We start from the raw sequence: 66,602 nt of genomic DNA, 5'->3' as shown, positions 1-66,602 counted from the left end.
TACTCATTCAGATATCAAAATGAGTCAGAAATTCCCCAGGCCAGCTTTTCCATAAACTCTTTTAAAATAAACGTAATGGTTATATTCAATCATTTGCCAAGAAAACATTTATTAAGGGTTTTATTACACAGTTGGTCCTGGAGTTGACAGAGACAATGTGAAAGGCCCCTACTCACCTCCTCCAATCTGTACCCCCTCCATCTCTACTGCTCTACCCACCTTGAGAAAAAGAGAGAAGACAGGCAGGAGCATAGCCCAGAGGGACAACTTTCAGCACCTTCTCCATTTTAGCGGACTCCATTCTGAGCAGTGGGTCAGGGAAACGAGCAGCAGTTCCACCCAGTTCCTGCCAACTGCTGAAGTGCTGGCCCCACAACGTGTCCTGTGAAATCCCCAAGCTCCGCTCCCAGAAGGTTCTCCCAAGTTTGTTCCTGGGCTCCTAGTTATGGTACTTCCTTTCCTGTCTCCCACAGACCCTTCCATGTGTCTGCACTCTGACCTGGGCCTCCCAGAAGTGAAGGAAGACAGGGCAAAGAAGTCACTCAGATGCAAGCAAATTCAAGGTTGTATATTTGGAGAGGTGGGCGGTATCGTCAGTATATGTGCAAAGTAGTCCCTAACTTTACAATCAGAAAAGTGACTTTCAGGGCCCTAAGAAAGTATTCCCTCCAACACTCACCCCCATGGGCAGTAAGCCACTTCCCCTGTAAGTATTTAATTTCACCTGGGTGTTCAGACTACATGGAGATTCAAGGATTAAACTTTAGGTAATAAATCGTATTTTGCATATTGAAAATAATACTGAGTGGAGTTTGTTAAGGCTTTCTTTTGTTTTTAGAGGACTAGGAGGCAAAGGTACTAAACCACTGTGGTGAAGAGGCCAAACAGATGTGCCCACAGGTTTGCGTAGCTTTGGACACCCCCTTTCCAGCCAGAGAAGAGAAAGATTAGGCAGAGAAGGGATTTAACAAGGAGTTGTGTGATGACAGGTGGTGTGGGAAATACCTGTGAACTAAAACCAAGGCAGCTGCTTTGAGGGAGTGGGCGGCTGGTCTCCCAGAAGTGGGTCTGGGTTCGGGGTTGTGCAGTGAGCCCAGGGCCAGAGCAGGCACCCATTATCCACTTCCCTCTTCCCATCCTGGGCCTCCTCCACACCGTTCCCTGGATTGTAAGTGACTTTAAAATAGCACAAGTTGTAAGGGCCCTTGCAACCTGGCCTCTCCTAGTTGCTTGGCCATCTGGCTAGAAGGTGATCCTGCTAACACTTGATCGATCTTAAGAGGAGGACAGCATGGGGACAAAGGTTTAGACCGAGCTTTCCCACTTTTACAGGATATATAATATCTAAATGCCTCTCAGCCTCAGTTTCCTCATCTAGGAAATGGAAGAGCTCTAAAGTGCCTTCCCCTCTTCCCTTTCCTGTTCTCATCCTCTCCCTTCCAACTCCTCCTGTCCCTTCTCCCTCATTCTTCCCCTTGTCCCCCCATCTCCTCCCTCCTCTCTCTCCTTATTTCACCTCTTTCCTTGTCTCTCTCCCCCTCCTCCCTACTCTCCTCCTTTTTCATTCTTTCCTCTCCTCTCACCCCTACAGTCCCTACACATGTATCAAAATCGTAATTATTAAAGATTCATCTAGGCTAGTGGTTCTCAAAGTTTTCATCTAAAGATCCCTCTACACTCTTAAAAATTATTGAGGACCCCAAAGAGCTTTTTGTTTATGTGGCTTTTATCTATCAATATTTATCATATTAGAAATGAAAACAGAAAAATTATAAAACACAGGATTCTAGAAGCACATATTCTACCACCCATCAGTAGCCTCTTGAAAACGCCTGAGAAAATGAGAGTTTTAAAAGCCACACGTACAAAAAAGGAGTCACTATTATTATGAAAATAGTTTTGACTTTGGAGGGTCCCCCAGAAGGACTCCCAGGGTCATACTGACTTTGAAAGCAGTGTATCTGGGCACAGAGAGGCAGTGGGCAAGGCAAGAGACCAGCTGTGAATCCCTGATGGTCTTTTCAAAGGAAGACCCTTGGGATTCTGGGGTAAGCCCAACTGCTGCATTCAGAGATTAACTGGCAGTGGGATTGGAGCTTCCCTCCAAGCCTAGCATTGCTGACTGAACAGGCATCTGTAGATCCGCATTCCCCAAATGTGCCCACTGGCTCAACAGCAAGTTAAACACACAGACCCTAAGGCCCCTCCCTGGAGATCGGAATCAGGCAGGACTGAAGTGGGCTGCGAATTCTGATAATGGGGCAAGCTGGGGAAAGGTCTCAGTGAATCTTCTTGTCTGTAGATCCTTTGGGAGCACATGAAGTTAAACCACTCGCTGTCTCACCAGTGAGAGGGGAGAATCAAGTCAGTCTTCAGAGCATCTGCCAACCCCTCATTCTCTAACCAGGGCTTGGTGCTAGCTAGGCTGGCCTTCAGGACTGGTCAGTCTCCACGGTGGGTGGACTCACAGTAATTCTGGTGAAAGAAGTGAAATGAATCTGTTTCTGTAGTTGTGAAAGGATGCAGACCCTCCAGGGAGGAGATGGGATCAGAAGCAATGTGCTGGTTGATTTACCCACATACATAAGAAAAACTCGGTGCAAATACGGTATGAACATTTATGCAAAGACTGTGACAACAAAAATTGCCTATCTTTGAACCCCGGGTTATCTAACCAACACACCACTGGGGAATGCTTAACATTTGCCTGGTTACTCATGTAAACCAGGAACCAGAAGTCACTGTTTCCAACCTGCCTATGTTCCCCAGTAATAGGTGGCCTCCCCCTCCTAGGCGTGTACCTGAGGGAAACGAAAACATGTCCACACAGAAACTTGAACACAAATGTTCAGAGCAGCTCAAAGCAGAACAACTCAAAGGTTCAACTGCTGATGAATGGATGCCCAAAGTGTGGTATATCTATACAATGGGATGTTATTTAGCAATGCAAAGGAATTAAGTACTGATTCAAGCTATAACATGGATGAGCTTTGAAAACATACCAGGTGAAAGAAGCCAGGCACATAGGACCACATAGTGAATGATTCCATTTACATGAAATCTGCCTATTTCATGATAAGCAGATCCATAACGACAGAAAGTAGATCAGTGGTTACTTAGGAGATAGGATATCCTTTGAGATAATGAAATTACACAATGGTGATGGTTGCACTACTTTGAATATACTACAAACCACTGAAATCTATACTTTAAAAGTGAATTTTGTGGTATTATGAATTATACCACAATAAAGCTGTTAAAATCTATATGAAAAAAATAGTAGGTGGTCTCTAGCTACTTTCAGTATTTTAAAAACAAAACCAGAAACCGTAAAGGTAAGGCTCACCAAAAATGTGGCAAATTGCATTTGGATTAGAAGTGGTGGAAGTGAGCCTGGTAACCTTGATCAATTCATATTAATAATACAAGCTCCTCTGTAAAGAGCTTTTACTATGTGCCAGGCAGTATGCTAAAGCCTTTGTACATACCAACTCGTGTAACCCTTGTAACAACCTATGAGGCAAACAGTTTATCACCTCCATTTCTTACATTAGGAAATTGAGGCCAGGAGAGCTGAAAAACTTTTTTCACAGTTGCACAGCTTCTAAGTGGCAGAGGGGGGATTATAGCCAAGTCTGACTGCAAACTGGATAAGAAGTTTCGTATGGAGGTTATTTATTCATTTGTTTGATTCAGCTGATATTAACCAATGGCAGGGCCAGAGGATTTACTACTAACACCCAGGCTACTCCAAATCTAAGAAACAACTGTGCTTGCTGCTAAAATATAAAGTTAAAAAATATAAAATCATGACTCTCGTGAAAATAAAACATGAACCTATATCAAAACATTTAACTTAATAAGGGAACTCATAAGATGTCCCAACCAGCTCAGTTTGACAAGGTTTATATTCCCTTGTGGCAAAATTCGTTTCTTACCACATCAGAATCGCTGGCACTTGCAGATCAGGCCCTCAGCAGTAGCATTAGCCAGCTCAGCCTTCACAGAGAGAGTTCTGTTACGGCCACATCCTCTGTCTCTGCTGCATGGCCTCTTCATTCATGGGCATTCGTAGAGCAGGCACCGTGGCAGCTGTGTAAAGAAGCTCTCTGATAGCCACATAGCACAGAATTTTGTCTACTTGATTAGTAAGACCCTCTACAGTGGCCACCCTTTGGAGGCATTGACATGGGAGACAAGTATCTTCAATCTGCACCTGTTCAGAGGGGTTCACCCACATATCTGTGTCCAAGATTTCCTTGTCAGCAGTCTTCAAGGTCCTGACCATCCAGCCAAACCATCAGCAGCTGCCCAAGTATCAATGTAGATCTCTACTCTAGCCATCTCTCACCCCAGACTTAGGGTACAGTCATATATCCTGCTTGAATTTCTAACCAGTGGGAGGATTTTCCTTCACCACTGTCTTCACAATCCCCCCGGACCCCGAGCAGAGCTATAACGCTCTAGCCATCCACTTTCATGTGGTACCAGCATATCATATAGACCTATCTATAATATATCAATAACCTCAGATATGCAGATGACACCACCCTAACAGTAGAAAGCAAAGAGGAACTAAAGAGCCTCTTGATGAAGGTGAAAGAGAAGAGTGAAAAAGCTGGCTTGAAACTCAACATTCAAAAAACTAAGGCCATGGCATCTGGTCCCATCACTTCATGGCAAATAGATGGGGGAAAAATGGAAACAATGACAGACTTTATTTTACTGGGCTCCAAAATCACTGTGGGTAGTGACTTCAGCCATGAAATTAAAAGACACTTGCTGCTTGGGAAAAAAAGCCATGACAAACCTAGACAGTGTAGTAAAAAGCAAAGACATCACTTTGCCAACAAAGGTCTGTATAACCAAAGCTGTGGTGTTTCCACCACATGTAGTCATGTACAGATATGAGAGTTGGACCATAAAGAAGGCTGAGTGCTAAAGATTGATGCTTTCAAACTGTGGTGCTGGAGAAGACCCTTGAGAGTCCCTTGAACACCAAGGAGATGAAACCAGTCAATCCCAAAGGGAATCAACCCTGAACATTCATTGGAAGGACTGATGCTGGAGCTGATATTCTGGGCACCTGATGTGAAGGGCTGACTCATTGGGAAAGACCCTGATGCTGGGAAAGATTGGGGGCAGAAGGACAAGGGGGTGGCAGAGGATGAGATGGTTGGATGGCAACATCGACTCAGTGGACACGAGTTTGAGCAAACTCTGGGAGATCATGAAGGACGGTGAAGCCTGGTGTGCTGCCGTTCATGAGGTCGGACATGACTGAGCAAGTAAACAACACAACATCTACAATCCAGGCTTGAGTTCTCCCTCAGTCAGCTTGTCAGAAGCAACTCCCTGGAGGCCATAGGCATGGAATGAGGGGGCACAGCAACAGGAGCTGGTGTTGCAGTGGTCTGAGCCACCTACCCATACAATCCTACGTCATGGACCTGAGTTCAGTCTCTTAATTACCATTTCTACTTGATGATAGATTCCTACTGGGCATGCCTAACTTTATAACCAGATAGGTCCAACAGCATCCATATCATGATGAGATCTCAAACTGCATGATCACCATTCAGCTTCTACCAAGACTGAGTAGCAAGCCAGAACCTGCTTCTCAAAAGGAGAATAGTTACTGGCAAAAGAGGACATAGATTTGCTTTAGAATCCTACAGGTCTGCACTGCAGTGCTATTGGTGCTCGTCAGAGATTCCTTCCAGCTTCCCTATTTGACACTTCAAGTATCACTGGATCTGTTGGATCATAAGACCCAAGTAATACAGCAGCTTGTTGATGCTGCTTAGTCACCCCCATGGACTGTAGCCCACCAGGCTCCTCTGTCCATGAGCTTTCCCCAGCAGGAATACTGCATTGGGTTGCCATTTTCTTCTCCAGGGTATCTTCCCAACCCAGGGATTGAACTCACATCTCCTGCATTACAGGCATAGCCTTTACCACTGCACCACCTGGGAAATCAGCTTGTACTGCAGCCTGAACAGCTGCAGAGCCTTCTCTTGTTTTACCCCTAAGTCCCCCAGCCTGTAGATGGATTGAGGTTGCATACTCAGTGTGTATGTTGCCTCCAAAGTGACCTACCAAGTTTGTGCCTCTTTGTTTTTGTAGGTGATACAAGATAACAGCTATTCATCTTTCACCCTGGTGGGGATATTTCAAAATGCTCCAGACCAATGAACCCTCTCAAATTTCACAGCTGATACCAATTCTGTGTCCGCCTGAGTCCATTCAGGAGAAAGAAGCCATGGAGTAACATGAACAGAGAAAGATTAGTATAAGAAGTACATTAACTATAATAGGGGAGTGGAGTAATGAGGGACTGGTTAGTAAAAAGTGGAGAATTCTGAGTAATATAAGGATGGTAGCTATAAGAAACAGCCAAAAGCTGGATAATTCTATTACAGCGACCTTTTAAATGTGCTGTGATTGGCCGTTTCTTTGTCCCATCACTTAGACTGTAGGATCCTTAAGAGCAGGGACCACATGCCTTGTTCTCCATTGTATCTCCATGCTAAGGGGGAGACCTAGCACCCCAAAGGCTAGGAGTAAATGAGTGAATGAATGAATGCACGAAAGTAGATCATATTGGTGGTGGGCTGCCGTCTATGGGGTCGCACAGAGTCGGACACGACTGCAGCAACTTAGCAGCAGCAGCAGTAGCAACATGCAGGAGAATTACCCTGTTTCCTGTCCCGTATGGCCAGACTCCAACACACACCTGGATGCTTCCATCCAATCTGAGAAAATGCTAATAAAAGGGGGTCACCAGTGGAGGGCTGTGTGTAGCCTTTGTCAGCCTCTCCTAGTATGAAAGAAAGTGTTGGTGGCTCACTCGTGTTCGACTCATGAACTGTAGCCCCCTAGGCTCCTCTGTCCATGGAATTTTCCAGGCAAGAATCCTGGAGTGGGTAGCCATTCCCTTCTCCAGGGTACCTTCCCCACCTAGGGATCAAACCCTGGTCTCCTGCATTGCAGGTAGATTCTTTACCATCTGAGCCACCAGGGAACCTCTCCTAAAGGAGAGGCAAGTCTAGCCCCGCTGCCCAGACTGTCCCCTGTGGGTTCTTAGTCCCCAAGCCGAAAGCTAAAAACAATAACCCCCAAAGAGTCTCACTCTGGCCCTGGCTGCTACGTGAATCCATGTACACCACTGGGGCCTCGGCTGTTGCGGCCGGAACAAGTGTAGATGGAATTCCCATCAAAGGCTCCTCTCCAGACCTGGGAAAGCAACTGCCTGGGGGCGGGCTGAGCCGAACCAATGCGAGAAGGGGCGGGGCGCCGGCAGGCCCAGAAAACAGGCCGGGGTCGGACCCGGGTAGAGGCGGAGCCATGGTGGACCCGTTTAGGGAGCGCACCGCCCGGCTGCTGATGGACTACCTGGAGTTCTGCGCCCGGGAGCCCGGCACTCCAGCTCCTGCGCCGTCCACGCCTGAGGCTGCTGTGCTGCGCCACGTGGCTGCCCGTATCCAGGAAGCAAATCGAAACGTCTTGCCCCTATACCGCCGCTACCGTAGGCACCGCGTCGAGCTGGTGGCCAGGATGGCGCAGAGGCTGCTCGACGAAGACCCTGGCCCCAGCTGGGGCCGCGTGGCCTCACTCATGACCTTCGCGGGGTCTCTGCTGGAGAGGTCGCCGCAGACGCCCCGACGGCAGAAGAGAGACGACGGCAGCGTTAGCAGGGACTGTCGGCTCCTCGTGGCCCTTCTGTGTGTTCAGTTCTGCGAAAGGCACCGCGCCTGGCTGATGGCGAACGGCGGCTGGGTGAGCGCGCAGGACGCGGGGCTGGTGGGCAGCCTGGGACGCGCCCACCCCGCCGGCTAGCAGAGGGACTCCAAGACGCCAGCCCTGTAGAGCATTCGTTTCAGCGGGACTGAGAAGTTTGGGGTGAAGTCTGACTTTCTGTACTGGTAGAGTCAGTTGCCAAAACAGGCCTAGCTAGACAGCTCACATACTAAGCCATTCTGAAAAAGCAGCACTTGACTTGGGTTGGCACACTCTGGCCCTTCCTTGACCACCTTCCGGTTTTAGGGTGTGCTCACGTTAGGTCTGGGCTTCCCTGGTGGCTTAGACGGTAAAGCGTTTGCCTGCAATGCGGGAGACCCGGGTTCGATTCCTGGGTTGGGAAGATTCCCTGGAGAAGGAAATGGCAATCCACTCCAGCACTCTTTCCTGGAAAACCCCATGGACGGAGGAGCCTGATAGGCTACAGTCCATGGGGTCGCAAAGAGTCGGACACGACTGAGCAACTTCACTTCACTTTATGTGAAGTGAAGTTTGTTTAGTTCTTTGTTTAGTTAAGTAGACTCCCAAAGTGATGAAGTCAGCAATGGGGTGACCTGGGCCAGATGGATTCTTTATACAAAACTTTTAGATGCACTTTTGTTTATGGACGCCACAGCTTTGCAGGTCAGAGCACACCAGCCTAAAACATGAGAATGCAAAAGCAGCCCCTGGTCCATCCGCACATCTCTCAGGAAGCACTAAGGCAGAGGGGTTTGAGGGTGGGGTGTGCACTGCACCCTGTGGTGGTGCTGACCTGCGGTGCCTTAACTTCTAATTTACTGCACTTAGCCTTCAATTGCGAGATAGCCTGTCGCCCTGGCTCTCAGCTGTAAGTCATTGATCACTGTGGTCTAGGCTAGAGCAGGAGTTTCACTGTGGCTCCAAAACCAACCCGATGATCAAGGAGAGTCTGGCCAGCCTGCAGTAAGAGGGTAGAATGCCCTGCTGAGTTCTGAGCGAGACCCCTGCTTCTTTCTTCTCTTCCTTACTGGAGTTAAAGCAATGACCCAAGTTATAGAAGAAATGCAGCCAAATTATTAAAACCAGCAGTTAATAACATAATCTAAAAAGCAATTGGAACATAATCTAAAAATAATCTAGGGAAGACACTGCACTGTTTGCAATTTCCTGACAGATGTGTATTGATGAATTGGGTTCCTTTTGTGGAGGAAGGATAGTGTTTGAGTCAGAACCTTGACCTTATACGAACAGTTTAAGGTGTTAGCATTAATGCCATCCTTTTGGTATATGAAGGGATGGGGGCATAGGTCTTCAACTCTCCAGGCCTGTGAATTGTCAGAAACTCACCTGAGCCATTAGTCTTAACAAGGCATTTGGCCCCCAAGGGCCTTCCACACTAAAGAGGAAATTGATGGGGAGGTGGTGTGTTTTTTTTTTTTTTTCTCTCAACTTTTGGCTAATCACCATTGAGTAAGGAATAATTTTTTAATATCAAAAAGCAGAAACTCTCCAATTGGGTAAAGAAGACGTGCCCACATCTCTTTCAGCTGCAGTTAAAATCCCACAGTCTGGATTTCTGGTCCCTTCCTGCCCATTTTTCTGAACGGAACTACTTGCTTTCTTGTCTCAGGAGATACCTTTCAAGCTAGTCATTTGTCATTTTCCCAGATAGCGTCTGTTTTGTGATCAGGAAAAAACAGGATATAGTATTCTACTTTCCTCTTGGGTTTTGAAAGAAGTGAGTGAAAAGATGAGGTTTCCTGCTCTAAGTGACAAAATCACGTCCTCTGTGTTCTTCTACCTCCTGTGTTAGACAATGTCTTACAAACCCTAACTGAAAGATTCCTAATTACAAGTAACCTACTGGTCAGGACTTTTTTTAAACTTTTTAAATCCAGGAATTGTCTTAGTGCTTCATCCAGAAGCACTGTGTGTTTAATTGAGTACAGGTTTTGAGTATTATGAAACAATCTAATTCTCTTCTCCGTCCCCTTTTAGGATGGATTTTGTCTCTCCTTCAGCCACTCATTGCAGCCATCTTGGGAAAGACAGCTGGTCTGGTTTTTCCTCTCATACTGGACAGCAATAATCATAATCTACTTCTGGATAAAATTATCGTGAGTTCTAAAATTCTTAACTCATTTCTACCTGCCTAACTGTGACCAACCAAGCAAATTTGAAATGTGAAAGACCAAATCGGAGTAAACCACCTTCTGAGACATTTTTATCTGCATTCATATAAGGAGTCCTACAGTGTTTCAGCCAGAGTTTTAATTCCTGACAATCCAATATATTGGGACAAAGGCACAAATGGCTGTTTTTAAAATGGGGGACACAGGGGTCTAAAGGCTTATTGCTCCAAAGAATTACAGAAGAAACTGCTTACCATTAACTACGAAATATGGTGCTATTTGCTACATTTGGATAAAAGTGGATATGCGTCTCTCATCCATGATTTCATGTGCTACTGCTGACTGATTTATCAAGGCAGTGTGTCAGGGGTGTAAAATGATACCACAAGTTCCCTGAGTCACAGTCTGACAAAGAATGTAATAGTAAATCTTTTTAAAGGAATCCTTTCTAAATTCTTCTTGGTTTCTAGAGTTAATGTATTAAAATTTATTAAATTTTATTTTTTTGATTTCAATAAATTTTAAAATCTTAAGTTTTAATAAATTTATGCATCTTTTTCAAAAATGTAGTTGGTGTTGCTTGGGGTTCAGTAAGCCTTTATTCTTAGGAGTAACTTGATTGACAGTTTCCTTTTATTGCTGTTTAAATATAACACAGACAATCATGTTAAACATTTAATCAATACACAAGCATTAGCAGGCCCTTATCTTTCACCTTCCATTCTGAATTCAGCTCATCAGTTGAAGCTGACGGAGAGAGAAAACTCGAGCCTCTTAGCTACTGTACCTGAGGCCTATGAATTTAGAAGACAAAAGATAGAAAACAGGAGGAAAACATATATTTTATTTGTCGCTGTTTTTTACAGGGGACTTTATACCTGGTGGCGCAGAGGTTAAAGCATCTGCCTGCAGTGTGGGAGACCTGGGTTCGATCCCTGGGTCAGGAAGATCCCCTGGAGAAGGAAATGGCAACCCACTCCAGTATTCTTGCCTGGAGAATCCCATGGACGGAGGAGTTTGGTGGGCTACAGTCCACGGGTCGCAAAGAGTCGGACACGACTGAGCGACTTCACTTTCACTTTCACTTTGTAGAAAACAAGTGAAAAAGAAACATACTTGGGGTTTGTATACCATTTCAGCAAAGAATGGTAAAGTGTGGAGAGATGACTAGACGAGGGATTCCCATGTGGCTCAGTGGTAGAGAATCTGCCTGACAATGCAGGAAATGCAGGAGGTGATGGTTTAATCCCTGTTTGGGGAAGATCCCCTGGAGTAGAAAGTGGCAGCCTGCTCCAGTATTCTCACCTGGAAAACTCCATGGACAGAGGAGCGAGTCCATGGGGCCTCAAAAGAGTCTGACATGACTGAGCCACACAAGCATGACTGAACAAAGGAAAGGGGTTGGGCTTCCAGGGCTCATTTCGCACTGGCCAGAAAGTTAGCCAGAAAGAAAGTTTGGGTTTTTCTGTAAGATCTTAATGAAAAAACCCAAATGCACTTTTTGGCCAACCCAATATATTGTGGGACAGTGACTAGGAAATAAATGGGGGAAGCAAATGGAAGATGAGGATTATTTTAGTAAAATTAATGCAGATTCATCTTGGTATTAGCTCCCATTGCCAGTAATGGAAGTGTTCTCCCCTTCCTGGTACAAAAAGGCACCTTTCTCACAGGAAGTTTATGCCCTCCTTTTAGGCAGGAAGAGGGAGAATAGAGAGCCCTTCCTATATATGCTATTTCTCAGTTTTCTTCAGCTCAAATTAATCAATATGCCAAAGTGGCATATTTGGGGGTAACATGTTCTGATCCCTTTCAGTGGTTAACTGAGCATAGTTATCCTGCTGCCCACTGGAATCTGTGTCCATATGTCCTTTTGGAGCCCACATGGACCCAGCCAAGCTTGTCAGCAGCCAGGGGAAAAACACCTGTGTGGATAAAAGGCCAGCCTAGATCTGCTTCAGCAATGTCTCCATAGACGAAGCTGTGCTGATGCTATTAGAACAAGACTTCGACCAAAAGGAATGGATAAAATGGTTCAAGATGGGAGAGGTAATGAGATCATTAGAAATGGTGCTACCGTTCTGAAACAAATATGAGAGTTATATCCAGCAGCCGGAATGCTGGGAGACCTATGGCTCAAGAGAACCAGGGACGTGGCGCCACCTCAGTGGCCGTTGTTGCTGGCTCACGCTCTTTCTCCGATTGCTGTAACAACTGTTTTCAGAAATGGGTTTATTATTTCTGAGTCATCCTTGAAGGATTTGGAAAAGGGTATTAAAGTCTTGACATGCCTTGACCTGTGGAACCAAGTGACAGAGAAAAGTTGTTAAACAGTACAACCACTTCGTTGAACTCAGCCATTGTCTCTCAGTATCAAGTGTAAATGCAGGGAGGAGAGCGACAGACCCACCACAGCTACTGGCATAGATCTTAGAGATGTCAGAATAGCTAAGAAACCTGCTAATGCCCTCGAGGGTGTAATGCCAAGTGAAATAAATCAGACAGAAAGACAAATATTGTGTGATCTCTCTTACAGATGGAATCTAAAAAATAATAAAGAACCAAGCTTATAGATAGAATAAGTTGGTGGTTGCCAGAGGTAGGGGGTGGAAGGTGAGAGAAATAGGTAAACTGTTGTTTGTTTTTAGTTTAAATAAACTGTCATTTTAAAAAAGAGGCGGTGGGGGGGGGGGGAACTTGCTGGGACTGTTCATTGTGAGTTGGTGGAAGGGCTGGTTCTCAACCAAAAGGTGGCCAATTCTGACATAACCAGAATTGCCCAGACGGACCAAGCCCTGAGGGAAGACAGCTTATGTTCTAAGTGAAGCAAATTTTAAAAATGGATATATGTCTCTTAAGACATGCTCTTAGTGATCTTGTGTTAAGTTTCCTGATCAAAATGAATATTGCAGTAGTTAAGGATACTGAAAGAAACTGGAAGCAAGCCACTTGCTCATACTGACCAACTTACTGCCGACATGCTAGGTTTGGGTGAGTGAGCTGAGGGGGTCAGTTTACATGATTCTGGCAAACTGCTCAAGGTTGCAGGCTGCATAAGCCTAGGAAAAGTTTCCGGTTGTGGTTCCTGGTCCTAACAAATCAGCGCTTGAAGAAGCTGAGCCCTTGATTCATGATGCCCTATGTGTGATTCGTTGTTGAGTGAAGCAGAGAGTTCTTCTTGCAGGAGGGCGTGCTCCAGAAATAGTGGGCCCTGTGGTTAACTGGATATGCATGAACATTGAGTGATATGAGATCCTACTGCGTTCGTGCCTTTACAGATGTTGCGGTGGTCATTTCATCTACGCTAGCTAAAACTGCTGGGCTGAATCCCATTTCTACAGTAACAGAACAAAAAACAAGTGAACAACTGGTGTGCCCAAGGAGAAAACTGTAGGCATTAGTGGCCAAAAGGGTGGTATTTCCAGGGTTTTGGAGGAGCTGATGGTTCAGCCTTTGTTGGCTTCAGTCAGTGTACTGACACTAGCAACTGAAACATCTGGAGCATTCGGCACACTGATGATGTGGTAAATGGTCAGTAATCTGGATGATGCTGGCTGGAGTGGACCACTGCCTTGGTGTCCCTTCTTGTTGGTAAGATTGTTTCCTCTTTACATTCCTGGGCTTGGTCTTCCATTTGGCATTCTCTTGAAATTGTCTTGACACAATGAAAATATAACTATTTGGTTATAAAATGAAAAAACTGCAGTGTCCTACCAGGCCTTCCTGGCCTTTACTTTATTTGCATTTTATAAACAATTGGACCTGCTTTGTTGCCTCATCTAATGAGCCTTTTCTCTTCAGAACATGCAGTTCTGCTTTCTGTTCTGACTTGTTCAGTATGGCAGGATAAGCTGATTTAACTTTCCATTGCCTTGTGTTTTAGGGTGTTTCTCCCTTTATGGGCTATTGCAAACAATATTGCATGGATTTTGTGTATGTGCCTAGCCCTGCATTATTATGTCTACAGAAAGGAATTCTAGAAAAAGATTCTGAGTCACAGTTGATATGTATTAAAATTTAGCTGCCGCCAAACTACGTTTCAAAAGAGTTCTACCAATCCAAACTTACACCAGGTCAGGGAATGCTTAGCTCTTCACACCCTTGCCAGTGTTAAATCATCCTAAGCTTTTGCCTTTGTAGCTTGTGGTATTTGTTGTCTTTAGGAAGGTCATTCTTGTCCCAGGATTACAAAGAAAGTATTTTATGTCCTTGGTCATTGATCCATTCTGGAATCCTTTTTAATGTAGTATGTAATAGGGAAGAACAAATCTGAGTCCATGCTTGATCTGTTCCTTTTACTTTAACATTTGTGCTTGGTTGCCAATGCTTAGTCATGCTGCCTCTGCACCTCTTGTAAAACGGTGTTGCCTACTGTCTGAAATATACAGGATAGCCTATTCTCAGGGCTCTGACTTTTAAGAGCCTATTCATATATAGATTTAAAAGTTGCAAGACAGAGAATAATATCTGTTTTGTTGGAGGTTTACAGGACCATCTTGACCTGACCTATGTGGGCAGCTGCAAGAACAAAGGATTCCCACACCAAGAAGTTTGCAACAACTAACCTAGATCCTCCCTCACCTTGCCTTCAAAAGTGCTTTGCTGAAACTCTGAGAAGTTCCAGGCTTGAGGGTAGGAGCCACTTGTCTCCTTGTTCAGTTCAGTTCAGTCACTCAGTCATGTCTGACTCTTTGCGACCCCATGAATCGCAGCACGCCAGGCCTCCCTGTCCATCACCAACTCCCGGAGTTCACTCAGACTCATGTCCATCGAGTCAGTGATGCCTTCCAGCCATCTCATCCTCTGTCATCCCCTTCTCCTCCTGCCCCCAATCCCTCCCAGCCTCAGTCTTTTCCAGTGAGTCAACTCTTCACATGAGGTGGCCAAAGTACTGGAGTTTCAGCTTTAACATCATTCCTTCCAAAGAAATCCCAGGGCTGATCTCCTTCAGAATGGACTGGTTGGATCTCCTTGCAGTCCAAGGGACTCTCAAGAGTCTTCTCCAACACCACAGTTCAAAAGCATCAATTCTTCAGCGCTCAGCCTTCTTCACAGTCCAACTCTTACATCCATACATGACCACAGGAAAAACCATAGCCTTGACTAGACAGACCTTAGTTGGCAAAGTAATATCTCTGCTTTTGAATATACTATCTAGGTTGGTCATAACTTTTCTTCCAAGGAGTAAGCGTCTTTTAATTTCATGGCTGCAGTCACCATCTGCAGTGATTTTGGAGCCCAAAAATATAAAGTCTGACACTGTTTCCACTGTTTCCCCATCTATTTGCCATGAAGTGATGGGACCGGATGCTATGATCTTCGTTTTCTGAATGTTGAGCTTTAAGCCAACTTTTTCACTCTCCACTTTCGCTTTCATCCAGAGGCTTTTTAGTTCCTCTTCACTTTCTTCCATAAGGGTGGTGTCATCTGTCTCCTTGTAGAGCTCTGCAATAAATCTTTCTGTGCTTCAAACTCTGTCATTTCGATTTGTTTGGTTTCACTGTGTGTGGGCACATAAACTTGCATTTGGTAGCAGCATAAAGTAGGACATAGTCCTTCTAAAAGAAGAGTTGGGGTGGTATTTCAGCCTTGTTTATAGATGGTCCAGTTTTTCCTAGCTAATGTGAATGTATTATCTAGTTTGTCGACTTATCTTTTTCTTTACTAATAGTACTCTGTCTCAATTACTTTGTGTTTATCGCATATTTGAACATCTGGTTTTATTGTTTAATCTCCTCCACCATTCTTCTTTAAAAAAAAAATCCTTGGCTATTTTTTGAATAGCCAAGGAATTAAGATAAATTCTAAAAACCAGTTAATAAAGAATCCACTAAGACTTTTCTTTAGGATTTTGAATAGAATGGGATTAGACTATAAATCAGTTTGGAAATAAGTCATATGTTTACAATATTGCATTTTCCCTTCTAAGAACATGAACTTCTGTTCCATTTATTTAGGTCTTTTACAGTTTTCTTCACATAGGTCCTGTGGTCTTGCCGGACGTATTCCAGCTCTTTGACTTACGTCACCATTGGGAATAGAATCTGAAGAGAATGTTTTGCCTTCCCACAGAGAAGAGGTCACAGAACAGAGGTCAGAGATTGGGGGTGGGATGGAGTGTGGAGAAATAGTTTTGATGACATGACTGAAATCTCATAATTTGAGTGTGCCTGAAGCTACTTGGGGCTTGATAAATTTCTTTTTCGGCTTAAACTGATTTAAAAAAAATTTTTTTAACTTTTTCTTTCTTTTGGAGTTTCTTGATAAACAATGTTGTGTTAATTTCAGGTGTACAGCAAAGTGATTCAATTAGCATAAATATGTATCTATTCTTCAAATTCTTTTCCCATTTAGTTTGTTAAATATTACTGAGCAGAGTTCCTTATTATTGAGCAGTAGGTCCTTATGTTTATTTATTTTATATATAGTATTATGTTTATGCTAATCACAAACTCCCTAACTATCCTTCCCACCCCCCTACCCCCCACACCCCCACCCATTCCCCTCTGGTAACCCAAAGCTTGTTCTCTAAGACTGTGAATCTGTTTCTGTTTTGTAAATTCATTTGTATCATTTTTTAGATTCCCCATATAAGCAACATTATGTATTTGTCTTTCTCTGTCTGACCTCACTCAGTATGACAATCTGTAGGTCCATCACTGTTGCTGCAAATGGCATTGTTGAATGAAACAAGATGTTTTAAAATGTGAATCATTCTTAAAGTCTTTATTGAATTTGTTACAATATTGCTTCTGTTTTATGTTTTAGTTTTTTGGCCTCAAGGCGTGTGGGGTCTTAGCTCCCCGACTAGGGATTGAACTTTCACCTCCTGCATTTGAAGGCACAATCTTAACCACTGGACCACCAGAGAAGTCACTATCTCATTCTTTCTAACGGCTGAGTAGTATTCCGTTGAATCTATGTGCCACGTAGTCTGTATCCATTCCTCTGTCGGTGGACCTTTAAGTTGCTTCCATGTCCTGGCTGTTGTAAACAGTGCTGTGGTGAACACTGGGGTGCACATACCCTTCCAGATCATGTTTTTCTCCAGATACGTGCCCATGAATGGGATTGCAGAATCAACTGTTTTTTGTTTTTAAGCATAATTTTTAAAAATTTATTTTTAATTGAAGGAAAATTGCTTTACAGTGTTGTGTTGATTTCTGCCATACAACAGTGTGAATCAGCCATAAGTATACATATATCCCCTCCTTCTCAACCCGCCCCCCCCCCCCACCAGCTCTGCATCCCACGCCGCTGCTATTGCTACTACTGCTGAGTCGCTTCAGTCGTGTCTGACTCTGTGCGACCCCATAGACGGCAGCCCACCAGGCTCCTCTGTCCCTGGGATTCTCCAGGCAAGAACACTGGAGTGGGTTGCCATTTCCTTCTCCAATGCATGAAAGTGAAAAGCGAAAGTGAAGTCGCTCAGTCGTGTCCGACTTCGCAACCCCATGGACTGCAGCCTACCAGGCTCCTCCATCGATGGGATTTTCCAGGCAAGAGTACTGGAGTGGGTTTCCGTTGCCTTCTCCTTCCCCCGCCGCTAAGTCACCACGGAGCACTGGGCTGAGCTCCCTGTGTTGTACAGCAGCTTCGCACTAGCTAGCTATCTTACACACGGTAATGTATATGTTTCAGTACTGCTCACTCAGTCTGTCCCACCCTCCCCTTAGCCTGCAGTGTTCCCAAGTCCATTCTCTACATCTGCATCTTATTCCCGACGTGCAAATAGGCTCATCAGTACCATTTTTCTAGATTCCATATATATGCATTAATATACGATATTTGTTTTTCTTTTTCTGACTGACTTCACTGTATATAATACCCTCTAGGTTCATCCACTTCAGATTAACTGACTCAAGATTGATTTCTTTTCATGGCTGAGTAATAGTCCATTGTATATATGTACCACAACTTCATTATGCGTTTTCCTGTTGATGGACATCTAGATTGCTTCCATGTCCTGGCTATCATAAACAGGGCTGCAGTGAACACTGCAGCCTTTTTGAATTATGTGCCTTTTTGAATTATGGTTTTCTCAGGCTTCCCTGGTGGCTCAGACAGTAAAGCATCTGCCTGCAATGCGGGAGACCTGGGTTTGATCCCTGAGTTGGGAAGATCCCCTGGAGAAGGAAATAACCCACTCCAGTACTCTTGCCTGGAAAATCCCATGGACAGAGAAGCCTGGTAGGCTACAGTCCATGGGGTCACAAAGAGTCGGACATGACTGAGCAGCTTTTCTTTCCTCTTTGTTTCTCAGGGTACATGCCCAGTAGTGGGATTGCTAGGTCATATTGTAGTTTTATTCCTATTTTTTAAAGGACGATCCGAAATGTCCTCCAGAGTGGCTATACCAATTTACACTCCTACCAACAGCATAAGAGATTTCCCTTCTCTCTTCACCCACTCTAGCATTTATTGTTTGTTGATTTTTTTCATGATGGCCATTCTGATGGTTATGAGGTGATATCTCTATAGTTTTGATTTGCATTTCTCTAAGAATTAATGATGTTGTGCACCTTTTCATGTGCCTCTTGGCCATTTATATGTCTTATTTGGAAAAATGTCTGTGTGGGTCTTCTACCCATTTTTTGATTGAGTTGTTTGTTTTTATGATATTAAGCCACATGAGCTGGGTGTAAATTTTTGAAACTAATCCCTTGTCAGTCACATTGTTAATAAATATTTTTTTCCCATTCTGTGAATTATCTTTTTGTTTTGTTCATGGTTTCCTTTGCTGTACAGAAGTGTTTGAGTTTAATTAGGTCCTATTTGTTTATTTTCATTTTTATTTCCATAAGTCTGGGAGAGGGATCGAAAAAGATAATGCTGTAATTTATGTCAGAGAGTGCTCTGCCTATGTTTTCCTCTAAGAGTTTTATAGTGTCTGGTCTTAGAGTTAGGTCTTTAATTCATTTTGAGCTCATTTTTGTGTGTGGTGGGTAAAGAGTTTTCTAATTTCATTTTTCACTTGTAGCTGTCCAGGTTTTCCAGTGCCATTTATTGAAAAGACTGTCCTTCCTGCACTCTATACTCTTGCCTCCTTTCAATTCATCTGGTTAGTCATGTCCGACTCTTTGCAACCCTGTGGACTGCAGCATGCCAGGCTTTCCTGTCCATTACAACTCCCAGAGCTTGCTCAAATTTGTGTCCATTGAGTCAGTGATGCCATCCAACCATCTCATCGTCTGTCATCCCCTTCTCCTCCTGCCTTCAATCCTTCCCAGCATCTGGGTCTTTTCAAATGAGTCAGCCCTTCGCATCAGATGGCCAAAGTATTGGAGCTTCAGATTCAGCATCAGTCCTTCCAATGAACATTCAGGACTGATCTCCTTTAGGATTGACTGGTTAGATTCCTTGTAGTCCCAGGAACTCTCAAGAGTCGTCTTCAACACCAACAGTTCAAAAGCATCAATTATTTGGCACTCAATTTTCTTTATGGTCCAACTGTCACATCCATACATGACTACTGGAAAAACCATAGCCTTGACTAGATGGACCGTTGTGGACAAAGTAATGACTCTGCTTTTCTATTTGCTGTCTAGGTTGGTCATAGCTTTCCTTCCAAGGAGCAAGCATCTTTTAATTTCATGGCTGCAGTCACCATCTGCCATGATTTGGAGCCCAAGAAAATGAAGTTTGTCACTGTTTCCATTGCTTCCCCATCTATTTGCTGTGAAATGATGGGACTGGATGCCATGATCTTAGTTTTTTGAGTGTTAAGTTTTAAGCCAATTTTTTCACTCTCCTCTTTCACTTTCATCGAGAGGCTCTTTAGTTCCTCTTTGCTTTCTGTCATAAGGGTGGTGTCATCTGCATATCTGATATTTCTGATATTTCTCCTGGCAATCTTGATTCCAGCTTGTGCTTCATCCAGCCTGGCATTTCACATGATATACTATGCATATAAGTTAAATAAAGCGGGGTGACAGTATACAGCCTTGACTTTCTCCTTTCCCAGTTTGAAACCAGTCCGTTGTTCCATGTCCAGTTCTAACTGTTGCTTCTTGACCTTGCCTCCTTTATCATAGATTGATTGACCATAGCTGTGTGGGTTTATTTCTGGGATCTCTGCCCTGTTCCATTGATTTATATTTTCTATTTTTGTGACAGTACATACTGGATTTTTTGGTTTAACTTTTTACTTTGTATTGGTGTATAGCTGATGAACAATGTTGCGACAGCAAAGGGACTCAGCCATACATATACATGTATCCATTCTCCCCAAACTCCCTTCCCATCTCAGCTGCCACCTATCATTGAGCAGAGTTCCTTGTGCTAAAGAGTAGGACCCTGTTGGTTATCCATTTTAAATACAGCAGTAGGAGACACAGGAGGTGCAGGTTTGATACCTGGCTTGGGAAGATCCTTTGGAGGAGGGCATGGCAGCCTACTCCAGTACTCTTGCCTAGAGAATCCCCATGGACAGAGGAGCTTGGTGGGTTACAGTTCATAGAGTCACAAAGGGTCAGACACAGTTGAAGTAACTGGACACGCATGCACGTTCATGTCAATCCCCAAATTCCTACCTCCTCCCCCTATTCTTCCCCCTGGCAACCATCAGTTTGTTCTCTTAGTCTGTGAGTCTGTTTCTGTTTTGTAAATAAGTTCATTTGTATCATTTCTTTTTCTGTTTTGTAAATAAGTTTGCTGTATCATAAGGCATGTCATACAATATTAATCCTTCTCTGTCTGACTTCATTCAATATGACAATCTCTAGGTCCATCCATGTTGCTATAAATGGCACTATTTCATTCTTTTTAATGGCTGAGTAATATTCTAGTGTATACGGGTATCAAATCTTCTTTATCCATTCCCCTGTTGATTGGCATTTATGTTGCTTCCTTGTCCTGGCTGTTTTAAATAGTGCTGCCGTGAACATTGGTGTGAATGTATCTTTTTGAATTAAAATGCCCATGAGTGGGATTGCTGGATCATATGGTAGTTCTATTTTTAGTTTTTTAAGGAACCTGAATACTGCTCTCCACAGAGCAGTATTGTATCAATTTACATTGTAATGTATCAATTTACATTCCCACCAACAGTGCAGGAGTATTTCCTTTCCTCCACACCCTCTCCATCATTTATTGGTTATAGGCTTTTTTTTTTTACTGTATTTAATTGGAGGATAGTTGCTTTACTGTGTTGTATTGCTTTTTGCTGTAGAGCAACATGAATCAGCTATAAGTATACATCTGTTCCCTCCCTCTGGAACCTGCCTCTCACCTCCACCATACCACCCATAAGATCATCACAGAGCACTGAGCCGAGTTGCCTCTGCTATACAGCTGCTTCCTGCTAGCTGTTTAATTTACACATGGTAGTGTATATATGTGAGTGCACTATCTCAATTCGTCCCACCCATTGCTTCCCCTGCTGTTTCGGCTTGTCCTCTGCATCTCTATTCCTGCTCTGCAAAAAGGTTCATCACTGCCATTTTTCTGGATTCTGTATATATGCATTAATATATGATACTTATCTCTTTCTGACTTGACTTCCCTCTGTATGACAGATCTAGGTTCATCCACCTCACTAGTACTGAGTCAATTTCGTTCCTTTTTATGACTGAGTAATATTCCATTGTATATACTTATATCACAACTTCTTAATCCATGCATCCGTCGATGGACATCTGGATTGCTTCCATGTCCTGGCTATTGGAAATAGTGTGGCTTTGAACACTGGGGTACATGTGTCTTTGTCAGTTATAGGTTTTCTCTGCATATAAGCCCAGTAGTGGGATTACTGGCTCATGTGGTAGTTTTATTCCTAATTGTTTAAGGAATCTCAATGCTCTTCTCCGTAGTGGCTCTATCAGTATACATTGTCAACAACAGGGTAGGAGGGTTCCCTTCTCACCACACCTTCTCCAGCATTTATTGTTTGTAGATATTTTTATGATGGCCATGCTGATTGGTGTGAGGTGACACCTCATTGTAGTTTTGACTTGTATTTCTCTAATAATTGCCTCAGCATAAAGAACCCACTGCAGTGCAGGAGACGTCAGCTGGATCCCTAGGTCAAGAAGATCCCCTCAAGTAGGCAATGGCAACCCATTCCAGTATTCCTGCCTTGAAAATTCCATGGACTGAGGAGCCCAGCAGGCTACAGTCCATGGGGTCCCAAAGAGTTGGACATGGCTGAGTGACTGTGCACACACACAGTACACGCAGTCCCTTCCTTCCTGCAGCCAATCACAGGGGGAAGGTCAGATTATCTCCCTGAGAGCCGAACAAAGTTACTTTAGTCCAGCAGTCAGGCAGAGAAGCTGCGTTTTCTGAGGTGGGGCCTTATGTAGGATTATAATAACAGCAGGAAAAGCAAGTCAAAGAAACAGTTCCAAGATGGAATCAGAATTGCTTCTTCTCTGTTGTGTTCATACGGTGCATCCTTTTCCTTCCTTTTACTTTTAGCCTGTGGGTATCATATTAAAATAATTTTTGTAGGCAGCACACATTTAGGTCATGCTTTTTCTTCCAGTAGGCTTCTGCCTCAGAGTTGAGGTACTGAAACATGGTACTGGAAAACTATGGCCTGGTAGACTTTCTGATTTTGTAAAAAGCATTTAATTGGAACATAACCACATCCATTCCTTAATGCATTGACTATGGCTGCTTTTGTGCTACAACAGCAGAGTTAACATACTTGCTACGGAGACTTTATAACTTGGCAAAGGTCAACTATTTTCCACGAGCCCTTTGAGAAAAGTCTTCATGATTTCGGTTTACACTTTTACATCTAATGTAATTATCCATATGGTTGGTTTACTGTCTGGCTATTGTCTCATCCATCCTTGGCTCCCTTTTTTCTCTATTGCTTCTGTCCTTTGGACTAGTGAAAACTTTTTCTTAAATTTCACCTTATTTCCCCTCTTGGCTTAGTAGTTGTAACTTTATTTTGTGTTATTTTACTTCAGTTTATACTGTGTATTCTTATCACAGCCTGCCTTCAAGCAATACACCATTTTATACACTGTGTAAGAACTTTGACAGTGAACCTTCATTCTCCTGCCCTGGCATTTTTTATGTTGTTATCATGTATTTCACCAGTGTGAATTATAAAACCAGAAAATTTTTTTCACTATTTATTAAAGCCATCAACTGTCTGTTAAAGGGAGGTATATAGTGAGGTAAATGTCTTTGTAAAATTTCCCAATATACTTACCACTACTGTTGCGCTTCACTCTCTGCTGTAGATCCAGACCTCCGTGTGGTACCATTTCATTATTTTGACTTGTCTCATACATGGTTCTGCTGGTAACAAATTCTTTGATATTATGCATATTCCAGTCTTTATTTCAGGTTTAAAGGAGCAGGCAATCACATCTTTGTTGGTCAGATTTGGATTTTCCCCTCCATTTTATTGAGATATAATTGGAATGCATTATCAGTCTAAGTGTACAACGTAGTGATTTTCTATGTAGTAATTTATATTTAATATATAATGTAAAATGTTTTCACAATAAATTTTGTTGACATTCATAACTTCACATAGTTAACAATTTTTTTCCTTAAAGACCTACTCTCTTATCAGCTTCCAAGTCAGCAATGCAGTGTTATCAGCTTTACTCAGCAAGGTGTACATTACATCCGCAGGACTTATTGTATAACTGGAAGTTTGTACCTTTTCACCACCATCTTCTACTTCCCCTACCACCAGTCACCTCTTCTGGCTACCACCAATCAGTTCTCTGTATCTGTGAATTTGGGGGGTTATTTTATTTTTTATTAATTTCTAATGCAGTATAGTTGCTTTACAGTGTTTTTGTTTTTGTTATACAGAAAATATCATGTACATGTTTACATATGTCCCCTGTTTTTGGATTTGCTTCCCATTTAGGTCACCATGGAACATTGACTAGAATTCCCTGAGGGGTTCACTAGGTTCTCGTTATTTATCTGTTTTATGCATAGGATCAATGGTATATATATGTCAATCCAAATTGCCCAGTTCACCCCACCCAAACACCGCCCACCTTGGTGTCCATAGATTTATTCTCTGTGTCTGTGTCTGTTCATCTGTGTGCAGATAGAATCATCTATACCCTTTTCCTAGCTTCCACATATGTGTGTTTATATATATTTGTTTTTCTGTTTCTGACATTCTGAACTCTGTATGACAGTCTCTAGGTCCATCCTTGGCGCTGCAAACGACACAATCTCTGTCCTTTTTCTGAGTAACATTCCACTGTGTATATGTACCACATCTTCTTTATCCATTTCTCTGTTCATGGACATTTATGTTGCTCCCTTCTCTGGGGTGTTGTAAATAGTGCTTCAGTGAACAATGGTGTGGATGTACCTTTTGAATTACAATTTTCATTGTGTATATGTCCAGGAGTGGGATGGCAGGGTCATATGGTAGTTCTATTTTTAGTATTTTAAGGAACCTCCCTATAGTTCTTCATAGTGGCTGTATCAGTTTACATTCCTACAAACGGTGTAGGAACATTCCCCTTCCTTCTGCAGCATTTATTGGTTGTAGATGGGTTTTTTTACCTTTTAATTGGATAGTGGCTTTACAATGTTGTATTGGTTTCTGCTGCACAACAACGTGACTCAGCTGTAAGTATACATATATTCTCTCCCTCTTGAGCCTCCCTCCACCCCCTCAGCATCCCACCCATAAGATCACCACAGACCACTGAGCTGAGTTGCTCTGCTGTACAGCTGCTTCCTGGTACCTAGCTCTCTTACACAAGGTGGTGGATACATGTCAGCACTACTCTGTTCATTCATCCCAGCCTCTCCTTTAACCACTGGGTCCACAAGTCCATTTCTACATCTGCATCTCTATTCTGCCCTACAAATATGTTCATCAGTACCACGTTTCCAGATTCCATTTATATGCATTAATATATGATACTTGTTTATCTCTTTCTGACATACTTCAATCTGTATGACAGACTTTAGGTTCATTCACATCACTACAACTGACTCAATTTCATTCCTTTTTATGACCGAGTAGTATTACTCTGTGTGTGTGTGTGTGTGTGTGTGTGTGTGTGTGTGTGTGTGTGTGTATCACAACTTCTTTATCCATGCATCTGTCGATGGACATCTAGGTTCCTTCCATGTTCTGGCTATTGGAAATAGTGCTGCTGTGAACACTGGGGTACGTGTGTCTTTCAGTTATGTGTCTTTTACTCTTCATATATGCCCAGTAGTGGGATTACTGGGTCTCATGGTAGTTTTATTCCTAGTTTTCTAAGGAATCTCCCTACTCTGCTCCATATGGCTATGTCAATATATATTGTCACCAACACAGTAGGAGGGTTCCCTTTTCTCCACATCAGCTCCAGCATTTATTGTTTGTAAATGTTTTTATGATGGCCATTCTGATTGGTGTTAGGTGTGATACCTCATTGTATCATTGATTTGTATTTCTCTAATAATTGGACTTCCTTGATGACTCAGTGGTAAAGAATCCACTGCAGTGCAGGAGATGCAGGTTGGATCCCTGGGTCAGGAAGATCTTCTCAATTAGGAAATGGCAACCAATGAAGTATTCTTGCCTGGAAAATTCCATGAGCAGAGGAGCCTAGCAGATTACTGTCCACAGGGTCCCAAAGAGTTGGACATGATTGAGCGAATGTGCACACAGAGCACAAACTATCTCATCCTTCCTGCAGCCAATCACAGGCAAGGATGGTCAGATTATCTCCCTGTGAGCTGAAGAAAGGCACTTTAGCTCAACAGTCAGGCAGAGCAGCTGGGTTTACTGAGGCAGGGATTTATAGCAATGGCATCCAACTCCAGTACTCTTGCCTGGAAAATCCCATGGATGGAGGAGCCTGGTAGGCTGCAGTCCATGGGGTCGCTAAGAGTCGGAGACGACTGAGCGACTTCACTTTCACTTTTCACTTTCATGCATTGGAGAAGGTAATGGCAACCCACTCCAGTGTTCTTGTCTGGAGAATCCCAGGGACAGCGGAGCCTGGTGGGCTGCCATCTATGGGGTCACACAGAGTCAGACACGACTGAAGCGACTTAGCAGCAGCATAGTAACAACAGCAATGAAAAGCAAGTCAAATAAACCATTCCAATTTGGAGTCAGAATTGCTTCTTCTCTGCCATATTTGCATAGTATATTTTTTTCCATCCTTTTACTTTTAATCTGTGAAAGTGAAAGGTGCTCAGTTGTGTCCGACTCTTTGCAACCCCATGGACTGTAGCCCACTGGGCTCCTCTTTCCATGGAATTCTCCAACCAAGAATACTGGAACGGGTAGCCATTCCTTTCTCCAGGGGATCTTTCCAACCGAGGGATCAAACCCAGGTCTTCCACATTGCAGGCAGATGCTTTACTGTCTGAGCCACCAGAGAAGCCCTTTAATCTGTAGATAGCATATTAAAATATTTTTTATAGGCAGCATATTTTTAGGTCATGAATTTCTCCCCCAGTCTACTTCTGCCTTTGAAATGAGGTACTTAAACAAGGGACTAGAAACTATGGCCTTATTTGTTGTAAATAATATTTTATTAGAACAGAGCCACATCCATTTCTTTGTGTATTGTGTGTGGCTGCTTTTGTGCTACAACAGCAGAGTTAACCTAGTTGCAACAGAAACCTTGTAACTTGTAAAGGTCAACTACTTACTATCTGGCCCTTTAATGTTTGCTGATCTTTTGTTTACACCTTTATATCTGTTGTAATTCTTCATATGGTTGATTTAAATCTACTCTCTTGCTGTTGTCTCATTTGTCCCTTGTTCCTTTTTCTCTTCTGCTGCTATCTTTGGAATAGTGAAAGTTTTTTTTGTTTAATAATTTCACCTTACTTCCTTTCTTGGCTTAGTAATCATAACTTCTTTTTGTGTTAACTTCAGTTTATACTGTGTATCTTTATCACAGTCTACCTTCAAGCATTACACCTTTTATACACAGTGTAAAAACTGGACAATTCACTTTCATTCTCATCTCCTGGTCTTTTAGCTATTGTTGTCATGTATTATATTTTACCAGTATATATATTATAAAACCAGAAATGTTTTTATTACTTTTGCTTCAGTTGTCTTTTAAAGAGATGTATAGTGAGGTAAATGTCTTTTATATCATTTCCCATATACTTACTACTGCTGGTGCTCTTCACGCTTCTCTGTAGATCCAGACCTTCATCTGGTACCATTTTCTTTGACTTGAAGGACTTCCTTTACATTCCTTTCACATTTCTTATACATGGTTCCTTTGGTGACAAATCTTTTAATGTTATGCGTATTTAAGTCTTTATTTTATGCTTAGGTGAAGCAGGCAATCACTTGTTTGTTAGTTAGATTTGGATTTTTTTCCTCCAGTTTTCAGTTCAGTTGCTCAGTCGTGTCCGACTCTTTGTGACCCCATGAACCGCAGCAGACCAGGCCTCCCTGTCCGTCACCAACTCCCGGAGTCCACCCAAACCCATGTCCATTGAGTCAGTAATGCCATCCAACCATCTCATCCTCTGTCATCCCCTTCTCCTCCTGCCCTCAATCTTTCCCAGCATCAGGGTCTTTTCAAATGTGTCAGTTCTTCATATCAGGTGGCCAGAGTACTGGACTATCAGCACTAACATCAGTCCTTCCAATGAACACCAGGACTGATTTCTCCTTTAGGATGGACTGGTTGGATCTCCTTGCTGTCCAAGGGACTCTCAAGAGTCTTCCCCAACACCACAGTTCAAAAGCATCAATTCTTCGGTGCTCAGCCTTCTTTATAGTCCAATTCTCACATCCATACATGACCACTAGAAAAACCATAGCCTTGATTAGATGGACCTTTGTTGGCAACGTAATATCTCTGCTTTTTAATATGCTATCTAGGTTGGTCATAACTTTCCTTCCAAGGAGCAAGTGTCTTTTAATTTCATGGCTGCAATCGCTATCTTCAGTGATTTTGGAGCCCCCCCAAAAATAAAGTCAGCCACTGTGTCGACTGTTTCCCCATCTATTTGCCATGAAGTGATGGGACCTGATACCATGATCTTAGTTTTCTGAATGTTGAGCTTTAAGCCAACTTTTTCACTCTCCTCTTTCACGTTCATCAAGAGGCTTTTTAGTTCCTCTTCACTTTCTGCCATAACGGTGGTGTCATCTGCATATCTGAGGTTATTGATATTTCTCCCGGCAATCTTGATTCCAGCTTGTGCTTCCTCCAGCACAGCGTTTCTCATGATGTACTCTGCATATAAGTTAAATAAGCAGGGTGACAATATATAGCCTTGATGTACTCCTTTTCCTATTTGGAACCAGTCTGTTGTTGCATGTCCAGTTCTAACTGTTGTTTCCTGACCTGCATACAGATTTCTTAAGAGGCAGGTCAGGTGGTCTGGTATCCCCATCTCTTTCAGAATTTTCCACAGTTTATTGTGATCCACACAGTCAAAGGCTTTGGTATAGTCAATAAAGCAGAAATAGATGTTTTTCTGGAACTCTCGCTTTTTCCATGATCCAGCGGATGTTGGCAATTTGATCTCTGGTTCCTCTGCCTTTTCCAAAACCAGCTTGAACATCTGGAAGTTCATAGTTCATGTATTGCTGAAGCCTGGCTTGGAGAATTTTAAGCATTACTCTACTAGCGTGTGAGATGAGTGCAATTGTGTGGTAGTTTGAGCATTCTTTGGGATTGGAATGAAAACTGACCTTTTCCAGTCCTGCGGCCACTGCTGAGTTTTCCAAATTTGCGGGCATATTGAGTGTAGCACTTTCACAGCATCATCTTTCAGGCTTTGAAATAGCTCAACTGGAATTCCATCATCTCCACTAGCTTTGTTCGTAGTGATGCTTCCTAAGGCCCAGTTGACTTCACATTCCAGGATGTCTGGCTCTAGGTGAGTGATCACACCATCGTGATTATCTGGGTCATGAAGCTCTTTTTTGTACAGTTCTGTGTTTTCTTGCCACCTCTTCTTAATATTTTCTGCTTCTGTTAGGTCCCTACCATTTCTGCCCTGTATTGAGCCCATCTTTGCATGAAATGTTCCCTTGGTATCTCTAATTTTCTTGAAGAGATCTCTAGTCTTTCCCATTCTGTTGTTTTCCTCTATTTCTTTGCATTGATCACTGAGGAAGTCTTCTTATCTCTCCTTGCTATTCATGGAACTCTGCATTCAAATGGATATATCTTTCCTTTTCTCCTTTGCTTTTCGCTTCTCTTCTTTTCACAACTATTTGTAAGGCCTCCTCAGACAGCCATTTTGCTTTTTTGCATTTCTTTTTCTTGAGGATGGTCTCAATCCCTGTCTCCTGTACAATGTCACAAACCTCCATCCATAGTTCATCAGGCACTCTGTCTATCAGATCTAGTCACTTAAATCTATTTCTCACTTCCACTGTATAGTCATAAGGGATTTGATTTAGGTCATACCTGAATGGTCTAGTGGTTTTCTCCACTTTCTTCAACTTAAGTCTGAATTTGGCATAAGGAGTTCATGACCTGAGCCACAGTCAGCTCCCGCTCTTGTGTTTGCTGACTGTATAGAGCTTCTCCATCTTTGGCTGCAAAGATTATAATCAATCTGATTTCAGTGTTGACCATTTGGTGATGTCCATGTGTAGATTCTTCTCTTGTGTTGTTGGAAGAGAGTGTTTGCTATGACCATTGCGTTCTCTTGGCAGAACTCTATTAGCTTTTGCCCTGCTTCATTCTGTACTCCAAGGTCAAATTTGCCTGTTACTCCAGGTGTTTTTTTTTTTTAACTCCAGGTGTTTCTTGACTTCCTACTTTTGCATTCCAGTCCCCTATAATGAAAAGGACATCTTTTGGGGGTGTTAGTTCTAGAGATATAATTGGAATATAACATCAGTTTTAGGTGTACAACATAGTGATTATGTATATATTAATATGTATATTATATATATATAATGCAAAATGATTATCACAGTAAGTTTAGTTAACTCCCATCACCTCATAAAGTTAACAGATTTTTTCCTATGATAAAAAATGTTAAGATCTACTCTCTTAGCAGCTTACAGTTCTGCAATGCAGTGTTATCAATTATACTCAGAAAGGTGTATATTACATCCTCAGGACTTACTGTACAACTGGAAGTTTGTACCTTTTCACCACCTTCTTCTACTTTCCCCACCAATAGCCACCTCCTCTGACTACTACCAATCAGTTCTCTGTATCTAGGAGTTTTGGATTTTTTTTTTTTTTGATGTTGGTGTACCTTTTTATTCCAAATCTACCTTGCTTAACAAACTGCCCCCATCCCAAATAAGGTGACACATAGAAATAGTCTTGATATCAACCTATGTCATAAGTTCATTTTGCTATTTCTTTGGTTTGAGAAGATATTGGGGCTTACATTTGGAAAAATGAATGAAAAGATAAACTGAAATAACTATTACACTTTATTTAAAGGTTTTCAAAGATACGGGGCAGAGCTCACAAAATTACCTGTATCATTAAAAACCATAAAGTTAGAGAACGGTTTTTTAAAAGAGTGTACACCAGAATAGCTTTAAGGAAGAGGATAACCTGTAAGTATTTTAAAATTGCTGAAGAAAGCAAAAGAAGACTTAAGATCTGAAGGATAAAAGTTATATTTATAAACATGCTAAAGAATATATTAAAAGAAATAAAAAAGAATGAAGAAAACATACTGTCTTAATCCTATTATACATGAACATCATTTTCATGGGACTCTACAGTTCACTTCAACAATATTCATACAACAAAAACAATGACTGGAAGAGCTTCAATACTCTTTGGAGCTGGCTATTACAGAATTCATCCTGTATAAAGGGTATGCATGTAAAATGTCCTGGAAACTCAGAATATCTGCAAACATGAAACTGTTTCTCCAAATTGCACTTCTTGGTCTTGAATCTGGTAGAGTGGGGGTCAGCTACAAATTGAAGCTTACCATTGTGGGATTGGGAGAGCAATTTGAACTCAAGGGGAACTTTGCTATAGTTAAATATTCTATAAGCTTCTCCTCAATGCCACATATCTACTGAGAATTAAAGAGTAAATGAAATTTTCTAACCAGTTACAAGAATCCATGTAATAAAGGGTAATCACTACAGAATTTATACATACTCAGTTTTCTTAAAGCCATAGATTTTATTATAAAAAGGAGAAAGAAAGTGGCATTAATAGACCAAGCACATGAATTCCAGAATACTGAATTCCTTTTCCTCTTTTTTATTTTCCTCTTGCTTAACAACCAGTTATATACATGGACTGTAAAATTACATCCATGACAAGTTTAGTGTTTTGCATATTGTCAAAGAAAGACCAATATCTTTGCCTGAGTATCCCATTAACTTTCACCTAGAGTTATTTTTTTTAACTGTCTATAAAAGTTCCTTTTCAAATAATTTATTAATTACAACAACTGGGAAGAGCAGTGTGAGGACCTGAATACTTCAGCTAGGCAGTGAAGACAACAGACTTCCTTCAAACCAGCTCTCCTGCTGGGATTTTTATATACTTGAATAACCTTTCTCCCTCACTTCTGCAGGGCTACCGAAGAGAGTGGCATTTCTCGGCCATCACAAGTCTCAGGTAGAATCTTCTCTGTTCCTCGATGTTTGGACAAAGGCTTCTGGACATGAAGTTCATGCCTCTGGTAACTCAGTCTTGTTCTCAATAAGAGAGATCTCCAATTCGGGTAAAAGTCACTGAAAGACATCCAGAATGTAGGAAGCACTGTTTGATGCCTCTAGTGATTAGGGGATTAAGGATGTCAGCCTTTTCCTTAACCCCAGCAGCTGGTAGGCGGGTGGTGAACTCTTTAGACATAGAGGACAACTCTTGACACAACAAAACTGTCATCTGGCAAAGGGCTCTGCTCATTTCTATGGTTGTTACTTCCTGCTTCCAGCCATGCAGAATCAGAGCAGCTGTTTTGTGAAACAGTTCAATTGAGCAGGCAGTCAGTTCTGCTAGGCTCTGGATTGCAAATACACAGATATCCTCTATAGAATTGTTATTGATTTGCTCAGGTTTTTCTGCTTCCAACTATTTTTCTCCTTCCCTTCTTCTAGTGGTTTGGCCAGAGATGTCCTGATCCATTCATAGGCTGTATTTCTTGCCCTGGCAAGTTTCTCTGGTTTGGAGGAGACATGCAGCTGAGAAAATAGCTGTTATCTCTTTGGTAAAGTCTTCATTCCCTTTCTTCTCTTCCTCCTCTTCCTCATAGAACTCTGCTAGGGAAAATTCTTCTTTGAGTTGCTCCAATTCAAGTTTTAGAGTCTCTAATTTTTCTCCACTTAGATAATTAAGAATAGATTTCACCTTTATTTCACTTTCTCGAGAGAGCATCTCCAGAGCTTCTATATGTGAAAGGCCTTGAAATTCATCAAAGGGTAGCCCATAATGAATTTTCTTGTCTGTTTGCATGGTAACCTCATTGGAAGTCTGTAGCTCTTCTTTCTCCTTTGTCTCTTGTAAAACCTGAGACAGTGTAGATCAGAAGTCCAGTTCATCACACCCTTGGTTCTTTTAAATCCAGGATCCCTTTCTGCTATTACATCCATTGTCTTTTTCCCAATGAATTCTAAGGCATCCAAACTCCCAGTGATAACACTTTTCCTGTGCCCTGTACAGCAGTAGAGATGGTCGAGAATACCCCAAATGGCCCACTCATTGGAGAGGACTTTCCATTCTCTTTGGCATTTGTCTCTCCTATTGCATACTCGACTTCAGTTGAAATTTCACTGGGACTAGGGATTCCAAGGGAGGCCTCTGCCTTCTCAATGACATTTGAAATACCTTGTCCTACCTGAGGCTGAGGAGAGCAAGGACTTGCCCCAGCTGCCCCAATAGCCCCATCCAGACCTGGGAACATCTTTGGAAACAGTCTCTTGGCCTGCAGCTTGTGATGCCTGAATAGGGAGAACTTCTGTCTCAGGGTCACTGGAACGTTTGGACTCTGGTCTTTTCTGAGCAGAAGCTATAGATTCTGATTTACTCTGACTTGACACTGGTCAACTGACTCAAAATTCTTGGCTGAAGTTGAGAAGTTGAGAAGATGAGAAGTTCTCATCTTCATGAATGGAAGTTGCTTTAGTTATCACTGCAGTCTCAAGATCATCTTTATCTGACATGATTAGATCATTGCCCAGGCCACCTCCTCCCTCACCGCAGCCACAGCCTCCTCTGAGGAGCTGCTCCTACTAATTTTTTATTAAATTTTAATGCAGTGTAGTTGCTTTACAGTGTTTTAGTTTCTGTTGTACAGAAAGAGAATCAGCTACATGTTTATATATGTCCCCTGTCATTGGATTTCCTTCCCACTTAGGTCACCATAGACCATTGAGTAGAGTTCCGTGAGCATTTCACTAGATTCTCATTATTTATGCATTCTATGCATAGTACCAATAGCACACATATGTCAGTCCCAGTTTCCCAGCTCATTCCACCCCTCCTCCTCCATCTTGGTGTCCGTACGTTTGTTCTCTGTGTACGTCTGTGTGCAAATAGGATCGTCTATACCATTTTCCTAGATTCCATGTCCATGAGTTAGTATACGATATTTGCTTTTCTCTTTCTGACATACTGAACTCTATATGACTGTCTGTAGGTCCATTCATGTCTCTGCAGATGACACAGTTTCTCTCCTTTTTCTAACTAAGTAATATTCCATTGTGTGTTTGTACCACATCTTCTTTATCTATTCCTCTGTTAATGGAAATTTACCTTGCTTCCCTCTCCTGGATATTGTAAATAGTGCTGCAATGAACAATGGTGTGGATGTAACTTTTGAATTATGGTTTTCATTGTGTATTTGCCCAGAAGTGGGATTGCAGGGTCATATGGTAGTTATATATATATATATATTTTGCCTACAAACAGCACATTTATTTTTAACTGAAAACAAAAGATAATAAAAGAATGATAAATATTCCATAGATTTGAATTTACCAAATGAAAATACTTGATTCTTTTAGCAAATTAATAGGTATGTCTTCAATGTTAATATTTAGGTGTTTACCTCACCTCTGTGAGCATTATTCTAATTAACATTTTAAATCTTGGAAAAAGAGCTAAAATCAACACAGGGAATTTAACAGAGTTAAGTGAAAGTTACACATTCATAAAGCAAATATTAACTATAGGAAGGTGTGAGCTGAGTCAGACAACTCAGTAATAATTCATTTGAAAAGATCTAAGAACTTAGGCAATAAGTTCAAAGTAAGAGAAAAATGTGTAGTAAATATGTTTTCAATACGTATACTTTAACCTAATTAATTAACACTGGGGGATTAATCTACAATTGAGTGTTGACATCTACATATTATATTTAAAAATGAATATCACCTCAATAGCAAAATCTTTGCTAGATACTACAGAGAATGAAAAGCAAGGAAAAACGTATATTCCCTAGAAGAATAATCACTGTGAGAGGTCATAGGAAAGTTGAGTGAAGTGTCAAGCACACTAATAGTAAAAATACAAAGTAGATTCAGAAGTGAGAAAAATGCATTCAAAAGAATGTTTAGATAAGCCAGCTTGAAGTGTATCAACAAATTATATATAGGAAATATTATATATAGAAAGTCTCAGCTCAGAACTCACTTCTTATTTGAATAGGTTATAGAAGAAAGGCTAGTTTGCAAAGCAACGTAAAAAAGGAAAACAAAGGAAATTGCTAGGTTGGAAGAAAGCAAAATAATACAATCACTGAATGTTTTGATTCCTGGAACATTAAGGAAACAGAAGTCATGAATTATCCAAGTAGATTTTCCAAAAGAAAAATATAGGTTTGGAATTCAAGAGATTATCCCCACAGCTTTGATAATTAAAGTTTTACAGGTAAAGTTAAGGGAGAGAATTAAAATATACACAGACACACACACACACTCAAAATCCAGCCAAGAGCATACTCTTAGGTAATGATCTCATAGGAGAAGGAGAAATAAAAGGAACTGACAGAAGACAATTTATGGAGATGGGAAGGGAACCAACTACCTCAGTATTACAAAGAGAGTACAAAGAGGTGTTCTCAGGGGTGGAGTGAACTGTGGAAGTTATTTGGGCTTTTCACAAACGTTTGGTTCTCTCCTGGTCACATAAGATTATTCTTCCTGCCTGTGCCTCACCCCTCCCCTACTTAATTCAGGAATGGCCAAGTGGCTTAGTAGACCAATAAAATATGAACGGAAGTAACCTGTGTCACTCCCAGATGAACCGTTGAATGCCAGAGCATCCAGTCACAGGCAGCATTCCAGAAAGTTCTGCTCTACAGGTTAGCGTTCCAGGAGTGAGGATAACATAGATCTTCTAGATGATTCTCACCAGACATGTATTGTGACAATCATAGGTTTTAAAATCTTTTGTTTAAGTTATGAAATTATAACACATTTATAAGAGACTTGGAAAATACAGAACAAAGTTACATATGGTTCACTGTATGTGACAATGGTTTAAGCAGATAAATTAAGATTTTTAGTTGGAGTTTTAATATCAAACTCAGAAATTAATTGAATGAATGTTCATAAAAGTAGAATAATATGGGACTTCCCTGGTAGCTCAGAGGGTAAAGCGCCTGTTTACAATGCGGAAGACCCAGGTTTGATCCCTGGGTCGGGAAGATCCCCTGGAGAAGGGAATGGCGATCCACTCCAGTACTATTGCCTGGAGAATCCCATGGACAGAGGAGCCTGGTAGGCTACAGTCCATGGGGTCGCTATAAGACATTTATAAGAGACTTGGAAAATACAGAACAAAGTTACATATGGTTCACTATATGTGACAATTGTTTAAGCAGATGAATTAAGATTTTTAGTTGGAGTTTTAATATCAAATTCAGAAATTAATTGAATGAATGTTCATAAAAGTAGAATAATATAGTAGACCTGAAAAGCATTATGAACCAATTCAAAATAATTAAGGTTTATACAATTTGCACACAACAGTAGGATACAAATTCTATTCAAGTTCCCATAGACTAGAAGACACTGAAACATATCCAGAGACATAAGACCAGGTACAGAAATGTCATGGTCTAAAGGTATTGAAATCATACAGATCTGTTCTCTTACTACTGTGGAATTATGTTACAGCCCACTATCAAAAGGTATTTGAAAATAACCTACATTTTCAACTGCCATGTGACATTTACCAAGAGAGATCTTTGACTTAGCTGTTGAAACTCTTGATAAAGTTTAAAGACTGAAAAAACATGGAGAGTGATTGCAGAGAGTAAAGAATTTAAGTGGGAAATTAGTATCAAAATGAGAAATAATAACAAAGATTTTTTAAAAATCCCATGTATTTGGAAATTAAATGTCCAGTTTTAGATGAGGGTATATCTAAGAAGCCATAACAAGGAAAATTAGAAAATATTTGTAATAGAATAAAAATGAAAAGAGAATTTACCAGAATGTGCTGCATGTAGCTGAAGCTGCTCAATGCAATAAAATGTGGAGTCTTGAATAAGGTATGAAAACAATAATGGAAACATGATTAACCTAACAGTATAAATAAAATACATACAATTTTTGCAGTTAGAATGATGTGGTAAGTGGGAAGGTACACATGCATATGTTTTCATTCACCCAGCCAGTCTCTATCTTTTGGTTAATGCATTTAATCCATTTCCATTTAAGGTAATTATCAATATGTATGATCCTATTATCATTTTCTTAATTGTTTTAGATTTATTCTGTGTAAATCTTTTCCTTCTCTTGTGTTTCCTGCTTAGAGATGTTCCTTTAGCATTTATTGTAAAGCTAGTTTGAGGGTGCTGAACTCTCTTAACTTTTGTTTATCTGGAAAGCTTTTGATTTCTCCCTCAAATCTGAATGAGAATCTTGCTGGATAGATTATTCTTGGTTATAGGTTCTTCTCTTTTATCCCTTTAAACATATCATGCCATTTCCTTCCAGCTTCCCTGGTAGCTCAGTTGGTAAAGAATCTGCCTGCAGTGCTCGCTTCGGCAGCACATATACTAAAATTGGAACGATACAGAGATTAGCATGGCCCCTGTGCAAGGATGACACACAAATTCGTGAAGCGTTCCATATTTTTAAAATATCAAAAAAATAAAATAAACTGAAAATAAAAATCTGCCTGCAATACAGGAGACCCTGGTTCAATTCCTGGGATAGGAAGATCCCCTGGAGAAGGGATAGGCTGCTCACTCAAATATTCTTGGGCTTCCCTCGTGGCTCAGCTGGTAAAGAATCTGCCCGCAATGCAGGAAACCTGGGTTTGATCCCCAAATTGGGAAGAGCCCCTGGAGAAGGGAAAGGCTACCTACTCCAGTATTCTGGCCTGGAGAATTCCATGGACTACACAGGGTCACAAAGAGTCAGACACAACTGAACCACTTTCACTTTTACTTTCTAGAGTTTCTGTTGCAAAATCAGCTGATAACCTTATGGGAGTTCCCTCATATGTTATTTGTTGTTTTTCCCATCGTTGCTTTTAATATATTTTTTTTGTCTTTAATTTTTGTCAGTTTGATTACTATATGTCTCAGTGTATTCCTCCTTGGGTTTATCCTGTCTGAGACTCACCATGCTTCTGGACTTCATTGACTATTTCCTTCCCCATGTTAAGGAAGTTTTCAAGCTATCATCTCTTCAAATATTTTCTCAGGTCCTTTCTCTCTCCTTCTTCTGGGATGCCTATAATGCAAATGTTGGTGCATTTCTTGTTGTCCCAGAGGTCTCTTGGAAGTGAAAGTGAAAGTCCCCAGTCGTGTCTGACTCTTTGCGACCCCATGGACTATATAGTCCATGGAATTCTCCAGGCCAGAATACTGGAGTGGGTTAGGCTGTCTGATTTTTTTCATTCTTTTTTCTATATTCTGTTCTGTGGCAGTGTTTTTCACCACTCTGTCCTCCATTTCATTTGTCTCTTCTGCCTCAGTTATTCTGCTATTGATTCCTTCAAGTGTATTATTCATCTGTTTCTTCTTTAGTTCTTCTTGCATCTTTTTCATTATTTTCTCAAGATCCTGGGTTATCTTCACTGTCATTATCATGAATTCTTTTTCTGGAAGTTTGCCTATCTCCACTTCATTTAGTTGTTTTTCTAGAGTTTTATCTTGTCCCTTCATCTGAGACATAACTTTCTGTGTTTTCTTCTGATTACCCTTCTGTAATGTGATTTTTGTTCTAGCCAGCTGTGGAATTGTGGATCTTCCTGCTGCTTCTTTCTGCCCTCTGATGGAGTAGGCTAAGAGGCTTGTGTAAGCTTCCTGATGAGAGGGACTGGCGGTGGGAAAAAGTGGGTCTTGCTCTGGTGGGCAGGGCTGTGCTCAGTAAACTTTAATCAAATTGTCTACTAATGGATGTGGTTGTGTTCCCTCTCTGTTAGTTGTTTAGCCTGAGGCTACCCAGCCCTGAGGTCTATGGGCTCTATGGTAGGGTTAGTGGTGAACTTCAAGAGGACTTACACCAAGGGGCCCCTTCCAGGACTGCTGCTGCAAGCTGCTGCTGACATATGCCTCCACATCAGACTCCCCAACTCCAGCAGCAAGGTCTTATTCAGTCTCTTGTGGGGTCATTGCTCCTTTCCACTGGGTCTTGGTGCACTCAAGATTTTGTTTGTGCCCTCCAAGGGTGAAGTCTGTTTCCCCCAGTCCTGAGTAAGTCTTACAGTCAAATCCTGCCAGCCCATAAAATCAGATTCATTGGGTACTCCCAGTCCCTTTGTTGGATCCCCAGGCTGGGAAGAGTGATGTGGGTCTCAGAACCTTCACAACAGTGGGAGAACTTTTTGGGTATCATTGTTCTCCAGTTTGTGGGTCGCCCCTCCAGCAGGTATAGGATTTTGCTTTATCATGATTGCACCCTTCCTGCTGTCTTGTTACAGCTTCTTCTTTGTCTTCGGACATGGGGTACCTTTTCTTGGTGGGTTCCACTGTCGTCCTCTCCATGGTTGTTCAACAGCTAGTTGCAATTTTGGTGTTCTCACAGGAGGAGATGAATGTACTTCTTCCTCTCCACCATCTTCAACCAGCAACGTCTATTCTTAGCTTTGTAAGGACCCTCTTTACTGTTCTCCATAGTGGCTATGTCAGTTTACATTCCCACCAGCAGTGTAGTAATATACCTTTTCCTTCACACTCTGTGCAGCATTTATTGGTTGTAGATGTTTTCTTATCCTGAAATTGGACAATAGTGCTTTACAGTGTTGTATTGGTTTCTGCTGTACAGCAACATGTCTCAGCTGTAAGTACACATATATATCCTCTTCCTCTTGAGCTTCCCTCCAACCCACACCATCTGACCCGCAGGATCATCACAGACCACTGCACAAATTGTACTGTGCTACAGATCTGCTTCATGCTAGCTTTCTGTTTTACATGATAGTGTATATATGCCAGTGATACTCTGTTAATTCGTCTTACTCTCTCCATCCTCCACAAGCCCTTCCATTGTCCATTTCTACATCTCAGTCTCTATTCCTCCCCTGCAAGTATGTTCATCAATACCATTTTTCTGGATTCCATATATATGCATTAATATATGGTATTTGTTTATCTCTTTCTGACTCACTTCATTTTGTATGACAGGCTCTAGGTTCATCCACCTGACTACAACTGACTCAATTTCATTCCTTTTTATGATTAACATCCCATTGTGTACAAATATATATCACAACTTCTTTATCTGCACATCTGTGGATGGAATCTAGGTTGCTTCCCTGTCCTAGCTGTTGGAAGAGGTGCTGCTGTGAACATTAGGGTACATGTATCTTTTGCACTTATGGTTTTCTCTGCATATATGCCCAGTAGTGACATTGCCAGATCATATAGTAGTTTTATTCCTAGTTTTTTACAGACTCTCTCTACTCTTCTCCATAGTGGCTCTATCAATATACATTGCCGCCAACAGAGTAGGAAAGTTTTCTTTTCTCCACACCCTCCCTTAAAGTTATTGTTTGTAGTCTTTGTTATAATGGCCATTCTGACTGGTATGAGGTGATACCTCATTGTAGTTTTGATTTGTATTTCTCCAATAATTGGACCTCCTTGGTGGCTCAGCATTAAGAATCCACTGCAGTGACGGAAACACAAGTTGGATCCCTGGATCGGGTAGATCCCCTCAAGTAGGAAATGGCAACCACACCAGATTCTTACCTTGAAATTTTCAGGGACAGAGGAGACTAGCAGGCTAAGTCCTTTGGGTCACAAAGAGTCTGACATGACTGAGCAACTCTATACATACAGCACAAACATTCTCTTCCTTACTGCAGCCCGTCACAGGTGGGGATTGTCAAATTATCTCCCTGTGAGCTGAACAAAGGAAACTTAGACCAACAGTCAGGCAGAGGGACTTGGTTTTCTGAGGCATGGCCTTATATATGATTATGATAACAACAATAGGAAAAGAAGTCAAAGAAAGAGTTCCAACATGAAGTCAGATTTGCTTCTTCTCTGCCATGTTTACATGGCATATCTATTCCATCCATTTACTTTTAATCTGTTGTTATCATATTATTTTTTGTAAGCAGCATATATTTAAGTCATGCTTTCCCCCAAGTCTGCTCCTGCTTCGTTTTTTTTAGTTGTATACTTTTTAAAATATTTTTATATTTTTAAGTTTGGTTATTTTTAATTGGAGGCTATTGCTTTGCAATACTGTGTTGGTCTGTCATGTATCAACATAACCCTCCCTCTTGAACCTCCTTCCTTCAAACTACTCCATCTCACCCCTGTAGGTTGCCATAGAGCTCCTGATTTGAGCTCCCTGCATCATACAGCAAATTTCTACTGATTATTTAATTTTACATATGGGTAATGTATATATTTCCATACTACTGTCTCAGTTTGCCCCACCCTCTCCTTCCCCTACTCACAAGTTTGTTTTCTAAATCTGTGTCTCCATTGCTCTCCTGCGAATAGGTTCATCAGTACTATCTTTCTAGATTCCATATATATGCATTCATTAATATACAATATTTCTTTTTCTCTCTTTCTTCACTCTGTGTAATAGGCTCTAGGTTCATCCACCTCATTAAAACTGAGTCAAGTGCCTTGCTTTTTCATTTCAGTTCAGTCGCTCAGTTGTGTCCGACTCTTTGTGATCCCATGCACTGTACCACGCCAGGCTTCCCTGTCCATCACCATGTCCCAGAGCTTGCTCAAACTCATGTCCATTGAGTTGGTGATACCATCTAACCATCTCATCCTCTGTCAAGCCTTCTCCTCCTGCCTTCAATCTTTCCCAGCATAAGGGTCTTTTCCAATGAGTCAGTTCTTTGCATTAGGTGGCCAAAGTATTGGAGCTTCAGCTTCAGCATCAGTGAATGTTCAGGATTGATTTTTTTCCAGTGAATATTCAGGATTGATTTCCTTTAGGATGGACTGGTTTGATCTCCTTGCAGTCCAAGGGACTCTCAAGAGTCTTCTCCAACACCACAGTTCAAAAGCATCAATTCTTTGGCACTCAGCTTTCTTTATAGTCCAACTCTCACATCCATACATGACTACTGGAAAACCATAGCTTTGACTAGACGTGCCTTTGTCAGCAAAGTAATGTCTCTACTTTTTAATATGCTGTCTACGTTTGTCATAGATTTTCTTCCAAGGAGCAAGCATCTTCATTTCATGGCTGCTGTCACCATATTCAGTGATTTTGGAGCCCAAGAAAATGAAGTCTGTCATTTTTTCCATTGTTTCCCCATCTATTTGCCATGAAGTGATGTGGCCAGATGCCGTGATATTCGGTTTTTGAATGTTGAGTTTTAAGCCAGCTTTTTCACTCTCCTCTTTCACTTTCATCAAGAGACTCTCCTTTTCTCTTCACTTTTTCCCATAAGGATGATGTCATCTGCCTATATGAGGTTATTGATATTTCTCCCAGCAATCTTGATTCCAGCTTACGCTTCATCCAGCCCAGCATTTCGCATGATGTACTCTGCATATAAGTTAAAAAATCAGTGTGACAATATACAGCCTTGATGTATTTCTTTCCTTATTTGGAACCAGTCTGTTGTCCCATGTCCAATTCTAACTGTTGCTTCTTGACCTGCATACAGATTTCTAAGGAGGCAACTCAGGTGGTCTGGTATTCCCATCTCTTTCAGAATTTTCCACAGTTTGTTGTGATCCACACAAAGGCTTTGGCATAGACAATAAAGCAGAAGTAGATGTTTTTCTGGAACTCTCTTGCTTTTTTGATGATCCAGCGCATGTTGGCAATTTGATCTCTGGTTCCTCTGCCTTTTCTAAATCCAGCTTAAACATCTGGAAGTTCATGGTTCATGTACTATTGAAACCTGGCTTGGAGAATTTTGAGCATTACTTTGCTAGTGTGTGAGATGAGTGCAATTGTGTGGTAGTTTGAGCAATTCTTTGGCATTTCCTTTCTTTGGGATTGGAATGAAAACTGACCTTTTCCAGTCCTGTGACCACTGCTGAGTTGTCCAAATTTGCTGGCATATTGAGTGCAGCACTTTCACAGCATCATCTCTAGGATTTGAAATAATTCCACTGGAATTCCATCACCTCCACTAGCTTTGTTCGTAGTGATGCTTCCTAAGGCCCACTTGACTTTGCATTCCAGGATGTCTGGCTCCAGGTGAGTAATCACACCATCATGGTTACCTGGGTCATGAAGATCTTTTTTGTATAGTTCTTCTGTGTATTCTTGCCACCTCTTCTTAATATATTCTGCTTCTGTTAGGTCCATACCATTTATGTCCTTTATTGAGCCCATCTTTGCATGAAATGTTCCCTTGGTGTCTCAATTTTCTTGAAGAGATCTCTAGTCTTTCCCATTCTATTATTTTCCTCTATTTCTTCGCACTGATCACTGAGGAAGGCTTTCTTATCTCTCCTTGCTATTCTTGGAACTCTGCATTCAAATGGGTATATCTTTCCTTTTCTCCTTTGCCTTTCACTTCTCTCCTTTTCACAGCTATCTGTAAGGCCTCCTCAGATAACCATTTTGCCTTTTTGCATTTCTTTTTCTTGGGAATGTTCTTGATCACTACCCCTGGAACAGTGTCATGAACCTCCATCCATAGTTCTTCAGGCACTCTATCAGATCTAATCCCTTGAATCTATTTCTCACTTTCACTGTATAATCATAAAGGATTTGATTTAGGTCATACCTGAATGGTCTAGTGGTTTTCCCTACTTTCTTCAACTTAAGTCTGAATTTGGCATAAGGAGTTCGTGATCTGAACCACAGTCAGCTCCCGGTCTTGTTTTTGCTGACTGTATAGAGCTTCTCCATCTTTGGCTGCAAAGAATACAATCAATCTGATTTCAGTGTTGACCATCTGGTGATGTCCATGTGTAGAGTCTTCTCTTGTGTTGTTGGAAGAGGGTGTTTGCTATGACCAGTGCATTCTCTTGGCAAAACTCTATTAGCCTTTGCCTTGCTTCATTCTATATTCCAACACCAGATTTGCCCATTACTCCAGGTATTTCTTGACTTCCTACTTTTGCATTCCAATCCCCTATAATGAAAAGGACATCTTTTTTGTCTGTTAGTTCCTCTGCAGGAGACCCTTTAATACCAGAAGGTATGTCTCGCTCTCTTATGGGGTCACTGGTTTTTGTCTCCTGGGTCCTGGTACACGGAAGACAGACTGTGTGCACCCTCAAGAGGGGATTTTCTGTTTCCTCCAGTCCCATGGAACTTCTGCGGTCAAACCCTGTGTGTGCGCTCAGTCGCTGAGTCATGTCTGGCTCTTTGAGACCCCATGGACTATAGCTCACCAGGTGCCTCTGTCCATTGGGTTCTCCCAGCAAGAATACTGGAGTGGGGCGCCATTTCTTCTTCCAGAGGATCTTCGTGGCGCAGGGATGAAACCCACGACTCTTGCATCTCCTGTGTTGGCAGGCAGATTCTAAACCCTGCTGGCCTTCAAAGCCAGACCCTCTGGGGACTCCTCCTCCCATTGCTGGACCCTCAGACTGGGAAGCCTAACATGGGACTCAGAACGTTCAGTCCTTGAGATAACTTCTGTGGTATCTGTTTTCCAGTTTGTAGTCACCCACCCAGTGGCTATAGAATTTGATTTTCCCTTGATTGCACCCCTTCTACCATCTCTTTATGGCTCCATCGTCTTTGGATGTAGGGTATCTTTTCTGGTAGTTTCCAGCATTTTTTTTTTTTTTTTTTTTGTCGATGGTTGTTCAGCAGTTAGTTGTAATTTTGCTGTTTCCATAAGAAGGGCATATGCTCACATCCTTTTGCTCCACCTTCTTGAGCTAATCTCCAAACCAACTTTTGTTACAAGTGAAACTCAATTCATTATTGAGTCACACAATCAGATTTTCCCTGTTAATATTTGTTCTTTAGTAATGGCTGTATTAAAAAGAAATGTAATATGGGTTCTAATGCACACCAGAGGTTGAGATGGTTAGGGAGAAATCACCAACTCAATTGACAAGAGTTTGAGCAACTCTGTCTCCAGGAGATAGTGAAGCACAGAGGAGCCTGGTGTGCTGCAGTCCATGAGGTCACAAAAAGTCAGACACGACTTAGCAACTGAACAACAGTGGGTTCTAAATCTAGCTATTCTGAACTCTGAATAGATGGAACTGATGTTTCTTTCCCAAAATTTATACCTCACTTCCTTTTTCTTAGATAATTGTATAAATTAGTGAATTATGGAGACAGTTATTTTCTCTCTACCAGGAATTCCTGTGATTTCTGGTCTGTTGAGGGCCTTGCTTTCTTCTGGCACTTTTTCTTTTTCATTTTATCGTTTTGGGAGGGAGGAGTTTTGGAGTCATTCCTCAGACCATAATTTAACCTTGGGTCTCTCGGTTCTTTGAGTAAATTAAGGATTACACACACCTTTGTTAATCCACTGTGGAATGTCTAACCACAAGAGGAAGACATATTTTTCCCATGTGGTGATTTTGTCATTGTTCTTAGCATACGTATACTTGTTTCAAAAGCTAAGGCTTCTGGGCTCGTGAGAAGATGATTACCATGATGTAGCACCAAGTAATGTGACAGTTTAAGACATTCTTGGGGTGCTGACTTGGAGTGCATTTTCTAGTGATATTCTTACATATCAGTCTGTAAGCACTGCTGCTGCTAAGTCACTTCAGTCATGTCCGACTCTGGGCGACCCCATAGACGGCAGCCCACTAGGCTCCCCTGTCGCTGAGATTCTCCAGGCAAGAACACTGGAGTGGGTTGCCATTTCCTTCTCCAATGCATGAAAGTGAAAAGTGAAAGGGAAGTCGCTCAGTCGTGTCCAACTCTTAGCGACCCCATGGACCACAGCCCACCAGGCTCCTCCGTCCATGGGATTTTCCAGGCAAGAGTACTGGAGTGGGTTGCCATTGCCTTCTCCACTGTAACCATTGGGTCCCTCAAATTTTTGTCTGATATGCTGTCCCTTGCCTACTTGGAAAGATAATACATTTGCCTGCATTTCTCTCTTCCAGGTGGTCACTTCTAGGTAAGTCCTGTTGTTTCAGACTCACCCATTTTTTCCAGTTGTCCTTTTCTTGTAAACTTCTAGTCCTTTTGGACTTCACTTCTCTCAACTCATTATCAGCAGAAAGGCAGACACATAAGGTGTTCAGAATACTCAATACTTAGTGACTCTATTAGCTTTTCGGTGGCTCTCAGGTGCACAAAATCATATCAGTTGTAATCATTAGTTCATCACATATGCATCATGCATGCCTACACAGACTGCTTATTTCTAATGAAATAAGAACCTTGAACACACCATACAGTAGAAAAGCTAGGACCTTGACCAAAACGTATTTAGTTCAGTGGTGTCTCTCAAATTTTTTCTTCTACAAGCTCTTACACCTTTGGAAATGTAGTCCTGAGCCAGACAGTCAAGGCTAAATAGAATGAGGATTCCAGGAGGGCCACCCTGTGGAGATGATGTTTGAGTCCGAGGAGGAGTGGGGAGAGCCTTTGGGAAAGGGAAGAGAAGAGCGCAAAGAAGAGGAAAATAGGAGTGTAATAGCAACCAAGAGGAGGTGGCCCTTGAAGTCAGGACTCCTTAACATCACGTGACAGAACCTACAGCGGTAATTTAGGGCTGAATTGCTTTCTGATTGACCCACATGGCTTTTGCCTGGCATGGAAGTCTTCATTTTCCTCCCTCTGGATTTTCGGGGTGAGGGAGGTCACAGTATTTTTTTTTTCAGTTTTACTGAGGTGTAATTGACATATATCACTATATAGGTTGAAGGTATACATCTTAATGGCTTAACTTATATTGTGAAATGATTACTACTATAAAAAGAAAATTATTTTTCCTCTAAGGAGAACTAAGGATCTAATAGTTTTCTTAATAACATTCCTGTATGTCATACAGCATTGTTAACTATAGTCATCGTTTGTACATTATATCCCTAGTAGGTATTTATCTTATAATGAAAGTTTGTACGTTTTGACTACTTTCATCCAGTTCTCCTTACCCCGACCCCTACTTTTGGTAACCGCAAATCTGACCTTTTTTTTTTTTATGATTCCCTTTGTTTTACTTTTAGATTCCATGTATATGTGAGATCATACAATATGTCTTTCTTAGATTTATTTTAGCTCACACAATGTCTTGGAGGGCTTCCCCAGTGGCTCAGCCAGTAAAGAATCCACCTGCTAATTCAGGAGATGCAGGTTCGATCCCTGGGTTGGAAAGATTCCCTGGAGAAGGAAGTAGCAACCCACTCTAGTATTCTTGTCTGGAAAATTCCATGGACAGAAGAGCCTGGCTGGCTATAGTCCATGCGGTTGCAAAGAGTCGAACAGGACTGAGCATGCATGCCTAATGCCTAATGTCTTAAAGGTCCATGCATGTTGTTGCAAATGGCAGGATTTCCATGTTGTTTTTTTATATCTGAATAATGTGTCTGTGTGTGTGTATGTAGAAGACTCTTAAGTCTTCACCTAATAATCATTAAAATTAATGAATTCAGCAAAATTGCAGGATACAATATACAGAACTCTGTTGCTTTTCTATACACTAATATCGAATTAGCATACATACACCACAGCTTCCTTTTCGACTCATCGATTGATAAACACTTGTTTCCATGTCTTGGGTAATCGTAAATAATGCTGCTATAAACATGAGAGTGCACATATATTTTTGAGTTAATGTTTTCATTTCTTTTGGATATATTTCCAGAAATCAAGCTGCTAAATTATATGGTATTTGTGTTTTTAATTTTTGAGCATTTAAGCAATGAGTTCTTTGTTTCTTGAGGAAGGCCCGTATCATTATAAACTTCCCTCTTAGAACTGCTTTAGCTGTATCCCACAGATTTGGGAGTGTTGTATTTCCATTTTCATTTGTCTCAAGATATTTTCTGATTTCTTTTTTGATTTCTTCATTAACCCATTGGTTTTTTAGTAGCATGTGTTTGTTCTTTTCCCATTTTTCTTTCTGTAACAGATTTCTAGTTTCATACCATTGTGTTCAAAAAAATATTTGATATAATATCTATCCTCTTAAATTTGTTGAGAATTGTTTTCTGGCCTAGGATGTGATCTGTCCTGGAAAACATTCCATGTGTATCTGAACAGAATGTACTCTATTGCTTTGGAATGGAATGTCCTATAGATATCTACAAGTCCAGCTAGTCTGCTGTATCATTTAAGACCACTGTTGCCTTAGTGATTTTCTGAATTTTCCATTAATGTCAGTGAAGTGTTAAAGTCCTCTACTATTATTGTATTATTGTCAGTTTCTCCTTTTTTGTCTGTTAGTATTTGCTATATAAATATAATATTAGGTGCTCCTGTACAGGGTGTGTAAATGTTAATGAGTGTAATAATCTCTTGTACTGATCATTTTATCATTATATAATACCTTTCTTTTTCTTTCTTTATGGCCTTTGTTTTTATGTCTGTTTGTCTGATATGAGTATCGCTAGCCCCCCTTTCTTCTTGTTTTCATTTGCAAGAAATATTTTTCTGTCCCTTCACTTTCAGTTTTTGTGTATTTAGCTGTAAAGTGAGTCTCTTGTAGGAAGCATATAGAAGGGTCTTGGTTTTTCATCCAATAAGCCAAGCTATGTTTTGACTCGAGCATTTAGTCCATTGACATTCAAAGAAATTTGTTGATAAGTATGTACTTATTTCCATTTTATTGTTTCCCGAGTTGGGGGGATGGAAGTTATAGTTATTCTTTCTTCTCTTTTTTGTTCCATTGTGGTTTGATGATTTTCCTTAGAATATGCTTGTTTTCCTTTCTTTTTTAGTTTTTGTGTATCTGTTGTACATATTTGATTTGTGGTTACCATGTGGATAATATATGTTGACCTAACTGTATCTATTTGTGTTAAACTAGTACTCATTTCGGAGAAGGCAATGGCACCCCACTCCAGTACTCTTGCCTGGAAAATCCCAAGGATGGAGGAGCCTGGTGGGCTGCAGTCCCTGGGGTTGCTAAGAGTTGGACACGACTGAGCGACTTCACTTTCACTTTTCACTTTCATGCATTGGAGAAGGAAATGGCAACCCACTCCAGTGTTCTTGCCTGGAGAATCCCAGGGACAGAGGAGCCTAGTGGGCTGTCTATGGGGTCGCCCAGAGTCGGACACGACTGAAGCGACTTAGCGGCAGCAGTACTCATTTAAGTTCAGAGACATCTAAGAGATCTACATTTTTTTTACTCTCCTTGATCACATTTTTCATTTTTGATGTCATATTTTACATCATGTTTATACCTTGACTGTTTAGTTATAATTGCTTTTACAGTTTCATGTCTTTCAGTCTTCAGACTGCCTTACCTAAGTGACTGATCTTCAGTTGCTTCTATATATTTGCCTTTCCTTTGGCGATTTTCCCTTTCCTCTGAATTCTTACTTCTTTTCTATGTAGAGAAGAACCTTTAACATTTTTTTATGGTAGGTTTAATATTAATAAACTCTTTTAGTTTTTGCTTATCTGAGTTCTTTTTCTCTCCTATCCTGAATGATTATTTTGCTGTAGAGTATCCTTGGTTGTAGAGTTTTACCTTTTTTTAAATATAAATTTATTTATTTTAATTGGAGGTAAATTACTTTACAATATTGTATTGGTTTTGCCATACATCAACATGAATCTGCCACAGGTATACACGTGTTCCCCATCCTGAACCCTCCTCCCTCCTCCTTCCCTGTACCATCCCTCTGGGTCGTCCCAGTGCACCAGCCCAGAGCATCCAGTATCATGCATCAAACCTGGACTGGCAATTTGTTTCATATATGATATTATACATGTTTCAATGCCGTTCTCCCAAATCATCCCACCCTCTCCCTCTCCCACACAATCAAAAAGACTGTTCTATACATTTGTGTCTCTTTTTGCTGTCTTGCATACAGGGTTATCATTACCATCTTTCTAAATTCCATATATGTGCATTAGTATACTGTATTGGTGTTTTTCTTTCTGGCTTACTTCACTCTGTATAATCAGCTCATTTCATCCACCTCATTAGAACTGATTCAAATGTATTTTTTTTAATGGCTGAGTATTGTGTATATGTACCACAGCTTTCTTAGCCATTCATCTGTTGATGGACATCTAGGTTGCTTCCATGTCCTGGCTATTATAAACAGTGCTGCGATGAACATTGGAGTACATGTGTCTCTTTCAATTCTGGTTTCCTCGGTGTGTATACCCAGCAGTGGGATTGCTGAGTCATAAGACAGTTCTTTTTCCAGTTTTCTAAGGAATCTCCACACTGTTCTCCATAGTGGCTGTACTAGTTTGCATTCCCACCAACAGTGTAAGAGGGTTCCCTTTTCTCCACACCCTCTCTAGCATTTATTGCTTGTAGACTTTTGGATTGCAGCCATTCTGACTGGCGTGAAAGGGTACCTCACTGTGGTTTTGATTTGCATTTCTCTGATAATGAGTGATGTTGAGCATCTTTTCATGTGTTTGTTAGCCCTCTGTTATGTCTTCTTTGGAGAAATGTCTGTTTAGTTCTTTGGCCCATTTTTTGACTGGGTCACTTATTTTTCTGGAATTGAGTTGCAGGAGTTGCTTGTATATTTTTGAGATTAGTTGTTAGTCACTTCCTTCATTTGCTATTATTTTCTCCCATTCCGAAGGCTGTCTTTTCACCTTGTTTATAGTTTCCTTTGTTGTGTAGAAGCTTTTAAGTTTAATTAGGTCCCATTTGTTTATTTTTGCTTTTATTTCCAATATTCTGGTAGGTGGGTCACAGAGGATCCTGCTGTGATGTATGTCGGAGAGTGTTTTGCCTATGTTCTCCTCTAGGAGTTTTATAGTTTCTGGTCTTACATTTAGATCTTTATCCATTTTGAGTTTATTTTTGTGTATGGTGTTAGAAAGTGTTCTAGGTTCATTCTTTTACAAGTGGTTGACCAGTTTTCCCAGCACCACTTGTTAAAGAGATTGTCTTTAATCTGTTGTATATTCTTGCCTCCTTTGTCAAAGATAAGGTGTCCATAGGTGCGTGGATCTATCTCTGGGCTTTCTACTTTGTTCCATTGATCTATATTTCTGTCTTTGTGCCAGTACCATACTGTCTTGATGACTGTGGCATTGTAGTAGAGCCTGAAGTCAGGCAGGTTGATTCCTCCAGTTCCATTCTTCTTTCTCAAGATTGCTTTGGCTATTCGAGGTTTTTTTGTATTTCCATACAAATTGTGAAATTATTTGTTCTAGTTCTGTGAAAAATACCATTGGTATTTGGGATAGGGATTGCATTGAATCTATAAATTGCTTTGGGTAGTATACTCATTTTCACTATATTGATTCTTCTGATCCATGAACTTGATATATTTCTCCATCTATTAGTGTCCTCTTTGATTTCTTTCACCAGTGTTTTATAGTTTTCTATATATAGGTCTTTAGTTTCTTTAGGTAGATATATTCCTAAGTATTTTATTCTTTTCATTGCAATGGTGAATGGAATTGTTTCCTTAATTTCTCTTTCTATTTTCTCATTATTAGTGTATAGGAATGCAAGGGATTTCTGTGTGTTGATTTTATATCCTGCAACTTTACTATAGTCATTGATTAGCTCTAGTAATTTTCTGGTGAAGTCTTTAGGGTTTTCTATGTAGAGGATCATGTCATCTGCAAACAGTGAGAGTTTTACTTCTTCTTTTCCAATTTGGATTCCTTTTATTTCTTTATCTGCTTTGATTGCTGTGGCCAAAACTTCCAAAACTATGTTGAATAGTAATGGTGAAAGTGGGCACCCTTGTCTTGTTCCTGACTTTAGGGGAAATGCTTTCAATTTTTCACCATTGAGGATAATGTTTGCTGTGGGTTTGCCATATATAGCTTTTATTATGTTGAGGTATGTTCCTTCTATTCCTGCTTTCTGGAGAGTCTTTATCATAAATGGATGTTGAATTTTGTCAAAGGCTTTCTCTGCATCTATTGAGATAATCATATGGCATTTATTTTTCAATTTGTTAATGTGGTGTATTACATTGATTGATTAGATTTTTACCTTTCTGCACTTTGAATGTATTATGCCACTCCCTTCTGGGCTGCAGTCTTCTTCTACATAATCAGCTGATAGCTTTCTGGGGAAGAGTTCCTTGGTATATGACTCTCTGTTTTTCTCTTGCTGCCTTTAAAATTCTCTTTTTATCTTTAACTTTTGCCATTTTAATTATGATATGTCTTACTGTGGGTCTGTTTGGATTCATGTTGTTTGGGAGCCTATCTGTTTCCTATACCTGGGTATCTATTTCCTTCTTCAAATTTGGGAAGTTTTTAGCCATAATTTCCTCAACTATATTTTCAATATTCTTCTTGCTCTCTTTTCCTTCTGGGACCCTTATTATACAAATTTTAATATGCTTTATATTATCCCAAAAATCTTGTTTTCATTTTTAAAATTTTCTTTTTGTTGTTCTGATAGGGTGATTTCCATTATTCTATCTTCCAGACCATTTATGCATACTTCTGAATCACTTAGTGTGTTGTTCATTCCTTTTGTGTATTTTTTATTTCTGCACTTGACTTCATCATTTCTGATTATATTTTCTAGCTCCTTGTTAAACCTTTCACTATGTACATATATTCTTTCCTCTAATTCAGTTGACATTTGTATTACCAATGCTTTGAATTCTTTATCTGGTAAATTGTTTATTTCTGTTTCATTACTTTTTCAGGGGTCTTCTCTTGTTCTTTTAATTGAGAGCAGTTCCTGTGCATTTCCATTTTGCTTGACTTTTCTCTGCCTCTGTGAACTTAGGTGAAACAGTTAGGATTGCCTCTTGAAGGGGTGTTATTATGTGGGAGTGTCCCTGTACAGACTGTGTGCCCAGTGCCTTTGATGGGAGAGCTGGATTAGAATGGACACATCCACATCTTGCCTCAGGGTGTGCTGGCAGCCATTACCTTGGTAGGGGGTGGGGGCTGGAGATGGAGGGGCTGGAGCTAGAGCCGAGTGTGAGAGGGGACTTCTGCCCTTCTCAGCGGCTGTCATCTTCCTATCAGGGGCAGAGTCTTGTCCCAAGTAGCTGGAGCAGAAGCTCTGAGGTCTGGGCTGACCTGCCCTTTAAGTGTGTGTTTTCCCTTCTCCCCAGAGCAAGGACATGCTGAAGCATATGGGGCCCCTGTGGGCTCTTGGCTCATGTCGGTGTAGACAGAGGTCCAAGCTGTCTCTGATGTGCTCTGTGCAGGCACCTGCAGTTTTCTTTCCCTCCACTCAGATGCAGCCTTGGATACAAGTGTCCCTTGTCTGTCACAGCCAATCAGTGCCCCAGCCTCTGCTGTCCATGCCCTGTTTTGGATCCACACTACAGGGCAGGAGGGGCCCACATGGACTCTGAATATGTATCACAGGTTGAGCTGTGGAGAAGCAACACCGTCAGAATCTGGGCTGCTTCTGGTATGTGCTTGAGAAAGCTCCACCAGTGGCCACCATTGCCCCACCCATGCTCCACCAGAACCAGGTCACCTCTCTATCCCACAGTCAAGTCTCCTCCCTGGTGATGGCCACCCCAAATCCAGTGCTGACCATCCACTTGGCTCAGGGTAGGGTGTACAGGGTGTGCAGGAACCCCAGCAGCTGCTAGAGCAGACCTCTGTCTGCCCTGCCTCAGGGGCAGCCCGCACATGTGTGCTTGTTTCAAGTGGACTCCAGGCTTCCCAGAGCCCTGTTATTCCCAGCAGTCCTCCAAAGAGCCGTGCAGGCTCTTCTTTTCCTTCTGGTGTGGGACACCAGGACTGTGATGTTCGATCTGTGGCCCTGACCAGTCACTCCCTAAGGTGGGTGTCCACCCATGTAATCTCCCTTTTTCTCTGAATTCCCTCCGAGGGGCATAGGTCCACACCTAATTTCTATTCTTCCTTTCCTACTTGATCTTTCTTACATCCTTGGTTCTACAGGAGTCCTCCTGCCACTTTCTTGATAGTTTTCAGTGAGAATTGTTCCACATGTAGATGTATTTTTGATGTGTTCATGGGAGAAGGTGAACTCCATGTCCTCATCCCACACCTTGATTGATCCACACACACACACACCTATAATAGATATATATGTATTCTGCAGTGTGTCAGTTATCTAACATTCATCTGATTATTGTGCTAAGCCTTCATGGATTATGGCCTTTGTTCATGATTACTATTTACATCTAGGACTTAGAGTAACCACTTGTATTAGTCTTCTTGGGCTGCCATAACAAAACACCATAGACTGGGTGTCTGCAGCAACAGAAATTGACTTCTCACAGCTCTGGAGGCTTTAAGTCCAAGATCAAGATGTTGGCTGCATTGGTTTCTCAGCTTGCAGATGGCCATCTTCTCATATCCTCACATGGACTTTTCTCTGCACAGGCATCCTTGGTATCTCCCTTCTTATAATGACCTTATATACCACTAATTACCCCTTAAAGACCCTGTCTCCAAATACAATCACACTGAGGGGTTGAATTTCAACATAAAAATTTTGTAGGGGCCAGTTAAGTCCATAACAACTGTTAATTTCCCTCTTCAAACTAGAACCCAAGAAGCTCAACCCTACTAAAAGTTTTTCATCTTTCCAGCCAGAAAGCTTTCTTACAAAACCAGCCTGTTAGTAGCAAGCCTCCCAGCTTTCACAGTTTACACTATCTAAATTAATCCATAAGGGTCTAAGCCACTGGCATCTTGCTTGGTTCTGACTTCATATCCTGTTGAGTACAAGCCACCCCAGCTGATGCTCTGACCCTTTTTCACCATTCTCCTGTCCCCTCTCCACCATTTTCCTTCCTTATGGAAGTGATTATAGCTTGCAAACTTAGATTTTTTTCCCCTGTGGGCTTCTATCTGCTCTTCTATTATCTATATTCTTTATGCAGTTGAATCTTACTTCTTCAAGACTCAGTGCAAGTATCTCCTCTTCTAGAAGCCTCTTTACAGGACACTTTCCTGTACAGCGGTCTATCTTGTGTGCATATTTATAGCTCTGATTGTGCCTCTTGGTGTGTCTCACCCCATCTGAACCATACCTCCTTGAGGGCAGGGACTATGTCCTTGTTATTCCATTTGTAGTCCCAGCCCTTGGCACAGTGCCTAGAATGGCATAGAAGAAAAAATCCATGGAACTAATTTTTTTTAGAGTTTTGTGCTATACAGTAGGTTCTCATTAGTTATCTATTTTATACATAGTAGTGTGTATATGTCAATCCCAATCTCCCAGTTCATCCCACCCCACCCCACCCCCCACTGGTGACCATATGTTTGTTCTCTACATCTTTGTCTGTATTTCTGTTTGTAAATAGGTTCATCTGTACCATTTTTCTAGATTCATATAGATGTATTAATAAATGATACTTGTTTTTCACTGACTTCCCTCTGTATAACAGTCTCTAGGTATATCCACATCTCTGCAAATGGCCCTATTTTCTTCCTTTTTATGGCTAATATTCCGTTGTAAGTATATACCACATCTTCTTTATCTATTGCTCTGTTGATAGATGTTTAGGTTGCTTCTGTGACCGTGGTATTGTAAGTAGTGCTACAATGTACATTGGGGTGCATGTATCTTTTTGAATTATGTTTTCTCCAGGAGTGGAATTTCTGGATCATATAGTAGATCTATTTTCAGTTTCTTGAGAAACCTCTGTACTGTTGTCCATAGTGGCTGTCCCAATTTACCTTCCCACCAACAATGCAGGAGGGTTCCCTTTTCCCCTTCTCTCATTCCATCTTCTAAGCAAATGGCACTGTTCGTGGCCATTGTGGATTCCTATTACGATGATCACAGGAGCATCCTTTCTCACTGATTATACTGATATATTACTAGCTGGCCCTGGTTTATAAGCTATCTTGTTAATGGGCCCCACAAAGAACTAGAAAAAAAAACTAATCCCATAATTACCAGAAGGAAGGAAATAAAGATCAGAGAGAAAGAAATGGAAACTAGGTAAAAATAGGAAGAATCAACAAAACTAAGAACTAGTTCTTTGAAAAGATAGCTAGACAATGTATGTGCATATTGCTATAAACTTTCAGAACTTCTTTCACTGCATCTCACAAGATCTGAAATGGTATATTTACATGTTCTTTTGTTTCAGTAACTTTTGTTTTAATTGCAGTTTCTTCTTTGACCTGTTGGTGGTGTTTAAAAGTGTATTGTTTAGTTTTCACTTGTGTTGATCTCACTATAAAACATACGAAAGGTGTATTGACCCCTTTGTCATTATATAGTGACTATATTTGTCACTTATTTTTTATTTCAAGTCTACTCTGACTGATATAAATATTGCTAAACCCACTTTCTTTTTGCTTTTGATTGCTTGGAATATCTTTTTCAAGGCCTATACCTGGAGCCTATATATGTCTTTAGAGCTGAAATGTGTCTCCTTAGGCAGCATTTGGTTCGGTCTTTTTTTTGTAATCCAGCCAGCCACTCTGTACCTTTTGATTGCTGAGTTCAATCCCTTTATATTTTATATTTTGCTTTCTGGCTATTTGTCTTTCCACTGGTTTTGTTCCTTCTGTTTCTACCTTTGTAAGTTGTTTCTTTTCATGGTGATTTGCTCATTATCCCCTTTTTTTATGTTTCGTGTCTCTGATCTTGGTTTTTACTTTGTGGTTACCATGAAGTTTACATACATCATCTCATATATAAATTGCTATCAGCAGAAAAGGGACAATTTTATCTTCTTTTATTTTTATTGAAGTGTCGTTGATTTACTACGTGTTAATTTCTGCTATACAACAAATTGAGTTAGTTACCTATTTTGTATATTCTTTTCCATTATGCTTTATAACAGGATACTGAACATCGTTCTCTATGCTATATAGTAGTAGGACCTTGTTGTTTATCTATTCCATATATTATTACTTATATCTGCTAACCCCAAACTCACAATTCATTCCTCCCTCAAACGCTTCTGCCTTGGCAACAAGTGTGTTCTCTATTTCTGAGTCTGTTTTCCTTTTGTAGATAAGTTCATTTGTGTCATATTTTAGATTCCATGTAAGTGATATCATATTCATCTTACTTCAGTTAATATGACAGTCTCTAGATCTATTCATGTTATTGAAAATGGCAATATTCATCCTTTTTATAGCTAAGTAGTACCCCATTGTTTATATGGACCACATCTTCTTTGTCTATTCATTCCTCTCTTGATGGACATTTAGGCTGTTTCCTTGTCTTGGTTATTGTGAATAGTGCTCTATGAGCATAGTGGTGCAAGTATCTTTTTGCGTTAGAACTTTGTCTAGGTATATGCCCAGGAGTGGGATTGCTAGATCATATGTTCATTCTATTTTTAGTTTCCTGTAGGACCTCCATACTGTTTTCCACAGTGGCTACACAAACTTACATTCCCACCAACAGGAGGGTTCCCTTGGCTCCACACCTTTTACAGGATTTATTTGTAGACTTTTTAATGATGACCATTCCGCTCAGTGTGAGGTGGCACCTTACTGTAGTTAAGTTTGCATATCTCTAATAATTAGTAATGTTGAGCATCTTTTCACATGCTTATTGGCCATCTGTATTTCTACCTTAAATGCCTCTTTAAGTCTTCTGCCCATTTTTCAATTGCGTTTTTTGTTGTCAAATTATATAATCTGTCTCATCAGTCACATCATTGACAAATATTTTCTCCCATTCTCTAGGTTGTCTTTTTGTTTCTTTTTTATGGTTTCCTTCACTATGCTAAAGCTTGCAAGTTTGATTGTTTTTGTTCAGTCACCATGTTTAACTCTTTGCAACTCCCTGGACTGCAGTATGGCAGGCTTCCCTGACCCTCATCATGTCCTGAAGTTTGCCCAAGTTCATGTGCATTGAATCAATGGTGCCATCCAACCATTTCATCCTCTGTTGCCCTCTGCCTTCAATCTTTCCCAGCATCAGGGTCTTCACCAGTGAATCAACTGTTAGCATTAGGTGGCCAAAGTATTGGAGCTTCAGCATCAGTCCTTCCAAAAAGTATTCAGGGTTGATTTCCTTTGAGATTGACTGGTTTGATCTACTTGCTTTTCAAGGGGCTCTTGAGTCTTCTCCAGCACCACAGATTGAAAGCATCAATTCTTTGGTGCTCTGCCTTCTTTACTGTCCAACTCTCACATCTGTACATGACTACTGGAAAGACCACAGCCTTAACTATACAGACCTTTGTCAGCAAAAACAAGACCTGAAGCTGACTGTGGCTCAGATCATCAGCTCCTCATAGCAAAATTCAGGCTTCAACTAAAGAAAGCTAGGAAACCCACTAGGCCAGTCAGGTACAACTTATATCCCCTATGAACTACAGTAGAGGTGACAAATAGAGTCAAGGGATTGGATCTAGGAAACAGACTGCCGAAGAACTATGAACAGAGGGCCATAATGTTTGACAGGAGGCAGCAAACAAAACTATTCCAAAGAAAAAGAAAGCCAAGAAGGCAAAGTGGTTGTTTGAGGAGGCTTTACAAATAGCTGAGGAAAGAAGAGAAGCAAAAAGCAAGGGAGTACACCCAACTAAATGCAGAGATCCAGAGAAGAGCAAGGAGAGACAAGAAGGCCTTCTTCAAAGAACAAAGCAGAGAAATAGAGGAAAATTTGATTAGGTACCATTTATCCTTGTTTTTATTTCTATGGCTTTAGGAGAGTTCCTAAGAAAACACTGGTACAGTGTACATCAGAGAATGTTTTGCCTATGATCTCTTTTGGGAGTTTTATGGTGTCATGTCTTATGTTTAAGTCTTTAAGCCACTTTGAGTTTATTTTCCTGTAAGGCGAGACGGTGTGTTGTAACCATTGACTTACGTCCAGCTTTCCCAACACAGCTCGCTGAAGAGACTGTCTTTTTCCCAGTGTATATTCTTGCCTCCTTGGTCAAGATTAATTGACTATAGGGGTATGGGTTTATTTCTGGGCACTCTGTTGTATTTTGTTGATCTACGTGTCTGTGTTTGTGTTGGTACTGCACCGTTTTGATGCCTGTGGCTTTGTAATCTTGTGTGGAGGTTGCTGGTTGGCAGGACCGGGTGGTGAGGCTACAGTGGAACCCGGCTGCAGTCTTCTTGTAGCTGGTGTCTGCCCCCTGGTAAATGAGATGGGGAACTGGGGTCTCTGGCTAGAGGGCTCTGGGTGCCTCAGGTCTAGTGCACGCTGGTCTGTGAGCCTGGGTCATGAGCCCTCTAGTGGACAGGGCCATGTTCAGAGGCATTGGTGGGCTCAGAGGGTCTCATGGCAGCCTCTCTGCTGAAGGGTGGGGCTGGAGCCACACCCAGTTACCTGCTTGACCCGAAGCATCCCAGCAATGGTGCCCACAGGCCAGTTCAAGGCTGGCTCCTGGGGCTGATGAACTAGAGGGAGGGTTCCATCCATGAAGGCACTTGCCCACACAGTGTCCACAGAAGGGGCTCCCCAGAATAGCTACTGTCGGTACCTGTGTCTCCAGGGTGGGCTGCAGGTGCTTCCTGCCTCTCAAGGAGACTCTCGACGATCAGCAGGAGGTCTGATCCAGGCTTCTGTCAAATCACGCTTCTCCCTGGGTCCTGGAGTGTGTGAGATTTTGTGCACACTCTAAGAGTGAAGTCTTTTTTTCCTACAGCCCTCTGGGAACCCTGACAGTCAGTACTGCTGGCCTTCAAACCCACATGCTCTAGGAGCTTATCTCTCTGGTGTAGAACCCCCAGGCTAGGGAGCTTGGACCTCTCACTCTTTGGGGAGAATCTCTACAATTGTAATTATTTTCCCACTTGTGGGTTGCCAACCAGTAGGCAGGGGACTTGACTATATTAGGACTCTGACCCTCCTACCTGTTGTGGCTCTTCCTTTGTGTCTTTAGTTATAGATGTTTTTTGGTTTTTTTCATCAATGGTTGTTCTGCAGATAGCTTTTATTTGGGTGTGCCTGTGAGAAAATGTGAGCTCAGGATCTTTCTATTCCACCATCTTGACGGATTTCCTCCCCTAAATCATTTCCAAATTCTTACACTCTGACTTGGTAATTCTCTCTTCCATCTCATCTGCTCTGTTTTTCAGTGTTTCTAATGCAATCTTCATCTCACTTCTTGGGCTTCCCAGGTGGCGCAGTGGTAAAGAATCTGCCTGTCAATTGCAGAAGATGCAAGAGATATGAGCTCGATCCCTGGGTCAGGAAGATCCCCTGGAGGAGGAAAATCCCATGGACAGAGGAGCCTCGCTACAGTTTATAGGGTGGCAAAGAGTCAGACATTTCTGAGCATGTATACACTCTTGATAAAGTATTCCTTCTGTTTACTGATTTCATTTCTTAGTTCATTGAATTGCCAAGTTTTCTTATATATAGCTTGAATTTCTCCATGACAAGTCTTTTGAATTCTTTATACGGTAAATCACAGTATTCTGTGTCTTTGAGTTCAATTGCTGAAAAATGGTCATTTTATTTTGGGGATACCGTATTATCATGATTTTTTCATACTATTTGATGAAATGTGCCTCTGCACATCTGCATTTGAAATAATGAATGCCTTTCTTAGTTAGGTAAGGTTTTTAATGTGTGCGCACATTCAGTCGTGTCCAGTTCTGCAGCCCCATGGACTGTAGCCCACCAGTCTCCTCTGTCCATGGGATTTTCCAGGCGAGAATACTGGAATGGGTTGCCATGCCCTTCTCCAGGGGATCTTCCCGACCCAGGGACCGAACTTGAATCTCCTGCATTGGCAGGCAGATTCTGTACCACTGTGTCACCTGAGTGGTTCAAGGCTTTTTTACTTCGATTCTAATATTTCAACAGGCTGACAATAAAATACCTTTTTTTTTCTTTTTGCTTTCCAGAAGGTGGCACTACAGCACAAGATTCTGATTTATTCTACTGGTGCTAAATCGGGAAGATGTTCATGTGCCTGGAAAATTCCATAGACATAGTAGCCTAATGGGCTACAGTCCATGCATGGGTTTGAAAATAGTTGGGTTGAACACACACACACACATATGCATAAGAAACCTAGTTAAAAAAAGGATGGTGATGGAGTTGGGGTGGGGGAGGTATATAATAAGCACTTGGCACTTTGAGTGTGCCCATGGCCCAGTGGGGGAGTCCTCTACTAGGGGAATACCAGCAGAGAGAGGTTGGGATGGGTCGGGGGACACTGCTCAATGGAATTCCAGGACAAACAGCAGGAAATCCACACCTTCAGTTGTCCTTGGCTGCCTTCTTTCCTTTCCATCCTCCCAGTCACAGAGGTCTCTCTTCAGGACTCAGGGTGTTACTGAGGACTCCAGCTGCGCCCCCATCACCAGATGGACGTTCACTCACCTTTTTCCCTTTCCACCTGCTCTGCCAGAGAAACTGATGCCACTGCGGCTGCCACCTTCACTGCAACTCCCTTGGTGTGGCCTTCTCCAGGATCCAGTCCACCCACTTTCGGATGCACAGATGGATGCATCTCTCAGGTGTCTTGGTGTGTGTGCAGAGGCACTTTTGTTACAGATGGCTAATTAGTTGTAGGTTGAAGGGGAGAGAAAAAAGGAACACTTCATACCACCATGAGGCTGCCCTCAGTCCCAGCCTCACTCTTGTGATCAACTGCCAACATTTGCATTGTGCCCTGAAACACATCCTTTCCTTGTATGTAATTAACAACAGGTGAAAATCAAATCCTTTCAGAAGCCATTTATTATTCAGAGATAACGTGTGTGCGTGCTAAGTCATGTCGGACTCTCTGTGACCCTGTGGACTGTAGCCCGCCAGGCTCCTCGGTCCATGGGATTTTCCAGGCAAGAATACTGGAGTGGGTTGCCATTTCCTCCTCCAGAGGATCTTCCAGACCCAGGAATTGAACCCACGTCTCCTGCATCGCACGCACATTCTTTACCACTAAGCCGCCAGGGAAGCCCATGGAATTAACAAGATAAGAATAATACCTGTATCCATAGTATTGACAACTGCACATCACCCACTGGTTGTAGTCCTGGAAGTCTAGTGGAGAGCATTTCAAGGAGGAAGGAGTAATCAGCTATCAAATGGGTAATGTAGGAAAAATGACCCCTGGATTAACAATGTGGACGTCATTAGTGGTCTTAAGCTATTTTGCTGAAATGGTAAGGGGGAAAAACCTGAATGAAGGAAGAAAAAAATCAGTCAGGGAATATACTATTTCAGGGAGTACTATCCTAAAGAGAAGCAAATAATGTAATAGCTGGAGAGGAAGCAGAATTGAGATGATTTTTTTAACCTTTTCCATGTATATTTTTCAAGCATACATAAGAATAGAGGGGAAAAGTAACATGAACCTACATGCTCTCATTACCCAATTTCAATACCTATTGATATTTTGAAAACTGTGCTTCATCTACAACATTTTGATTGGAATATTTTTAAGAACCATTGTTTCACCTCTGATAACTTTATTATATATCATTTTCAGACGAGAACTTAAAACTTTTCACAGTAGCATTATTAACAAGAATGCCTTAACATAATATCATAACTCATTGGTGTTTATCTTTTTTTAATAGAGAGGATTTTTAAAGGGAAAATTGATCAGTCCCATCAGTATACACACATGCTGTTAAAGAGATGGAAAGGACAAGAGGCGATGGAGGGAGATGGGCCCTCGAGCTTGGAGGGAGACGTGGCCTTATCCAGGTGCAGAGTGGTCACCTCCACGAGAGGAGAGAAGGCAGAGTCTGCACACAGATGCACAGCATGGGGGCAATGTGGTGGAGATGGTGCGTGGTGGTTCTGTGTAGATGCTTCCATTTTCTCAGTGAAATAAGCAGCAGTATCCTCATCCGGAGTCAGGATGGAAGAGAAAGAACTGGAGGCTTGAGGAGGAGAAAATGTGCAATAGTGGGGGCCAAGCGCTACTTACCCAGAATGGGATCCTTAAGAGGAGCAGGAGTAGAAAGGCGAGTCACTTTGCATGGCCACCGCTAAAAACACAGTTCAAAGGGAGCATGTAAAGTAACTGGTGCAGAAGCAAAACTTCATCATTTCCAGGTTCAGGAATTTATATCCAAATCTACCTGTATGCCAAGTCACTGGACGTTCTAGTTTTGAAGACTCAGTGTTAATGAGTGGTCCATTTCAAGGCCCAATGAGGTGGTCACTGTAGAACAGAAAAAATTCTAATCCTGAAAGAGAAACTGCTGCTGTCCCCACCTTCCATTTTATCTCTCAGCTTCTGCTTTCTGATTTGAAAGTTTGCATTATCAATTGGGAATTTCTCTCAGCTTTTTCAGGGCTAATTGCAAATTTAAAAATTATTCAAACTATATTAGACATTCCTCGCCTTTACATTTATCTAACCTCTCTGCAAATTCACTCCTGTCTGCTTTCACAGCTATTTTAAATTATAATGGATAATTAACATTTATTCAGTATTCACTCTATGCTTTATACTCATTTGAAGAAACTCATTTTTTTAAGTGACTTGCCCAAGGACACATAATTGGTAAAGGACCAGTTCTTAAACTAAGGTCATATGACTTCCAAGACCTCTGTCCCAGCCACAATACTGCTCCCCCTTGGCTATCACCAAGAGAGGTTCCCCCCACCTCCCCTATTAGCACAGTGACATGCTGAAAAGCAAACTCAGACCACAGGCTGGACTCCTGACCCTGCCTGCTCTAATCTCAGTTCCACCACTTCTTAACTGAATGATATATTAGCCTTTTGTAACATCCGTTACTCCATTAGTGTGGAAAAATACCCATTAACAGATTTACAACATAAGGTTGTTTTGAAGATTGAATTATATACAACATATGAGGTACTTCGGAGAAGGCGATGGCACCCCACTCCAGTACTCTTGCCTGGAAAATCCCATGGACAGAGGAGCCTGGTGGGCTGCAGTCCATGGGGTCACTAGGAGTCGGACACGACTGAGCAACTTCACTTTCACTTTTCACTTTCATGCATTGGAGAAGGAAATGGCAACCCACTCCAGCGTTCTTGCCTGAGAATCCCAGGGATGGGGGAGCCTAGTGGGCTGCCGTCTATGGGGTCGCACAGAGTCGGACACGACTGAAGTGACTTAGCAGCAGCAGCAGCATGAGGTACTTAATACTCATTATGCGGTAGGCCCTGAGTTAACTAAATGTTACCTAACAACACTGTTCTTACCACTCATCAGCTTTGGGCAAGTGACTGCACATCTCTGAATATCATATTCCACTTCCCTGATTTGCTTTGATAGAGTTCTGGGAATCACTGAAAAATGTAAGGTATACCTTAGGTGACCATGTTCCTGCTTTTGCCCTGGTAGAATCATAAGGACATCTAATTTTCAGTTCTCTGATCATCCCATGAAACTCTTCTTCTTTTCTCGCAGTGACTGTATTTGTTCTGGGAAGCTGTTACATCCTATCTGCCTATTATTTATTTGGAACTACAGTACAGAGACTTTTTATGTTTTCATCAGTGCTAATTTCCCACAGAAAAATTGTAAAATTAGGCCACACAAAAATGGTAAAAACAAGGTATTTTTCAGTATATAATATTTAGTTCTCCAGAGATTAAAAACCTAAGAGACACGTTCATTAGCACTCAGTTCTGCCCAGTAGTCAGATGGGCAGAGACTGGAAGGGCTTTAGGTTAGGAATGAGAGGATTTGTCTAAAGTCAGTTCTTTTGCAATGAGGGCTCAGAGGTTAAAGTGTCTGCCTCTAAAGCGGGAGACCTGGGTTCGATCCCTGGGTCAGGAAGATCCCCTGGAGAAGGAAATGGCAACCCACTCCGGTATTCTTACCTGGAGAATCCCATGGACAGAGGAGCCTGGTGGGCTACAGTCCACGGGGTCACAAAGAGTCAGACATGACTGAGCGACTTAACTTTCACTTTCTGTTCACACCTCCCACCAGTCAGAATGGCCACAGTTAAAAACTACAAATAACAAATACTGGAGAAGGTGTGGAGAAAAGGGAACACTCCTACACTATTGGTGGGAATGAAAAACAGTAGGGAGGTTCCTCAAAAAACTATATAAATACAGAGCTGCCATATGACCCTACAATCTTACCATTGGGCATATACCCAGAGAACTCAGTTTTAAAAGATACATGCATCCCTACGTTCACAGCAGCGCTATTTACAATAGCCAAGACATGGAAGCAAGCTAAATGTGCTGTGTTGGGTGCTGTGCCTAGTCACTCAGATTTTTCTGTCTGTGAGGACTCTCCAGTAAAGACCACTGGACTGAGTTGCCATGCCCTCCTCCAGGGGATCTTCCCAACCCAGGTATCAAACCCAGGTCTCCCGCATTGCAAGCAGATTCTTTACCAGCTGAGCCACCAGGGAAGCCCAAGAATACTGGAGTGGGTAGCCTGTCCATTCTTCGAGAATCTTCCCGACCCAGGAATGATTCTACCCAGGAATCGAATCAGGGTCTCCTGCATACCTAAATGTCTATTGACAGATAAATGGATAAAAAAGATGTGGTATGTGTGTATATACACATGTACACACAATGTAGCATTACTCAGCCGTAAAAAAACAATGCAATCTGCAGCAACATGGATGGACCTACAGATTGTCCTACTGAGTGGAATAAGTCAGAAGGAGAAATACCATATGACATACCTTGTATGCGGAATCTAGAAAGAAATGATGGGTCTTCTCAGGTGGCGCAGTGGCAAAGAACCCGCCTGCTAGTGCAGGAGATGTGGTTTCAATCCCTTGGTCTGGAAGATCCCCTGGAGGAGGAAATGGCAACACACTTCGGTATTCTTGCCTAGAGGAGCTTGGCTGGTTACAGTTCATTAGGTCACAGTCTGAACACACACACACAAAAATGACACAAATGAAAGTGAAAGAAAGTAAAAGTCGCTCAATCGTGTCCGCCTCTTTGCGACCCCATGAACTATACAATCCATGGAATTCTCCAGGCCAGAATACTGGAGTGGGTAGCCTTTCCCTTCTCTAGGGGATTGTCCCAACCCAGGGATTGAACCCAGGTCTCCCACCTTGCAGGCGGATTCTTTACCAGCTGAGCCACAAGGGAAGCCGCAATACAAATGAACTTATTTACAAAACAGAAACAGACTTATAGAACAAACTTATGGTTGGGGTGCGGGGGTTGTTGGGGGGAAGATTGGGGGGAAAGGATAGTTAGGAAGTTTGAGATGGACATTATGGCTAACCAACAAGGACCTACTGTATAGCACAGGGAACTCTGCTCAATGTTATTCGGCAGCCTGGACGGGAGGGGCGTCTGGGGGAGAATGGATCCATGTATGTGTATGACTGAATCCATTCCCTGTTCACCTGAAACTATCACAACATTGTTAACTGGCTATACTCCAACATAAAAGAAAAAGTTTAAAGAAAAAAAAAAGATGTGATATATATATATAATAGAGTATTACTCAGCTGTAAAAAAAAAAAAAAATGCCTTTTGCAGCAACACGGATGGACCTAGAGATCATACTAAGTTAAAGTCAGAAAGAGAAAGGTAAATGCCATATGATAGCATTTATTTGTGGAATCTAAACTATGACAAATGAACCTATCTACAAAATGGAAACAGACTCATGGACAGAGAATAGACTCATGGTGGCCAAGGGAGAGGGGCTGTGAGGGTGGGATGGGTTGTGAGTTTGGGATTAGCAGGTGCAAACTATTAATATTGCATGTAGAATGGACAAGCAACAAGGTCCTACTGTATAGCACAGAGAACTATATTCAGCATCCTGGGATAAACCATAATGAAAAAAATATGAAAAATAATATATGTATAGCTGAATCACTTTGCTGTACAGCAGATATTAACACAATATTGTAAATCAACTATACTTCAATAAAATAAGCTCTCACTGACTTTAAAATTTATTTTGGAAGAGTTGTGGTATCTATCTTTAGTCACCTTGCACAAAGCCTTTCTGGTATTTAAAAATGCTCAGATTTTTGCTTTAGAGGTATATCTATATCATTCCAAAATTGAAATGTTACATTTATCTTTAAGTCAAAAGCATGGTGTGGTTCTTCTGAGGAAAATGTACAGACAGAATTAATGGTCTTCATCAGTCCCTGACCCCTTTCCCAAGTCTTGCAATTTGTAATGCCTACATTCACTGGAACTCCGTTTCCTCACTGGTGGTGAAGTTAAAAGAAGCCCATTTGAGAAAGTACAGTATGTTGACAATCTCTGCATTTATGCTGTAACAAATAGGCCCAAACTCCTTAAGAAAATTGTCTCCCTTCCCTCAAGTATCATCAGGCATGTTCCAACAATGGCTCAGGCAACCTGGTCATTAGCAGTTTTTTAAAAAAATAATTGTTCTTTTATTTCTTATGTATTATTTTGTTTCTGGGACATTTCATTTAGACTTATAAATATTGAGAGCACAATGCTTAAGGATATAATTATAACCAGTACAGTCTTAAAGATCCTTAGTTGATGGATTCCAAGTTCACAGTTCTGTTGTCTTCCTCTTTATTCATTTTTTCTCTAATAGGCACCCACTGGCAAAATTTGGGACAACTTGAGCATCTAATAA

General features: G+C 41.4%; 1 protein-coding gene, 1 non-coding gene and 2 pseudogenes across 2 annotated transcripts; 3 read left to right on the top strand and 1 right to left on the bottom strand.

Moving 5' to 3' along the window:
* The first annotated feature begins 7,347 nt into the window (after positions 1-7,347).
* On the top strand, positions 7,348-10,359 carry BCL2L10 (BCL2 like 10). The gene is made up of 2 exons (XM_040226537.1): positions 7,348-7,779; positions 9,760-10,359. Exons 1-2 carry the CDS (start codon positions 7,348-7,350, stop codon positions 9,880-9,882), a joined length of 555 nt encoding a protein of 184 aa, XP_040082471.1. The 3' UTR covers positions 9,883-10,359.
* A 1,418-nt stretch (positions 10,360-11,777) lies between these two features.
* Positions 11,778-13,432, top strand: LOC120853643 (annotated as a pseudogene).
* Positions 13,433-31,353: 17,921 nt separating this feature from the next.
* On the bottom strand, positions 31,354-32,987 carry LOC120853001 (annotated as a pseudogene).
* A 3,762-nt stretch (positions 32,988-36,749) lies between these two features.
* On the top strand, positions 36,750-36,853 carry LOC120853819. Its single transcript, XR_005718871.1, has one exon. It is a non-coding gene; the product is annotated as a U6 spliceosomal RNA (small nuclear RNA).
* Positions 36,854-66,602: the final 29,749 nt, after the last annotated feature.

This window comes from Oryx dammah, unplaced genomic scaffold (assembly GCF_014754425.2).
Source record: "Oryx dammah isolate SB20612 unplaced genomic scaffold, SCBI_Odam_1.1 HiC_scaffold_26, whole genome shotgun sequence".
In the NCBI taxonomy this organism is placed as follows: domain Eukaryota; kingdom Metazoa; phylum Chordata; class Mammalia; order Artiodactyla; family Bovidae; genus Oryx; species Oryx dammah.
Note: the sequence above shows the minus strand (reverse complement) of the source record. Positions and strands in the feature narration are given on the sequence as shown.

What these genes read in the sequence shown, in the direction of transcription:
- BCL2L10 (XM_040226537.1), top strand. Translation starts at nt 7,348, where the DNA reads ATGGTGGACCCGTTTAGGGAGCGCACCGCCCGGCTGCTGATGGACTAC. An exon ending in TGATGGCGAACGGCGGCTGG is followed by an intron (nt 7,780 to 9,759) that starts GTGAGCGCGCAG and finishes GTCCCCTTTTAG; the next exon opens with GATGGATTTTGTCTCTCCTT.